The sequence below is a fragment of the Anabrus simplex genome, chromosome 4, assembly GCF_040414725.1.
Source record: "Anabrus simplex isolate iqAnaSimp1 chromosome 4, ASM4041472v1, whole genome shotgun sequence".
In the NCBI taxonomy this organism is placed as follows: Eukaryota; Metazoa; Arthropoda; class Insecta; order Orthoptera; family Tettigoniidae; genus Anabrus; species Anabrus simplex.
The window spans coordinates 160731780-160803868 of NC_090268.1; positions in this window are offsets into that span (position 1 = coordinate 160731780).

Genomic DNA, 72089 nt, shown 5'->3' on the forward strand with positions numbered 1-72089 from the left:
CTTATCCAACGTATAACCCTTACGTCCAATCCTATTCCCTCCAATTTCTTTAATAATATTCCATGTTCCACTCTATCAAAGGCTTTGGAAAGATCTATGGCTATGCAATCTAACTGGCCTCTTGAATCCAACTGATCTGATATGTCCTGCTGAAATCCCACCAGTTGTGCCTCGCAAGAAAATTTCTTTCTAAATCCATACTGGCTCCTCATGAACCAATTTTTATCATCACATATCCCTCTGATGTTCTTTGCTATTAAACTCTCCAGTATTTTACAAACTATACTGGTCAGGCTGATTGGTCTGTAGTTCTGTGGTTTCCTTTTATCACCCTTTCCTTTATAAATTGGTATTATTATACATTCCTTCCATTCCTTTGGTATTACACTATTATTTATGACATAGTCAAAGAGAAATTTTAAATAAGGCACTATATACCACCCCATTGTCTTTAATACCTCCCCAGTAAATTGATCACTTCCTGCTGCTTTCCCTTGCTGAAGCAGTTGGATTTCTCTGAAAATATCTTCATTTGTGAATGAGAAGCTTTTTGTTTCCCTATGTGTCTCTCCCTCTCTATCTTCTGTTATGGTTTCCAAGTCCTGACAATCTTCTACTGAATCTCTAAATTCCCTATTAAAGAGGTTTGCTTCCTCAGTATCTGTTAAATAGTGTTCACCCCCTTCTCCCACCATTGTAGGAATTTGGATTATTTTTCCTTTTTGATTCCTAATATATGAATACAGCTTTTTCCATTTCCCTTTGTGGTCATTACCCTCTTGAAGAATGCCATTCATATAATTCTCTTTTGCTTCCTTTTTCACTCTATTCAGTTCCCTCATTAGCTGTTTTCTAGTTTCTCTATTCTCCCTACCCTCTTTGATTTCCTGTTTACTATTCTACATTTTCTTTTTAATTTTCTTATTTCCCTTGTATAATAAACAGTGTCTGAGGTCATTTTATACCCTTCTTAACAGGTACAAATCTCTTCTCTCCTTCCCAAATGATTCCTTTAAATTTAGCCCAAAGTGTATCCACATTACTCCCTTCACTTATCCAACAACTGAATTGTGATTTAAGGTAAGTCCTAAATTCATCAACTTTAGTTTTTCTGTACAATTTCTTGTCTTGTGTGACCCTCTTATTAAGCCTTTTTGGTACCAGTCCTACATCCATTATTACAGCCTTATGGTCACCTATTCCTTCAATTACCTCAGTTTTATAAACAATTTCCCATGGTTTAACCAAGAATACATCTAGTAAGTTATTGAGACGAGTTGGTTGTTGTACTACTTGTGTAAATCCTCCCTCCCAAATTAACTTATTTGCCAGTTTCTGTTCATGGGCTTCACTTGCAGCTCCATTCCATTCAACTTCAGGCAAGTTTAGATCTCCCCCAATTATTACCATATCATTATTATTGTTTTTATGAGTATAATCTATTATTTTCTCAAATATTTCCATGTCTTTTTCCTCTCTTCCTGGCCTGTATGTTCCTATAATTCTCACCTCCTTCATATTATCACAAACTAATTTTATTCCTAATATTTCATCCCTTTCACCGGTAAACCATTCATGTGAACAATAAGTTTCCTTCACCAGAATAAACACCCCAAACCCTTTTTATCTCCTCGATCTCTACGATAGACTGTGTACCCTTCTGGAAATACTTCTATTACCCACCCCTTCTCTCAACCACGATTCCACTCCTATCACCACATCAGTTTCATAAGATTACATCAATGTACCGAATTTTAATAGTTTATTTACTACACTCTGACAGTTTACCAAGAGCAATCTCAGACCTCCTTCCTCCCTAAAACTTGACTGTTGCAATTGGGTAACGTTTGACTCATGAGTTGAGAACGTCCCTGGAACCCAGATCCCTGTACATAGATCTTGATTTAAGGGTCTGGGTTTTCTGGCAAGTTTCCCTGTATGTGCCAGTTTAGTGGTATGGGTTTTCTTAAGTACAGATTAGTTTGCAAATCTCTGTTGATAATTGTAGCAATTTGTCTACAGAGATTTGCTTTTCCATTACCATTCAGATGTAACCCATGCCTAGTGAACATTTGCCTGCCAAGACCTAAAGTATCTACTACATAGACATTTCTAAAACTCTTACATATTCTCTTTTTTTTATATTTACATCATGTACAGCTTTGTTCACACATGAGTCCTCTAAGAGTGGCACATTAACTACAATTACTTTTGAGTCAGGTAGTTTGGAAATCTTACCTTTGAGAGTCGTAATTAGTTCCTCACCTTCATTTGCAGCAATGTCATTTGTACCACTCACAATCACCACATAATTGTCCTTTTCTAACACAGGATCACAACTTGAAAGGACGTCTTCAGTTTTGGCACCTGGTTTCATTAGTCCTAAAACCTCAGTTTCTGGATTCTGCAGCTCATCCTTGATGCCTTCTGCCATACCCCGCCCTTGACTGTCTGCGTAGAGATGAATCTTTGGCGATCTTGACTTTCGGTTGGTTTTCTTCTTCTGTAGGTTACCTCTACTGGATTTAAAATTATTTGGAAAACTTGGTGTGTCTTCTTCTGGAACTTGCTGCAATAACTGAAATCTATTTTGGCACTGCAAAGAGTTTTTTCCCCGGTTTTAAGTTGTACGTAGTTTCTCCCATATGTTTAACATTAGGCCTAAAATGGCTACGCGTCACTTCCGTCCACGGCGATCTTTCTTCTCCAATGTCTTCTTTATCTTCCAGTTTATTTATTCTGTCCTTTAAGCTTTCATTTTCATGTTTCAGAGCGCATAAGTCATCTTGTAGCACTCCTAAAATCTTAATCATAGTTTCGTATGTCTCTCTTTCTTGCCGTACTGCCTCACTATCAGTCTGTTTACACTCGGGACACAGCCACTCACTTTCTTCAATATCAGTCCTATTTACAATATTTGCACAACGAAAATGGTACCATTCATCACACTTACGACACAGAATCCCATTTTTAACTACTCTTCTGCATTTGCCACATTTTTCACTGCATCTTACACCATTATCTACTACGGATATCACAGACTCACACACAGTAGTCGCCATCTTCCAAATTCTCATCCTCTCAAATCATCATCTTCCTCACTAGTAATTAGTCTCCTTTTGTCCATTGTGATCTAGAAACGAAAAAAAAATGAAACTATTAGTTTGTCAAATAAAATACCTAAAAGAAAAAAAGGGTTGAGAATGAAGGTAAGGTACTGAAGCCACCAAAGCGTGATAGAAAGAAGCAAGTAAGGTGCTGATGATGATGATGCTTGTTGTTTTAAGGGGCCTAACAGCGAAGGTCATCGGCCCCTAATGGTACGAAATGAAAGAACAAAAATTACGAAGGCATCCACTGACCAAAATCAAAATAAAAAATGTCATGAAGAATGAATGGATGGACAGGAACCCAACAAAACACAAAACAAACAAAAACAAAAACCAGTGGATCGGATTCAATAGAGAACGAAAATAACAGTATTACCGACCAAGGTACCACTTTTAAAGCACAATGATGCTCGGTGTCTAAAGGGGGCGCAAAATCCACGTCTAAGGCCCCATAGAATGGTACATGTCGCGAGTAAAATAGAACCATGGTATGTGTCATGTTGGGGTATTAATCAGAAGTAGCGAAGACTCACGGTGTTCCACAAAAGATGGTACTACTCACAAGTATTGTACTTCGTACAGGTAACGCAGACCTATGGTGTTTCGCACACAATGGCGTCACTTACAGCCAACGCAAACCGATGAGTTTCCGCACCTAGGGTACTAGTCACGGGTGCCGGTCCCAAGGGCCCCGTGGTGTTCCGCACATAGTGAGTACTAATCACAGGCAACGCAGACCCACGGTGTCGCTCATATAGTGGTACAACTCACAGGCTACGCCCAGACCCGCGGTGTTGCCCACATGGGTACAACGCACGGGTACTGGAATCCACCAGGCCAGGCTTTTTACTGCAACGAATCACAAACATATTTCGTACCATATTAGTGATACTACTCGCAAGTACATGCAACCCATGGTGTTCCCCGCATGATGGTACGAATCAAAAGTAGTTGCATGGTTCTAATTCATTCATCCCTTGGTCGCCCCTTTTAGTCGCCTCGCACGACAGGCAGGGGATACCGTGGGCGTATTATTCGTCAGTCTCCCCCACCCACAGGGGGTGTGTGTTTGGTCCGCGAGAGGTATTTTATTTCCCTCAAGTCCGCCGGCAAGCCGGTTAGGACCCCCCTATCCGCCACCTGGGACGCGCCACGTGGGAGTATCACCTCTCCCCCTGCTACGCCAGCGTAGTAGGTTCGTGGAGCAAGTAAGGTAGGAGAGAGAGAGAGAGAGAGAGAGAGATGGAGTAGTAAAGACGCAGGAGTAATCTAACATTACAATGAGGAGAATGCGCTAAATACAGAAATACAGAAATAAAAAGAAGTAGCCTTAAACCTAATATTTCTGACTTACTTCTTTTTATTCCTGCATACCTGACATGTGTGCACAGAAACACACAACACCACCGTACGCCGAAATGACGTGGCGTACGTAAGAAAGACGTGCGAAAATTTACGCCACACGTCATTTTGGCGCACTAGGTGTTAAGTAAGGAAACATAACTTACCGCGCATGACAGACAGGCAAGCAGCACCAACGGGATCTCTCACCAAACTGAGGGCCTGTGCTACGACTAGTGGTGGGGACGGAGCGGAGCGGTTTTTGTGTCATCACCCGGTTGCACCGAGTGAACTACCGAGTGAATGTCCTGAAGCGGGACGTTTTAATATGTTATTGGTATACCAATGTAAAGGTATTTCACCTCCTATTAATGCCCCTTTTCTCACAACGTAATAACTGTAAATGACTGCTCATGTATTCAATGGAACTGTTACATACGTAACTTCGGGAGTAGGAGGTATTATGTGGCATAAATGTTAGTAACTCGTATAGTTCATTCATTCGAATAGTAAAACAAAGTATGGTGTATGGCTAAAGAACGGGTTTGTAAACAAGGAGATCGGAATTTAACAGAAAAGTAATGTATTAACAAATGTTTCATACGTGCATGTGATACACTGTTAATGAGAAGAATATCCTAAATATAAAGAATCTATCAGAAGATAATGAAAACTGAAATAATTTCATCTACGAGATGACAAAAGTAATTACATACATCAACGGAAGTTGACTGGAATTTACCTCTTTGAAAATTGATTAAAGAACATATTTTACAACATAGTACTGCACGTCCTAATGTCATCAGCTATCATTAGAATGCTGGTATAAATACAGTTATTATGTCAGAAAACGAAAACATTAACGAAAGGGTGGTGCACTTTACTACTGATGCTATATATATAATGCATTTCTTTGTAAAAATAACAAGGTTTCGAGCATTTTCGGCGAGAGAGACGACCTTCTTTCGGATATTACTTGACCTGCGGCGGAGAATACTTCCTCTGCTGGCACAGAAGTGGCCAGCACGCAGAGGTAGTACCTAGAGCTAATTCGCTCAACGGATTTGAGATACATTCTGACCAATATTTGATTGGATCCTTTGATTGCGGAACTGGCAGTATCTCCATATACTACCTCAGCAGTACAACAGCCTCCCTCGGAGACTGGAGTAGACGCCTGTTTGTATTGTACTACATTCTCGGACATGAAACACAATATATCTGCTGTTGCAGCTTCATCTTTGAGTTGTGAAGTTCCTCTGAAGATCTGACCTCCCGGTGTTCCAATGCGATCTTCAATTCGCCTTCAACCTGCGGGTACACCATTTCTTATGTCAGCACACTTTTCACGAGATTAACTGGTTAAAATAACTTACAATGAGCTCTTAAATGCCTTACCTGTTGGCGTGCTCCTTAGGCGTCTGCGGCTACCCGAAACGCGAGTTTTTTGTACCTCGTGTCAAAAAATGTAGCAGCCGTTATTATCGATCTATCTTCATATTTGATCAGCATTTTGTTGACCGAGTCCTTCAGTTGATGTTCAAACACTACGGCAACTTCACTTTGGGGCTTTTCTCCTGAGATCTGTAGAACTAGTCCATGGACCAAGGGTACCACCATAGATGATGTGACGTACTCACTTCCCGAAAGCATCACCGTAATCTTGTCAAATGGGTTCAAAACACCCGCTACCTCTTGAAGAATGTGCCACTCTTCCGCTGTAATGATAACTTTAATGAATCAGTGAACTAGAACAGTACAACATGCTATGGATTATATTTAAAAGAGCCCTTACCTGACAGTGTTCTCGGGGCGTTAACAAGCTCCGATTGAGCTATAATTGACTAGTCTTTAACATCCAGGAGCCGACGGATCATGTGCAGCGTGCTCTTCCACCGAGTGGGACAACGTTGTAGAAGGCGTAAAACTGATGTGCCGTCAGAGTTTGGAATCTCTGCAGTTTTTCATTTGCAATGCTGCTTTGCCTGGAATATCAACATATTACGTAACTAATTTGGTGGTGGTGGTGATTGTTTTAAGAGGAAGTACAACTAGGCAACCATCCTCTATATAACACTAATCAGAAGGAAAAATGGAAGGGATCCGACACTTCGAAAAATGAAGATATCGGCCAAAGGAAGACAAGGGCCACGAAGGGCGTGAAAATGAAAGACTCCCTAGCCCTCGCAAACCTAATAGCGTCGGGGTCGGAAAAGAACAAGAGTTGACCAAGGGAGGTCGGATAGGATAGATGAAAGTGAGGAGCCTGGCACAAGTAAGTGGAAGCAATGCCAGGACTCAGCTGAGGGCCCCGTGGTCGCCAACCCACGCTCCAAAGTTCAGAGCCCCTGGGGCCCCTTTTAGTCGCCTCTTACGACAGGCAGAGGATACCGTGGGTGTTATTCTACCGCCCCCACCCACAGGGGGTCGTAACTAATTTTAAGCCATCGCCAACATTACAGTATAAAATCGTGTTCAATGAAAGTACCAGATGCAATTACTTGCCGAAAGAAGGTAGCAGTGTTAGAACACAGGGCAAAAAGGTCTTCCAAGTGGAGCGTGTTGTGGATTGCATCATTTACCACAAGATGCAAGGTGTGGCATAGGTCGGAGGTTTAGTTTCTTTGTAGCAGCCACCATATTTGCAGCGTTGTCTGTGGTAACTCCAGGAATCTTTCCCGTTAATCCTAATTTGTTGACGATACTGGTTAATTTTTCAGCAATTGTGTCTGCGGTGTGGCTCCCTCCAAGCCTCGCAGTCTCTAAACATGCAAACTTTAGTACCCCATTTAACACGTTGGCGATTATGAGACCCGCCGGCGGTCTCATGACACATTAAATATATACTGGAGCCGTATCGCGCGCTGTTCACAGATTATGCTTTCGTCCTTTCTGGTTCGTCTCTACATAAGGCAACTTAACTTCTTATACAGTGGAACATGCAGGGAGTATATAGGGGCTAGGATAATTAAGAAATTATTCAATATGCATGTTCCATTCCTTAAATAATTATCTATGAAGAAAATATGTATAAATATAAGGATAGAGACATTCAGGTTAACGCTGTTCAGAAAATTATAACTATCAGTTGTATTGGAGTTGAATATTTAACAGCATCGTCATTATTATTATTATTAATAATAATTGTTACGGAGTTTTCGTGGATCACAGAGAAGTGAAAGAAGGTGCTGGTTAGAATGGGTCCATCTACGATAGTCAAAGATTAATTTAAAACTTTAAAAGAAAGGTTATAGTTCTTTTCAGTTATTAAATTTTAACAAACAACAAGATTTCAGGTACAGGCGTAGTTTTGTACAAAATAGAAAAACCTAGAAAAGGTTAGTTACAAAATTCGAGCTTCCAGCCTCCTATTTACAAGGTCCCTACATCACTAATGTTGCGTTTAGACAAGTAGACAAAGGAGAGGAACCTCCCAATTTCTTTTACAGGATATTTAAAACACAATTTTCATGAGCACTTAGCTCCAAAGGTTACAAGTTACGGCCTTCCAAAGGCACCATTCAGTATTGACACAAATATATTTTACATTTGAAGAAAAGAGCCTCAATGCTCTATAATTCTACCAACGAGACTGCGCTCCCAAACCCTTACAGCCTTTAACTTTTACACTTGTGATCAGAGCGTCTTGCTCAATAAAATTTAAACTTCTGGCCTCTCTAGGCACAACCTACATTTAAGAAGACTAGATCGAGGAAATTTAAGTTACAAGGCTACAGACAGAAAACGGTTACAAAAATATAGTCACCTCAAATGCAAGTTGATAAGGAACTCGAGAGGGTGTCACACTCTCTGTTCCCGAATTTCAGTTAAGTACACTTGATTTACTCGAACTTTTACATGAGAAGAAAGAGAAGTTTACATTTTAGGAAATGGACTGGTACATAGTTTAAGACTGGAATCTTCCGCTCGAGTCGGCTTGCGGAGATAACTACTGAGATATAATAAAATGGTGGCCATTACCTTAGCTGATGTTCTGCCTGCCGATGGGTGAGGCCCTCGCCTCCTCTATTACCACACACACTCAATAACACGACGACCAATAAGACAAGGTAACTCGAAAAAGCGTCAGCTTTTATATCCGAGAGGAAGGTTCGAGAAGGCTCTGGACTAAAATCGGACACACCCTCTCATTTTATTCGACAATAGAAAAGTTACAAGAAGCCTATGATTAGCAGAAAAATAAACACACAAAATTTTTGATTGGCCAGAATCCAAAGTTGGCGGGATAAGTAAGAAGTGTTGCAAACCATGAAGTATCAAAACAAAGAAAGTCAATTTAGTTCAGAAAACCTACAAACAAAAAAATTCCTTTAAATTTCTAGTTGTTCCACTTTGCACCAGAGTGCATGACATCAGGTTTTTTTAATAGAGACATTTATGGAGAAAAGTCCCAACTTTTTGAAATAGCTGTTGCAAACTGTGATAGGCCTACACCAAAAAATTCATTTAGTTTAGGAAACCTTAAAATAACACATTACTCTATCACTTTATTAGTGACATCTGTTGACCAACGTCCCAACTTCTTGCACTAGTTGTTTCAATTTAAGTATATGTGATAAATAGCGTTCTTCCAGGAGCTTCATTTAAATGCACGGGGTTGAAGTGTACCTCCCGGTACAATACTACTACAACTTTTTTTTTTTTTTTGCTAGGGGCTTTACGTCGCACCGACACAGATAGGTCTTATGGCGACGATGGGATAGGAATGGCCTAGGAGTTGGAAGGAAGCGGCCGTGGCCTTAATTAAGGTACAGCCCCAGCATTTGCCTGGTGTGAAAATGGGAAACCACGGAAAACCATCTTCAGGGCTGCCGACAGTGGGATTCGAACCTACTATCTCCCGGATGCAAGCTCACAGCCGCGCGCCTCAACGCGCACGGCCAACTCGCCCGGTACTACTACTACTACTACTACTAATAATAATAACATAAAGAAAATTATATCGTACATATGGATTACTAAACAGTTAATATTTTGTTAAACTAATACACTGATGGTAAAAAAAGGGAATGAATGTAACAATGTGAAGTACCACTTCAGTGTTGCTTACGAAAACAAAGCAGGCACAACGACGGCTTCATGGGACAGTCCTCACAGTACGTGGACACTTTCTTGCAGTGCTTCTGAGCATAAGTTCTGTCATGGATGCTCACTAGTTCTGCGTAACAACTGACGCAACGTTTACGTACATTTCTATTTCGGCCATCCTTTTCTTCTGTTTCCTTCAAAATATGACGGCGTTTGGGAGTAGTGGAGAGAGTAGCTGCTTTCCTCACACTGTTCCCCAAAATCCCAACGACCAGCTCCTCTCTAAATTTTCCAATTTGCAATTTCTTCCCCATTACTTCATTATGTAAAATGAGCACATTCACATTTGAAGCAGAAGTTTCAGCACAACTTTATGATACCACCTGATTGTTCTCCTCAGTACAGTGAAATAGCTGCTCAGTTGGTCAGATTGCTTCTTTGGGTTGTAGTATAAAATTGCTTCAGGTTTCACTACGTTTTCGCCTTTCCTATTCTTTTTTTTCTGTATCAGCCAGATCTAATTTATGCCTCGTAGAGATGAATCTCACATTACGTTTATTTTCCAGTTTACTACAATTCCAGAATTACTTTCTTTGCCAACTATCTCTCCCTTTTTCATTGATGGACATAGCAGTACATTTTTGGTAACACCTTTCACATTTTTCTTAGAGTTCCTACTAAGTGTGTGTCATTTTCTTTCAAATTCTGGGCAATCGACAAATTATTATAGAAGTTGTCTGTTACCAAAGTACGACCTTGGCCAATATAAACCTGCATTAAGTTTTTAACAACATTAGACTCGGTCGTCAGATGTACAAGGAACACGGGTCACCTTTCCCTGAAAAACAATTACCTCATAAATGTATCCCACGAACCTACTACGCTGGCGTAGCAGGGGGAGAGGTGATACTCCCACGTGGCGCGTCCCCAGGTGGCGAATAGGGTGTTCCTAACCGGCTTGCCAGCGGACTTGAGGGATATAAAATACCTCTCGCGGACCAAACACACTACCCCCTGCGGTTGGGGGACGCACATGTATAATACACCCGATGTATCCCTTGCCTGTCGTAAGAGGCGACTAACAGGGGCCCAAGGGACTCTCAACTTGGGAGTGTGGATTGGCGACCACGGGGCCCTTAGCTGAGTCCTGGCATTGCTTCCACTTACTTGTGCCGGGATCCTCACTTTCGTCTATCCTGTCCGACCTCCCTTGGTCAACTCTTGTTCTTTTCCGACCCCGACGGTGTTAGAGCTTCGAGGCCTAGGGAGTTTTTCATTTTCACGCCCTTCGTGGCCCTTGCTTTTCTTCGTCCGTTACTTCATTTTTCGAAGTGACGGATCCCTTCTTTTTTCTCCTTCTCTACTCCCTGTGGGTGGGGGACCCAGACGAATAATACAGCCACGGTATCCCCAGTGTGTTGTGAGAGGCTACTAAAAGGGGCGACCAAGGGATGGTTTTATTAGAACCATGTAACTACTTTAGATTCGTACCATCACGTGGGGAACACCATGGGTTGCCTATACTTGCGAGTAGTACCACTCTGTTAGTACGAAATAGGTTTGTGATTAGTAGCACCAATGGCCTGGTCGGGGTTTTTCCAGTACCCGTGCGTCGTACCCATGTGAGCAACACCGCGGGTCTGGGCGTTGCCTGTACGTTGTACCACTATATGAGCGACACCGTGGGTCAGCGTTGCCTGTGATTGGTACCCACTATGTTGAGGAACGGCACGAGATAGGGCGAGTCCCTGTGATTAGTACACTCGGTGAGGAGCCTTCTCGGTTTGCGTTGGTTATGAGCGGCGCCGTGGGTCAGCGTTGCCTGTGATTGGTCCCCACTATGTTGAAGAACACCACGGGATAGTGCAAGTCCCTGTGGTTAGTACACTCGGTGAGGAACCTTATCAGTTTGCGGTGGCTATGAGTGGCGCCATTGTGTTAGGAACAACGTAGGTCTGCGTTACCTGTACGAAGTACAATACTCGTGAGTAGTACCATCTTGTGTGGAACACCGTGAGTCTTCGCTACTTTTGATTAGTACCCCAAAATGACGAATACCACGGTTCTACTTTACTCGCGCCATGTACCATTCTGTGGGGCCTTTTTTTTTCTTTATTTTGACCTTCGTCCATAGGACATTTGGCCATCAATAATGTACAATTATAAAAATTGTTACAGAAAAGAGAAATAAAAAGGGACAAGTTGCTGTGGGGCCTTAGACATGGATTTTGGACCCCTTTAGACATCAAGCATCCTTGATTCAGGATTATGCTTTGTATGTGGTCGCTTGGTCAGTAATACTATTTTTTCTGATCCTTTTTGCGTCGGATCTACTGTTTTTTGTTTGTTTATTTATTGTTTTTTGGTTTCCTTTTGGGTTCATGTCCATCCATTCATTCTTCATGCCATTTTCTTATTTTGGTCAGTGGATGATTTTGAATTTTTTTTTGTTGCCATTTCATTTCGTGCCATTAGGGGCCGATGATCTCGATGTTAGGCCCTTTTAAACTACAAGCATCATCATCATCATCATCATAAGTGTATCCTTTCGAATCGCATAACTTGAACAATTTAACACCATATTTTGAAGCTTTACCAGGGATGTATTGTCTCAAGGACAAACGACCTCGAAAAGGCACCATTGTTTCATCAATTATTGCAGCTTCCCCAGAAACTTTGAAAGTTGTAAAATTACGCACAAGAACGTCAAGCAAAGGTCTAATTTTACCGAGCTTGTCTGACTTATAACTTACAATGCGGCATTATCTGCAAAATGAAAAATCTCGAAATATACTTAAATCGGTCACGTGTTATTACTAAGGGTACAAAAGGACTGCGGTATAAAAAATGCTTTGACCAGTAGTCTGATATTTTAGGGTACCTTACTAGCCCCATATAAATAATGAGTGCGAAGAAGTTCCACAACTCAGGCTTAGTTACATCTGTCCATTTATTTTGTTTTGTGTTTTTTGCATTGCGGTTTTTTCCCACCGGTATCGAGTTAATAATGTCATTACTAATTAGACCTTTGAGTATCTCTACTGGCGTATCCCTGTTACATAAATTCTGAATTTTCTCGGTTGGTGGACGTTGGAACTGTTTAAGATGTTGTCCAGTGGCTTCGAACCATGAAAGATTTATTTTCTGTCGTACCTGAATCACTGGCATTTGAAGGCCTGGTTGTGTGTGTTGTGTTCGTTGTCGCAGCTGATCCCCAGATGAATGTCCATTAACTTGACGCTGAAGGTTGTCCCTCTTTTGTATTTTACGTGGACGAGAACGATCTTCTTCCTCCGAGTCTTCGACGTATGAATCATCTGAAGTACTTTCAGATGAAGCCACATATGATGACCCACTGTCATTTCGTCTTCTGCATCATCATCGCTTACGGAAAGAATTGCGGCTGATGAACGGGTTTCCCGCAGTCGGTTTGGAGTCTCATGAGAAGTTGACGGAAGGGGATCTGGAATGCGCGTGCTTGATTCGCAAGAGTTAACTTCAATTTCGTTTTCCTCATCGTCCTCCGAAATAATCTCTTGGAGTAATTTAGAAATGTTTTCCACATCCATGCCATTAGTTCTGAAAAAGCTAATACTGTTCACTAGATACCCCAAGCAGTGCTATAATGTACGATATGTCTCAAAATATAACTAATACTTTTGATTCATTTGAAACGGAAGAAAGTAAGAAATTCAGCTCACTTACCGAGTCATTGTAAGAATTATATCAGCAGAACTGCATACACACTTAACATGTTGCTTCACAACACTACGTTCGATCAAAACAAACAATGCTGTATAAAGACCGCCAATTTCAGTGAGGTCGCCGGCGGGTCACAGAGTGCGCGCGAACCCCGTGCGTAACTTGTGGACGATGAGACCCGCCGGCCAGTCTCAGCACACCGTGCACTCTAACGCCTATAGGCCGTACTTAAGATATGTAACGGTATGTAATATATCCATTAGAGTTCAAGTATCTCTGATTTTTCACTTCGTTCCTAATGAACTCGGAAAATAATACGCCGTCGTCAACGTGTTAATACAAAATGCGCCGTGACTGTGAAGTAGCTATCCTGCACCCTGGACTTCCAGCAGTCCGTTGTCAGTGCAACGTGTTTAGCATTCGATATTTCGGTCTTCACTTTGTCGTACACTTCCGCGTATAATTATGGTATAAGTATCTGGAAAGCAACCATCATTTAGTGCGTTATGCATAAATTTCATCAAAACGAAATGTATGTTTATTTATATCACATTACTTACGTCTGATGTACGACGTGATGGAAGTTCGTAACGAGGCTCCACATGGTGGACGAACCTTTTGAAATCTCTGTCCTCCACAATTCGTAGAGGCTGCATATCTTGCGCCACAAATGTGCCCAAACTTCTCTCCAATTTTCATATTTCGGCACTCGTTTTGCTGAATACAACAATGTTGCTTTCCGCTGGAGACGCCGACCTGTTCATGTCATCCTTGTGATGTATCTTCACATGATCCCACACATTTGATGTGCCACCACCCGTCAAGTATGTGCGGCCACAAAATTTACATTTAGCTTTTTAAAATTATCAGTGATGTCAAAAAACTGCCAGGCATCCGACGGTTTACGTGGCATTTGTCGAACGAAGCACTGTAAAAAATTCTTTAAATCCCTTTAAATGTTTGAAAAATATAAATACTGTCTAAGAATATGTTTAAATACTAAAATAACACCACAAATATAATCTATTACGCTTTACATTATCCACAAAACACAACAAGCGGAGGAAATATATACGCACTGTGCCAGTTCACTATCATAAATTGACACTTTGGAACTAAAATGGACGCGGTTGCCATGAGACGAATAGATACGGCACAAAAATTCAATCATCGATATCGAGAAAGTGATATACATAGCGTAACCGAAACGAGAAATATCAAGGCGGCGGTGAAAAAAATAAAGTAAAGCCTAGGATACTTATATCATTACTACTACTACTTCTCGTAAAAAGACAGCAAACTGAAAGAAGCAAGGTAACGATCGTGGTAAAATAATCGTATAATACGAGCAGCATATTGAGACTTGAAGAAAATCAATACAACATTTGGGAAAAGAAGACCTAGGGTAAACGGTACAGTTATTGGCACTTTAAGGACACTAAGCAATTAAATGAATAATTTTGAACAGAAAATCTGCTGTTGTTTGCTTCATTTATTTTTCTCATATTCTGTACATAATGAATATTGATTATAAATATTAAGAAACTAAATATAGAACCTTAACATATTATAAATCGGTTATGAAATATAAGTGAGCAAACAGACAGTACTTAGCACCTAAATTTAGGTGTTGGCACCTTGGTCAGGTACAGTTCTTGGCACCTTTCTTTTCTTTGGTGTGCCTCCTGAGAAAAATAAATAGAAAGAAAGAAAGAACATGAAATAATATATTTCTACCCAATACAAATAATACCCTATATAAAGGGTCTATTCATCTTCAGTTAACCTCAATGAAGTCCGAAAAAATAAATGAAGACGAATTGGATTATCAATCAAGAGACCAATATAGGCCTTAAATTTAAATGAAAATCAATTAAGTTATAGCAGAAACAGTTATTAGCCTAATTCGTTCATTCTAAAACAGTTGCCTCTTGGCTTGTTCATAGAGTTCATCATCAGAGCAAACACATAACTCGCTAGTCGAACATGATTTGCAAAGGTACACATTAGGATCATTTTGTTCGTCGGAATATTCATGTTGATCAGCAATTACGCAAGTCCTGTGGAACATTTCCCCACATAAAAAACATTCCAAATAATTATTCGGTTGGGCAACAACTGATTTGCAAACATGACAAGAAACGTTTAGGCTTTTGGCACTGTTCATAGGAACAGCACATCCTGTTGAAGGTTCAGAATTGTGGGATATTTTTTTATTTATTTCTTGTCTGTTCATGCTGACACTCCTCCTCTTCTCTGCTCCCTTCACTGCTTTCTTTTCAATTTTCTCCTTTTGTTTTAATGTTTTCTTTTCAAGCTTTATCCTCTTTCGATTTTGCTTTTCATTCTCCTCCGCTTGTTTTTTGTCTTTTTTTTGTTTTGACTCAAAAGTTTCCAGTCTTTGCATGTGATGACAAATGGCATTCTCGCAGTCGATTTTACCCCTTTTCTTTTCGGTGATTCACCCCCTGCGGGTGGGGGACACACATGTAGATACACCCGCGGTATCCCCTGCCTGTCGTAGCAGGCGACAAAAAGGGGCGACCTTGGCGCGGACATGGATTACGGTTTGGTATAATGTGTTGGACCTCCTGTGGATGGGAGAGGCTGAATTCATCCATAGGTAATCCCTGCCTGTCGTAGAAGGCGACTTAAAGGGTCATGTGGCCATGGTCCCCTCCTTATTTTTTATTATTTTTCCAAGGGTCAGATGTAGACCATTCAAAATTTTGATGTGCGTGCTGCTCGGCGATGGAGCTCTTATGCGTGCGACTACGCGCGAAAGCCCGTGCCAGCAACCACCCAGGACGCGGCGGGTGGGAGTGTCATGTACCCGGTCAGTAGTATGCGCCTGACAACGCAGGTCCCCGCACAGCCGAATGCCAGAAGGACATATTATTATTAATTATTTTTATTTATTTTTTCTTATTTTCAGTGTTCTGTACACGCTATGGGGTACATGCTATAGCGGGTGATTGGAGGAAGGGAGTACTAATGCTCATTGCCTCAGTCATCCCGTATTAGGCATCGTCCAACATCGGACCCCGGGCAGTACCTGCTACGACCAGGTGGGTATTGCCTTGGCTGCTTGGTTCGGCTACAGAGACCCCTGATCGGAGTGGGTGGCATTCGCGGAGGAAGCTATCGGGCATGGCTTCCAAACGAAGTCTGCTCTCTCAAGGTGGTCCCCCACCTAAGTCTAACTTTTGCTTCCCTGAGAGGTTCCACTCCCTGGGAACAGGCGCAGCGTGAATGAATGGGATCCAGCTTCCCTAGGTCTCTGGTCGCTACCAGAACCGATGGGCATGATTTTTAGCTGGTGAAGTCGATCCTTTTTAGTCGACACATCGAAGGGGTCTACGGCGAACTTGAGGATCTCAAGAAAATGCGCAACGTTAGTTTGCTCATGAAGACTCGTACAGCACTGCAAGCTGACCAGTTGCTAAAGTGCGAGCACTTTGGCGAAATCCCCGTCAAACTGGAGGAGCATAAGTCCTTGAACCTGGTTCCCGGAGTCATCTTTCACCGCAACCTTATTTTGAACACTGACGACAAGTTGATGGAAGACATGAAGAACCGTGGCGTGACACATGGCCGGCGCATTACGCGAAAGGTCAACGGTGAAGACGTTGCCACTGGTGCCTTCATTGTCTCCTTCAAGTTGTCAGTGTTACCAGAGAAAGTCAAGTTAACAACTTATCGTTGCGATGTGAGGCAGTACATCCCGCCTCCTATGCTATGCTATCAATGCCAGCGATTAGGACATATGGTATCTCGCTGTTCGAATCAGGCTGTATGTGGTACATGTGGACGAGTAGCTCACGGCACGGAGGAATGCACAACTCCATACAAGTGCACTAACTGCTCCGGTTTTCATTCTCCTCGGGATCGGAATTGTCCGATATACCTGAGTGAGAAGACGATCAGGGAGATCAAGACCATGGATGGTCTTTCCTACCAGAAAGCGCGCCGTATGTTTAATTCTACGAACACACCTGCCCGTACGATCGACTACAGCTTGATAGCTCAGAGTCTTCCAGGTTCGTCATTTACAACCTCGACACCTGTACAGACCGCTGCGCCCAAGGCGACTGTTGCTGCTCCCAGCAACGTCGCAAATAGTCATAGCTCGAAGGGGGGGACCATCCCACCTTCGACCAACCAGAAGTCTGTGCAGGCTGGCAGTTCCCAGCCAGCACAGCAAGGGGGGAAGATTAAGTCTCCCCCCCCCCTAGGAGGTCGACCAAAGTCGTGCCCCAGCCGGCGGAGGCGGCATCGTCGACCAGGGCTGGGAAACAATGCCCAGCCCGTCTAAACTAGAAAAGAAAAAGGGGAAGAAGAGCGCCCGTGCTGAGCGCTCTCGAACTTCCCCTGCGAAGGAGAAGACATGCCCCTATCTGGGGGGTATGAGTCTGCGCCAGGAGGCACTCCTGTTCCCAAACCTGCGCGCTCTCCTCGTAGGGGACCTACTCGCCCCCGAAAAGCGTCGAAGTTCTGGGCAGCACCCCTGCCATCTTTTGATGACGGGATGGATGTCGCGCTGTCCTCTACATTTACGGATGTAGAAGTAGACAGTGTTTAGGCTTAAAAGCATTTTGTCGCTCATAAGCTAACACTCCTTTTATAGTCCACACTATGGCACTGTTACAGTGGAATTGTAACGGTTATGACATGCATCTTGCTGAACTACGTCAGCTCATCAGTGAGTACGCAGCGAGTATAGTCTGTATTCAGGAGACCAACTTCAGACCTGATCATCATGCGGTCTTGAGATATTTCAGACTATAATCGACAAAACGGTACTATGCTCACCGGCTTCCGGTGGTGTTGGCATTTTTGTACGTTCTGATATCTACAGCGAAGAGGTTCCATTAAGAACTCCACTCGAGGCTGTAGCTGTTCGTGTCCCGCTGCCTGTCATAACAACAGTGTGTAATGTTTATTTTCCACCAGGTCAAGCTCTTAACATAACTGATTTCACTGATCTTATAGATCAGCTTCCACCTCCCTTCCTCTTATTGGGCGATTTTAACGCCCATCACCCCATCTGGGGCTCTGAGACGCCTTGCCCCAGGGGGAGAGAGCTGGAAAGATTAGTAACAGAGCTGGATTTATGTATTTTGAACACGGGGTAACCAACTCACTTTAGTGTGCGTTACGGCACATATTCTCGCATAGACTTAAGTCTATGCAGACGAACGTTGGTTCCACTGTTTCGGTGGCATACACACGATGATCTCTGTGCCAGTGACCATTTTCCCATCATTCTTACTTTGTTGAAACATAAATCCGTCGAGGCTCCCCTCGATGGATACTTAAATATGCTGATTGGCCAAAGAACACATCACTAGCTGTCTTTAATGACGATATCAGGCGGAGCGTTGGCGAGGAAATAATTTACGTCACCCAAGTTATTCTATAATAATAATAATAATAATAATAATAATAATAATAATAATAATAATAATGTTATTTGTTTTACGTCCCACTAACTACTTATTAAGGTCTTCGGAGACGCCGAGGTGCCGGAATTTAGTCCCGCAGGATTTCTTTTACGTGCCAGTAAATCTACCGACACGGGGCTGTCGTATTTGAGCACCTTCAAATACCACCGGACTGAGCCAGGATCGAACCTGCCAAGTTCGGGTTAGAAGGCCAGCGCCTTAACCGTCTGAGCTACTCAGCCCGGCCAAGTTATTCTTGCTGCTGCTGAGGAGACCATTCCGTTCTTCTCGGGGACTTCTCGCCGACAACTCGTTCCTTGGTGGAACGATGAAATAGCAGCAGTCATCAAAGAACGCCGTCGCGCTCCTAAACGTTACCGTAGAGAGCCTACTGTGGCCAACTTGGCAATATTTAAGAGACTCCGCGCTCAGACGCGAGTTCTTATTCGACAAAGTAAGAAGGCTTCATAGGAGAGATTGTGTCGTCCATGACCTCTCATACTCCATCATCTCAAGTGTGGACTAAGCTTCGACGGATTTCGGGTATCCACGGATCATCTCCTGTACCACGAATTTCCATTGCAGGCAGTGTCGCCACTGACCCTCTCGCGATTGCTAACCATCTAGCTAGTCATTTCGCGGATGTATCTGGCTCCGGGAATTACAATCCTGATTTCCTCGCTCTGAAGCGGGAGGCAGAACATCATCACCTTAGTTTTGCACCCCGACTTCAGAAGACTACAACGTTCCCTTTACGGAGTGGGGACTCCGCAGCGCCTTAGCGCTTTGCAAGGACACGTCTCCTGGACCGGACAACATCCATAACCAGTTGTTGAAACACCTTAGTGATGATAGTGTAATATATCTCCTTCGTGTGTTCAACCGAATCTGGATAGAGGGTGATTTTGCGTCTCAGTGCCGAGAGGGCATCGTCATCCCTGTCCTCAAGCCTGACAAAGATCCTAAGTATGCAGGAAGTTACAGACGGACTTGTCTTACAAACTGCCTGTGTAAGCTATTTGAGAGGATGGTAAATCGCAGACTCGTGTGGTCTCTGGAGAAACAAGGACTCTTGTCCGAGTACCAATGTGGATTTCGAGCCGATCGATCCACCACAGAGCACTTGGTACGCCTGGAGAGCTCTATCCAGGATGCGTTTCTCCGCAAACAGCACTTGGTAGATGTCTTCTCTGACCTGGAGAAGGCTTACGACATCACCTGGCGATATGGCATCCTTTCAGTCCTGCATCAATGGAGATTCCGAGGTAACATGCCGGCGGTATTTATTGCGAATGTTTTGTCCCTCCGTCTATTCCGTGTCCGAGTAGGGAGGACATATTCGCAATACTACGTTCAAGAAAATGGAGTCCCACAGGGATGGGTCTTTGTGTCACTCTGTTCGCGATTGCCATAAACAGTATTGTCGCTGCTGCTGGTCCAGCCGTAATACCGTCTCTATATGTGGACAATTTTGCTCTGCACTATAGCTCGTGCAGTATGGCAATCGCAGAGCGACACTTACAGCAAGCTATTAGGAGGGTGGAGCAGTGGACCTTAGAACGTGGCTTTCGTTTTTCTATCACAAAGACCTGTGTTATCCACTTTTGTCGCCAACGTTCTCTTCACCCTCCTCCTGAACTTTGTTTAGGAAATGCAGCTATCCCTGTAGTTGACACTTACCGATTTCTTGGGGTCCTTTTTGATAATAAATTATCGTGGAAACCACACGTGCGGAAGTTAATAGTGCAATGCACTAAGAAACTTAATATCATGAAGTTTTTTAGCAGCACTTCTCGGGGGGCTGACCGCGCGGTGTTCCTATGATTCTATACGGCACATATTTTATCTCGGCTAGACTACGGCAGTGCAGCATATGGCTCAGCCAGCCCAAGCGTTCTTGCGAAGATTAACAGCATCCACCACGGCGGGGTTATGTTGGCAACGGGTGCTTTTCATACAAGCCGCATTGCCAGCCTCCTCGCTGATTCTGGTGTGCCGCCTTTACACCTGAGGCGCCAGCAATTGCTTCTTACCTATCCACGAACCTGCTACGAAGGCGTAACAGGGGGAGAGGTGATACTCCTACGTGGCGCGTCCCAGGTGGCGGATAGGGGGGTCCTAACCGGCTTGCCGGCGGACTTGAGGGAAATAAAATACCTCTCGCGGACCAAACACACTACCCCCTGTGGGTGGGGGACGCACATGTAGAATACACACGCGGTACCCCCTGCCTGTTGTATGAGTCGACTAAAAGGGGCCATCTAGGCGCGGACAAGGATTGCGGTTTGGTATAATGTGTTGGACCTCCTGTGGATGGGAGGGGTCGAGTACATTCACAGGTAATCCCTGCCTGTCGTAGAAGGCGACTTAAAGGGTCATGTGGCCATCGTCACCTCTTTATTTTTTATTATTTTTCCGAGGGTCAGATATAGACCATTTCAAAATTTTAATGTGCGTGCTGCCCGGAGATGGGCCTCTTACGTGTGCGATTACGCCCAAAAGCCCGCAACTGTCCACCCTGGACAATTGCGTGGTGGGAGCGCCATGTACCTTGGAAGTAGTATCCGCCTGACAACACAGGTCCCCGCACAGCCGAATGCCAGAAGGACATATTATTATTATTTATTTTTTCTCTATATTTAGTGCCCTGTACACGCTATGGGGTACATGCTATTGCGGGTGACTGGACGAAGGGAGTCGTAGTGCTCATCGCCTCCGCCATCCCGTATTAGGCATCGTCCAACATCGGACCCCGGGCAGTACCTGCTACGATCAGGTGGGTATTGCCTTGGCTGCAAGGCTCGGCTACACAGACCCCTGATCGGAGTGGGTGGCATTCGGGGAGGAAGTTATCGGGCATGTCTTCCAAACGAAGTTGGCTCTCTCAAGGTGGTCCCCCACCTAAGTCTTTAACTTTTGCGTCCCTGAGAGGTTCAACTCCCTGGTAAAATGCGCAGCGTGAAGGAATGGGATCCAGCTTCCCTAGGTTTCTGGTCGCTACCAGAACCGATGGACATGATTTTAAGCTGGTGAAGTCGATCCTTTTTAGTCGACACATTGAAGGTGTCTACGGCGAACTGGAGGAACGTAAGAAAATGCGCAACGGTAGTTTGCTTCTAAAGACTCGTACAGCACTGCAAGTTGATCAGTTGGTTAAGTGCGAGCACTTTGGCGAAATCCCCGTCAAAGTGGAGGTGCATAAGTCCTTGAACCTGGTTCGTGGAGTCATCTTTCACCACGACCTTATTTTGAACACTGACGACGAGTTGATGGAAGACATGAAGAACCGTGGCGTGATACACGTCCGGCGTATTACGCGCAAGGTCAACGGTGAAGACGTTGCCACTGGTGCCTTCATTGCCTCTTTTCTTCGCTAGTTGTTTTAAGTCGCACCGACACAGGTAGGTCTTACGGCGACGCACTGTCTCTTTCAAGTTGTCAGTGTTACCAGAGAAAGTCAAGGTAACAACTTATCGTTGCGATGTGAGGCCGTACATCCCGCCTCCTATGCGATACTATCAATGCCAGCGATTCGGACATTGGTATCTCGCTGTTCGCATCAGGCTGTATGTGGTACATGTGGACGAGTAGCTCACGGCGCGGAGGAGTGCACAACTCCATACAAGTGCTCTAACTGCTCCGGTTTTCATTCTCCTCGGGATCAAAATTGTCCGACATACCTGAGCGAGAAGAAGATCCAGGAGATCAAGACCATGGATGGTCTTTCCTACCAGGAAGCGCGCCGTAAGTTTCATTCTACGAATACACCTGCCCGTACACTTGACTATAGCATGATAGCTCAGAGTGTTCCAGGTTCGCCATTTAAAACACTCGACACCTGTCCAGACTGCTGCGCCCAAGGCGACTGTGGCTGCTCCCAGCCACGTCGCATGTAGTCAAAGCTCGAAGGAGGGGACCATCCCACCTTCGACCAACCAGAAGTCTGTGCAGGCTGGCAGTTCCCAGCCGGCACAGCAAGGGGGGAAGTCTAAGTCTCACCCCCCCTAGGAGGTCGACGAAAGTCGTGCCCCAGCCGGCGGAGGCGGCATCGTCGACCAGGGCTGGGAAATCATCTCCCAGCCCGTCTAAACTCGAATAAATGAGGGGGAAGAAGAGCGCCCGTGCTGAGCGCTCTCGGCCTTCCCCTGCGAAGAAGAAGTCATGCGCCCCATCTGGGGGGTATGAGTTTGCGCCAGGAGGCACTCCTTCTCCCAAACCTGCGCGCTCTCCTCGTAGGGGAACTACTCGCCCCCGACAAGCGTCGAAGTTCTGGGCGGCACCCCTGCCTACTTTTGATGACGGGATGGATGTCGCGCTGTCCTGTACATCTACGGATGTAGAAGTAGATAGTGTTTAGGCTTACGAGCATTTTGTCGTTCATAACCTAACACTCCTTTTTTAGTCCACGGCTAGACTACGGCAGTGCAGCATATGGCTCAGCAAGACCAAGCGTTCTTGCGAAGCTAAACAGCATTCACCACAACGGGGTTCGTTTGGCGACGGGAGCCTTTCGTACAAGCCCCATAGCTAGCCTGCTCGCTGAGTCTGGTGTGCCGCCTTTACACCTGAGGTGCCAGCAACTGCTTCTTACCCATGCTGCTAATTTGCGACAAATGCCACTTCATCCCAGCCATTCTAGCGTTTTCAACAATGGCAACCGTTTGGTGTACGCCGCTCGTCCCCGAGCAATGCGGCCGGTTGGAATACGTTTAGATAGCAGTTACAGATTGTTTGACGTACTTTCTGTTCCTTGCCTTGTCAGACAACCAAGTGGGGTACCTCCGTGGGTAGTACGGCGACCTGAAATAATCCTGGACCTACACACTGGCCCGAAGGAGAACACGGACCCTTCGATTTATCGGAGGTTCTTCCTGTCCGTCGTTGACCGCTATCCAGGCCCAGCCGTCGTCTACACGGATGGTGCAAGGACGGACACGAAGGTGGGCTGTGCGTTCGTTGTCGGAAATGATAGGTTCCTTTTTTCTCTCCCGGAAACCTGTACTGTGTACACAGCAGAGCTTTATCCTATCTGTGGAGCTCTGCGGTACGCACTGTACAATGAGCGCCGACACGCTTTTGTGTGTACTGACTCCTTGAGCTCGCTCCAGTCTATTGATACCTGTTTCCCTCGGCACCCTCTGGTGCAGCGGATCCACGACCTGCTGGCCGAGTTTCGGATGCCGGCACCAGAATCACGATTGTGTGGCTCCCCAGCCACATGGGCATTGAGGGAAAAGAGTTAGCGGATCAGCCTGCCAAGGAGGCAGTTACACTGCGCCCGTTGCCTTACAAGATTCCAGCAAGTGATATTCGCTCTCAGCTGAGACATCTGGTTATGTCCTATTTTGAGGTGGAGTGGCAGGCCATTCCATTTCCCAATACGCTGAGGGCGGTAAAAGCAACAACGAAGGTATGGCAGACTTCCCCACGAACCTGCTACGCAGGCGTGGCAGGGGGTGAGGTGATACTCCCACGTGGCGCGTCCCAGGTGGCGGATAGGGGGGTCCTCACCGGCTTGCCGGCGGACTTGAGGGAAATAAAGTACCTCTCGCGGACCAAAACACACCCCCCGTGGGTGGGGGAGGCAGAGGAATAATACACCCGCGGTATCCCCTGCCTGTCGTTAGAGGCGACTAAAAGGGGCGACCAAGGGTTGATTGTATTAGAACCATGAAACTACTTGTGATTCGTACCACCACGCGGAGAACACCAAGGGTCGCTTTTACTTGTGCGTAGTACCACTACATTCGGTACGAAATTGGTTTGTGATTAGTAGCACGCAGGAGCACCGTGCGGTCGGCTTTTGCAGTACCTGTGATTAGTACCACCATATGAGCAGGACCATGGGATGATAGCTACCATGGTTCTGCCTTGCCTATGATTAGTACCCACTATATGAGGAACACCACGGGATAGGGAGAGGTCCCTGTGGTTAGTACTCTGTGATGAACACCATAGGTTTGCGTTGCCTGTGAATGGCGCCGCAAAGTGAGAAAAACATAGGTCTGTATTATATGTCGAATTTCATAAGCTCTGAATAGTACAATAATGTGTGGAATACCGCAAATCTCTGCTACTTTTGATTAGTACCGCAACAGAACAAATACCATGGTTCTACTTTGCTAGCGATCAGTACCGTTATGAGGGGCCGATAACTTAGATTTAATTTTTTTTTTTTGCTATGGGCTTTACGTCGCACCGACACAGCTATGTCTTATGGCGACGATGGGATAGGAAAGGCCTAGGAGTTGGAAGGAAGCGGCCGTGGCCTTAATTAAGGTACAGCCCCAGCATTTGCCTGGTGTGAAAATGGGAAACCACGGAAAACCATTTTCAGGTCTGCCGATAGTGGGATTCGAACCTACTATCTCCCGGATGCAAGCTTCACAGCCGCGCGCCTCTACGCGCACGGCCAACTCGCCCGGTACTTAGATTTAAGACCCCCTTTTGACTGCACGCATAATCGATTGTGTTATGCTATAGCAGTAGTCCCTTGGTCAGTAATACTCTTTTGTCACGTCAGTTTATGTGAATGTGCGACATTGCGGGTCGCATCCACTGATTGTTTTAAATTCATGTCCATCCAATCATTCTTCGTTCTCACGCTTTTGAATTCTGGTCAGTGGAGAATTTTAGACTTTGAATTATTCATTCCGTTTCGTCTTATTTCATACCATTAGGGGCCGATGACCTCGATGTTGGGCCCCTTTAAACAAGAATCATCATGGAGGACTTCCCTTCGGGCTTCGTGGAGGGAAGCCGTGGTATTATGTCGCCTTCGGATCGGCCACGGTATCTTGACACACTCCCATCTACTGAAAGGAGAACCCCCTCCGGTGTGTACCTGCGGCGACCGTCTTACCGTCGTACACATCCTTACGGAGTGTGTGGACCTGGTCGATCTGCGCCGTAGTCTTAACCTTCCGTGTACAATCCCCCTTATCTTGCGAAATGACGAGCAGTCAGCAGACCTCGTCATCCGCTTTATGAGGGATAGCAGTCTGTTTTATCGTGTGTGATGATGTCCTTTGTCCTAGTGTTGTTTGTGTCAGTTGCGCTTTTATCCCATTGACTTTCATTTTAGTTTGTGTTGCGCATTTTAATGTGTTATTTTAACGTCTAACGTCAAATATGTGTTAATATCTGTACTACTGGGCAATGCCCTATTCCTTTGTTTTCCTGTATTTTCTCTTATTTTATTTGAAAATAAGCCATTGCGTATTAGATCCACTGAATGTTTTAATCTCACCCTCATTTTTCTTCATATCCATTTTTTTAAACTGTAGTCAGTGGACACTTTTTAAAATTTTAACTTCATATCTCATGTCGTTCATTTCGTTCCATTAGGGGCCGATGACCTTTGATGTTAGGCCCCTTAAAACAACAAGCTTCATCAGCATCATCGCCAGCTGATTACCAATTTTTTTACAAGTTGATGTACGTCGTCACGACACAGATAGATCCTACGGCGACAGATATATTTAAGGGGTAGTGTCTGGATGGAAGCAACCGTGGTCTTACTTAAAGCTACAGCCCCAGCATTTGCCTGGTGTGAACATGACAAACCACGGGAAACCATATTTAGGGCTGCCGGCAGAGGGGTTCGAACCCACTCATGAGCTGTGGAACATCCCATTCATTAGGACAAGGCAATTTCCATCACCGGTTCTGAATTCATATCTGGATGGGTGTAGTTGGAGTTCGGTTACATGGCCTAATCATGTTTTTATTAATGTTATCTTACTCCTGTAGATACAGTACGTTACTGGAGCTTTCAGAGGATGTGTCGCTGCGACTACGCCGAACCAGGTGGATTTTACACGATGGTGCAGACATTTCCTCAACAGTGGACAGGACGATGTGGATCTATCAATTGGCCAGCCAGATCTCCAGACCTTATTCAAATGGATTTTTTTTTGTCTGGGGGACATGAAAAACAAAGTATATCGAACTGAAGTAACCACTATGGATGACCTTCGTTGAAGGTATTTCGATGCAGCCGAGGATATTCTGAACAACATTGGTGTCTTGGTTCGAATGCACCGCAACTGTATACGGAGAAGTGAAGCCTGCAGAGCAGCCCAGGGTGGTCACTGTGAACAATTGCTACGAGTTTCACTTTGGTATGTAGATGTTACGCCATTTCTGCAGCGTATTTACTTGGGAGTACAGTACAGAATCGATATAGTATTTTCAGACTCGATAGTTAGAAATTCTCATAAATCCGAGCAGAGAAATTGATCTATCGGTAACAAAAATTATAAATCGAGAGTTTTAGTGCGCGAGTGCCTTGTACGTGGCGAAAGCTGAACGCAACAGACGGAAGACGTGCTTGTTAAAACGCTAGGCACTGACCTTGAACGCTGTTCGGCAGTTCCTCATCCCTACCCTTCACGTGGTTTGGGTTCATTACATGTGTTCGAGCAGTTTATATTTTGTTTTTTATTCACTATGAGTTAAAACAGAATACACTTTGCGTTTTTAAGAGCCGATGATCTAAAAACAGCAATAATCATCATCACCATCATTATCATTACCACATTTAAAAATGAATAAAATGCTTGTTTCATATTCATCGCTACTGAAATAGGAACTATAAGTTAACAATGAACTGAAGAATGTTGCCTAGAGCGTTTTTTTATTTACAAAAGACAATATAGAATGTTTTTAGTGTAAGGTAATCTGTATGCTTTTGTTTTCTAAACTGTTGTACTGTAATGTTTAACTTTTAAATTTTTAAATGTATGTTTGTGGGTTACTGTAGTCACGTCCTAGTTCGTGAACCATGGGCAACGGCTGAGTGGTCTAGTAAGTGGTCCTGAGAATCGGGATACCAGTTGCTATGGAATGGGAGTGGGCATCTCGGACATATTCTGAGTCGTGGCCCTCCTTGTGCTCAGGCGGCTAGGACTATACAATTCACCGGTGGTCCATAACCCGTTAGAGGAGAGATCCTCACTTGGACTATGTGCAAGTAGGGCAGCATCCTGCTTCATGAATTAACCGAGCTCAGAACACTTTAAGCAAGCCTCGGACCTATGGGAGTAATGGAGTCCCACTCCCATTTGACAGGCGAGGGACTCCTTGGAAACAACTTGGCGAACGAAATGGAATTCGATGGGGAGCTATCAATATTAATGGGGCTTATGGAAGAAAAAATGTAGAACTGGCTGAGTCAGCAAAGAGGATGCATCTGGATGTGCTAGGAGCAAGTGATATTCGGGTAAGGGGAGATAATGAGGAAGAGATTATAAAATGTACTTGACGGGTGTTAGAAAGGGAAGGGCAGAGTCTGGGGTAGGGCTCTTTATCAGGAATACCATTGCACGCAACATAGTTTCTGTTAGGCACGTAAATGAGCGAATGATGTGGGTAGATTTGTCAGTGGGAGGAATTAGGACAAGAATTGTGTCCGTGTATTCACCATGTGAGGGTGCAGATGAGGATGAAGTTGATGATGATGCTTGTTGTTTAAAGGGGCCTAACATCGAAGGTCATCGGCCCCTAATGGAACGAGATGGACGAAATGACATATGATAGTTAAAATTTAAAACGTAGCCACTGATTAGAGTTTTAAAAAAATGCGATGAAAAATGAGTATGAAATTAAAACAATCAGTGGATCTAATTCGCAATGCCTTATTTTGGAACAAAAGAAGAAAAATTACAGGAGATAATGGAATAAGGCATTGCCTGCTAGTACAGATATATATACATACTTTACATTAGACGTTAAAAGAACACATTAAAATACGCAACACAAACTAAAATGAAGTCAATAGGATAAGAGCGTAATTGACACAAAGATACAAGCACAAAGGACATCATTACACACGATAAAACAGACCGCTATCCCTCATAAAGCGGATGACGAGGTCTGCTGACTGCTCGTCATCGCGCAAGATAAGGGAGATAGTACTCGGAAGGTTAAGACTACGGCGCAGATCGACCAGGTCCACGCACTCCGTAAGGATGTGTACCACGGTAAGATGGTCGCCGCAGGTACACACCGGAGGGGGTTCTCCTTTCAGTAGATGGGAGTGCGTCAAGATACCGTGGCCGATCCGAAGGCGACATAATACCACGGCTTCCCTCCGCGAAGCCCGAAGGGAAGTCCTCCATACCTTCGTTGTTCCTTTTATCGCTCTCAGCTTATTGGGAAGTGGGATGGCCTGCCACTCCATCTCCCAATGAGACATAACCAGATGTCTCAGCTGAGAGCGAATATCACTTGCTGGAACCTTGAAAGGCAACGGGGGCAGTGTAACTGCCTCCTTGGCAGCCTGATCTGCTAACTCGTTTCCCTCTATGCCCATGTGGCTGGGAAGCCACACAAACGTAATTCTGGTGCCGGCATCCGAACACCCGGCCAGCAGGTCCTGGATCCGCTGCACCAGAGGGTGTCGAGGGAAACAGGTATCAATAGCCTGAAGCGAACTCAAGGAGTCAGTACATACGAGAAAGTGTCGGCGCTCATTGTCGAGTGCGTACCGCAGAGCCTCACAGATAGCATAGAGCTCTGCCGTGTACACACTACAGGTGTCCGGAAGAGCAAAAAGAAACCGATCATTGTCGACAACGAACGCACAGCCCACCTTCGTATCTGTCCTTGAACCATCCGTGTAAACGACGACTGAACCTGGATAGCGGCCAAGAACGGACAGATAGATCCTCCGATAAATCGAAGGGTCCGTGTCTCCTTTCGGGCCAGTGTGCAAATCCAGGATGATTTCAGGTCGTCGTACAACCCACGGAGGTACCCCACTTGGTTGTCTGACAAGGCAAGGAATCGAAGGTACGTCAAACAATTCATAACTGCTATCCAAGCGTATCCCAACCGGCCGCGTCGCACGAGGATGAACAACGTACAACAAACGGTTGCCATTGCTGAATACGCAGGGATAGCTCGGATGAAGTGGCATCTGTCGCAAATTTGCAGCATACGAAAAAAGCATTTGCTGGCGCCTCAGGTGTAAAGGCGGCACACCAGACTCAGCGAGCAGGCTAGCGATGGGGCTAGTACGAAAAGCTCCCGTCGCCAACCTAACCCCGCTGTGGTGGATACTGTTCAGCTTCGCAAGAACGCTTGGTCTTGCAGAGCCATATGCTGCACTGCCGTAGTCTAACCGAGATAAAATGTGTGCCCGATAGAATCGCAGGAGCACCACGCGGTCAGCTCCCCAATTAGTGCTGCTAAGAAACTTCAAGAGGTTAAGCCTCTTGGTGCATTGCACTTTTAGCTCCCGCACGTGTGGCTCCCACGATAATTTACTGTCAAAAAGGAGCCCAAGAAATCGGTAGGTGTCAACAACTGGAAGAACGACATTACCTAGATAAAGCTCAGGATGAGGGTGAAGTGTACGTTGACGACAAAAGTGGACAACGGAGGTCTTTACGGCAGAAAACCGAAAGCCATGTTCTAAGGTCCACTTCTCCACCCTCCTAATAGCTTGCTGTAACTGTCGCTCTGCGACTGCCATACTGCACGAGCTATAGTGCAGAGCAAAATCATCCACATATAGGGACGGTATTACGGCTGGACCAGCAGCAGCGACAATACCGTTTATGGCAATCGCGAACAGAGTGACACTAAGAACCGATCCCTGTGGGACTCCATTTTCTTGAACGTGGTATTGCGAATATGTCCTCCCTACTCGGACACGGAATAGACGGAGGGACAAAAAATTCGCAATAAATACCGGCAAGTTACCTCGGAATCTCCATTGATGCAGGACTGAAAGGATGCCATATCGCCAGGTGGTGTCGTAGGCCTTCTCCAAGTCAAAGAAGACAGCTACCAAGTGCTGTTTGCGGAGAAACGCATCCTGGATAGAGCTCTCCAGGCGTACCAAGTGGTCTGTGGTGGATCGAGCGGCTCGAAATCCACATTGGTACTCGGACAAGAGTCCTTGTTTCTCCAGACACCACACGAGTCTGCGATTTACCATCCTCTCAAATAGCTTACACAGGCAGTTGGTAAGACAAATCGGCCTGTAACTTCCTGCATACTTAGGATCTTTGTCAGGCTTGAGGACAGGAATGACTATGCCCTCTCGCCACTGAGACGGAAAATCACCCTCCATCCAGATACGGTTGAACACACGAAGGAGATAGAGTAGACTATCATCACTAAGGTGCTTCAACATCTGGTTGTGGATGTTGTCCGGTCCAGGAGACGTGTCCTTGCAAAGCGCTAGGGCGCTGCGGAGTTCCCACTCCGTAAAGGGCACGTTGTAGTCCTCTGAAGCTTGAGAGGCAAAACTAAGGTGATGACGTTCTGCCTCTCGCTTCAGAGCGAGGAAATCAGGATTGTAATTCCCGGAGCCGGAGACATCCGCGAAATGACTAGCAAGATGGTTAGCAATCGCGAGGGGATCAGTGGCGACACTGCCTGCAATGGAAATTCCCGGTACAGCAGATGATCCTTGAATACCCGAAAATCGTCGAAGTTTCGTCCACACTTGAGATGATGGAGTATGTGACGTCATGGACGACACATATCTCTCCCATGAAGCCTTCTTACTTTGTCGAATAAGAACTCGCGCCTTAGCGCGGAGTTTCTTAAATGCTACCAAGTTGGCCACAGTAGGCTGTCTACGGTAACGCTTATGAGCGCGACGGCGTTCTTTGATGGCTGCTGCTATTTCATCGTTCCACCAAGGAACGAGTTTTCGGCGAGGGGTCCCCGAGAAAAACGGAATGGACTCCTCAGCAGCAGCAAGAATAACTTGGGTGATGTAAGTTATTTCCTCGCCGACGGTCCGCCTGACATCATCGTTAAAGACAGCTAGTGATGTGTACTTTGGCCAATCAGCATGTTTAAGAATCCATCGAGGGGGAGCCTCGACGGGTTTATGATTCAACAAAGTAAGAACGATGGGAAAATGGTCACTGTCACAGAGATCATCGTGTGCATTCCACCGAAACAGTGGAACCAACGTTCGGCTGCATAGACTAACGTCTATGCGAGAATATGTGCCGTAACGTACACTAAAGTGAGTTGGTTCCCCTGTGTTCAAAACACATAAATCCAGATCTGATAGAAGTGTTTCCAGCTCTCTTCCTCGGGGGCAAGGCGTCTCAGAGCCCCATATGGGGTGATGGGCGTTAAAATCGCCCAATAAGAGGAAGGGTGGTGGAAGCTGATCCATAAGATCAGCGACATCGTTGATGTTCAGATGCTGGCCTGGTGGAAGATAAACATTACACACTGTTGCTATGACAGGCAGCGAGACGCGAACAGCTACAGCCTCAAGAGGGGTTCTTAATGGAACCTCTTCGCTGTAGCTATCAGAACGTACAAAAATGCCAACGCCTCCGGAAGCCCGGTGAGCATAGTATCGTTCTGTCGAGTATAGTTTGAAATTCCTCAAGACCGTGTGATGACCAGGTCGGAAATTGGTCTCCTGAATACAGACTATACTCGCTGCGTACTCACTAATAAGCTGACGTAACTCAGCAAGATGCCTGTCATAACCGTTACAATTCCACTGTAACAGTGCCATAGTGTGGACTATAAAAGGAGTGTTAGGTTATGAGCGACAAAATGCTCGTAAGCCTAAACACTATCTAGTTCTACATCCGTAGATGTAGAGGACAGCGCGACATCCATCCCGTCATCAAAAGATGGCAGGGGTGCCGCCCAGAACATCGACGCTTTTCGGGCGCGAGGGGGTCCCCTACGAGGAGAGCGCGCAGGTTTGGGAGCAGGAGTGCCTCCCGGCGCAGATTCATATCCCCCAGGTGGAGGGCATGACTTCTCCTTCGCAGGGGAAGTCCGAGAGCGCTCAGGACGGGCGCTCTTCTTCCCCTTTTTCTTTTCAAGTTTAGACGGGCTGGGAGATGGTTTCCCAGCCCTGGTCAACGAAGCCGCCTCCGCCGGCTGGGGCACGACTTTCGTCGACCTCCTAGGGGGGGGAGACTTAGTCTTCCCCCCTTGCTGTGCCGGCTGGCAGTTCCCAGCCGGCACAGACTTCTGGTTGGTCGAAGGTGGGCTGGTCCCCCCCTTCGAGCTTTGACTATTTGCGACGTTGCTGGGAGCAGCAACAGTCGCCTTGGGCGCAGCGGTCTGGACAGGTGTCTTGGTCGTAAATGACGAACCTGGAAGACTCTGAGCTATCAAGCTATAGTCGAGTGTACGGGCAGGTGTATTCGTAGAATTAAACTTACGGCGCGCTTCCTGGTAGGAAAGACCATCCAGGGTCTTGATCTCCTGGATCTTCTTCTCACTCAGGTATGTCGGACAGTTCCGATCCCGAGGAGAATGAAAACCGGAGCAGTTAGTGCACTTGTATGGAGTTGTGCACTCCTCCGCGCCGTGAGCTACTCGTCCACATGTACCACATACAGCCTGATTCGAACAGCGAGAGACCATATGTCCGAATCGCTGGCATTGATAGCATCGCATAGGAGGCGGGATGTACGGCCTCACATCGCAACGATAAGTTGTTACCTTGACTTTCTCTGGTAACACTGACAACTTGAAAGAGACAATGAAGGCACCAGTGGCAACGTCTTCACCGTTGACTTTGCGCGTAATGCGCCGGACGTGTGTCACGCCGCGGTTCTTCATGTCTTCCATCAACTCGTCGTCAGTGTTCAAAATAAGGTCGCGGTGAAAGATGACTCCGCGAACCAGGTTCAAGGACTTATGCTCCTCCACTTTGACGGGGATGTCGCCAAAGTGCTCGCACTTAAGCAACTGATCAGCTTGCAGTGCTGTACGAGTTTTTAGAAGCAAACTACCGTTGCGCATTTTCTTTAGTTCCTCCAGTTCGCCATAGACGCCTTCGATGTGTCTACTAAACAGGATCGACTTCACCAGCTTAAAATCGTGCCCATCGGTTCTGGTAGCGACCAGAAACCTAGGGAAGCTGGATCCCATTCCTTCACGCTGCGCATGTTCCCAGGGAGTTGAACCTCTCAGGGAAGCAAAAGTTAAAGACTTAGGTGGGCGACCACCTTGGGAGAGCCGACTTCGTTTGGAAGCCATGCCCGATAGCATCCTCCCCGAATGCCACCCACTCCGATCAGGGGTCTCTGTAGCCGAACCAAGCAGCCAAGGCAATACCCACCTGGTCGTAGCAGGTATTGCCCGGGGTCCGATGTTGAACGATGCCTAATACGGGATGACTGAGGCAATGAGCACTAGGACTCCCTTCCTCCAGTCACCCGCAATAGCATGTACCCCATAGCGTGTACAGAGCACTAACAATAGGAAAAATAAATAAAAATAATTAATAATAATATGTCCTTCTGGCATTCGGCTGTGCGGGGACCTGCGTTGTCAGGCGGATACCACTGCCCGGGTACATGATACTCCCACCCGCCGCGTCCTGGGTGGTTGCTGGCACGGGCTTTCGAGCGTAGTCGCACACATAGGAGCTCCATCGCCGGGCAGCACGCACATCAAATTTTGAATGGTCTACATCTGACCCTCGGAAAAATAATAAAAAAATAAAGAGGGGACCATGGCCACATGACCCTTTAAGTCGCCTTCTACGACAGGCAGGGATTACCTATGGATGTATTCAGCCTCTCCCATCCACAGGAGGTCCATCACATTATACCAACCGCAATCCATGTCCACGCCAAGGTCGCCCCTTTTTGTCGCCTCTTACGACAGGCAGGGGATACCGCGGGTGTATTCTGCATGTGTGTCCCCCACCCGCAGGGGGTAGTGTGTTTGGTCCGCGAGAGGTATTTTATTTCCCTCAAGTCCGCCGGCAAGCCGGTTAGGACCCCCCTATCCGCCACCTGGGACGCGCCACGTGGGAGTATCACCTCTCCCCCTGCTACGCCATCGTAGTAGGTTCGTGGAGGATGAAGTTGACAAGTTTTATGAAGCATTGAGTGACATCCTGGTCAGGGTCAACAGCAAGGATAGAACAGTGCTAATGGGCGATTTTAATGCGAGAGTTGGGAATAGAACTGAAGGATACGAAAGGGTGATTGGTAAATGTGGGGAAGATATGGAAGCTAATGGGAATGGGAAGCGTTTGCTGGACTTCTGTGCTAGTATGGGTTTAGCTGTTACGAATACATTCTTCAAGCATAAGGCTATTCACCGCTACACATGGGAGGCTAGGGGCACCAGATCCATAATAGACTATATCTTAACGGACTTTGAATTCAGGAAATCTGTTAGGAATGTACGAGTTTTTCGCGGATTTTTCGATGATACAGACCACTACCTGATCTGTAGTGAACTAAGTATCTCTAGGCCTAGGGTAGAGAAAGTGAAATCTGTCAGCAAACGAATAAGAGTAGAAAATCTCCAGGACGAGGAAATTAGACAGAAGTACATGGATATGATCAGTGAGAAGTTTCGAACAGTAGACAGTAAGCAGGTTCAGGATATAGAAAGTGAATGGGTGGCATACAAGGATGCTGTAGTAGAAACAGCAAGGGAATGCCTAGGAACAACTGTGTGTAAAGATGGGAAAAGGCGAACATCTTGGTGGAATGATGAAGTGAGAGCAGCCTGTAAACGTAAAAAGAAGGCTTATCAGAAATGGCTCCAAACAAGGGCCGAGGCAGACAGGGATTTGTACGTAGATGAAAGAAACAAAGCGAAACAAATAGTTGTTGAACCCAAAAAGAAGTCATGGGAAGATTTTGGTAATAACCTGGAAAGGCTAGGTAAAGCAGCAGGGAAACCTTTCTGGACAGTAATAAAGAATCTTAGGAAGGGAGGGAAAAAGGAAATGAACAGTGTTTTGAGTAATTCAGGTGAACTCATAATAGATCCTAGGGAATCGCTGGAGAGGTGGAGGGAATATTTTGAACATCTTCTCAATGTAAAAGGAAATCATCCTGGTGGTGTTGCAAACAGCCAAGCTCATGGGGAGGAGGAAAATGATGTTGGTGAAATTATGCCTGAGGAAGTGGAAAGGATAGTAAATAAACTCCATTGTCATAAGGCAGCGGGAATAGATGAAATTAGACCTGAAATGGTTAAGTATAGTGGGAAGGCAGGGATGAAATGGCTTCATAGAGTAGTAAAATTAGCATGGAGAGTTGGTAAGGTACCTTCCGATTGGACAAAAGCAGTAATTGCACCTATCTATAAGCAAGGGAACAGGAAGGATTGCAGAGGTGCCAACTATTACGGATTGTCCGTAATGATTTCGGATTTCACTTCGCGATTACGGCATTACGGTCGAAGGGGAAATTATTACGGAAAAGCAACCTTGTCACGATAAAAATTAGTTTCTGCGAAAAAAAGGAAAGAAGTAAAAAATGTTCGATCTCTTAGAGCATTACTGGTCAACCCGCCTCGTTTCAATGCTTGTACGTTGGCTACCAAACATATTTGGCAGTTATTTGGTCGTCACTTCCTTTTGTTTCCCGCGAGCGTTGTGAAATCACGGCCAGCTACATAGATATATGCTGCTCTCTTAGCTAGAATGACGCGGGAAATACGTGACGTATCAAGTCGGCCGTGAGGTAGGCCCTACTCCTTGCCAACTCGGTACTCCTTGCTTTGTTGTTCTCCAGTGCGCACATTCGGCTCTCTGTTGTGTTCGTAGAAAGAATGGTATACTCGTATATTTAGCGCATTTCAATTCTAATTATCCTAGACGTTGATTCGAAAAGTAGTGATTGGTTTTGTGAAATGAAGCGGAGCAATTGTCAAATTGCATCTTCTTCTAAGAAGACAGCAGTGTTACAGAAATATCGAGACGGTTACACAAAGGAATGGCCATGCTTGCTTGCCTCACGTGTTAGTGAAAACCACGTGTTCTGTAGTGTGTGTTCGTGTGATTTCTCTGTGGCTCACGGTGGACGAGATGATTGCAGAAGACACATAGAATCCAAGAAACATCACACATACGGTGAATCAAAATTACGAAACCAGTCTGTTTCATCGTTCTTCGTAAAAGGTAATGAAACTGCGGTGACAAATGCCGAATTATTGTTCACATCATTTCTTTTGGAGCATAATATTCCGCTATCAGTTTCAGACCACGCTGGAAATTTGTTTAGATCAATGTTCCCCGACTCAAAAATATGGTTGTGCAAGAACTAAAACCTCTGCTTTAGTTCAATACACGGCATCTGAGGCAAAACAGGAATTAAGTGAACTTTTGCAAATAACGCCATTTTCCTTGGCTACTGATGGTAGTACGGATTCAAATGCAGTTAAACTTTATCCTATAGTTGTCTCTTTCTTTAATGCTCAGAGAGGTCAAATATCAACTCTTCTATTGTCATTGTTAGAGAGTAGTGACAATACTGGTGAGGGAATTTTCTCTGTAATTAATAGTGAATTGTCTTCCTTAGCCATTCCATGGGAAAATTGCATTTCTTTTTCATCTGACAATGCATACATAATGAGAGGGGCAAATAAAGGTGTTGCCAAATTTGTGAAAAACAGACATTCTTCTGTTTATGTCCCGGGTTGTTCATGTCATCTCATACACATCTGTGCGCAAAAGCATCAGCCCAATTGCCAGTCAATGTAGAGAACTTTTTGGTTCAGTTATATTACTATCTTGACAAGAGTTCTAAAAGACAAAACACGTTGAAAGTTTATCAGGCTGTTTGTGGCACAGAGGGTCACAAAATTTTGAAATATGTTAGTACCCGTTGGCTCTCGCTTCTTCAGTCTATTGATAGAGTTCTTGAGCAGTGGGAAGCTTTGACACTCATGTTTTGTAGTGAGACCCACCATAAAAGTGAGACCACCAAGCAATTTGAAACTGTGAAATCTTTCATACAAGACCCACACACAAAACTGTTTTGCTACTTTCTTCAGAGTACACTTCCTGTTTTTAACTCTGTGAATATATTTCTGCAACAAGATGCTCCAGCCATACATCTTCTTAGGAGGAAACTTACTGGTCTTTTAACTGACCTATTGGTCAGATTTGTTCAGCCATGTTCTCTTCAGTCAGAATCTACCTCCCTTTTGAGAGTCGAATTCAAGAGGAGGAAATACCAGAAAGCCAATGAGGACTTGGTAATTGGAGCAAAAGCTAGGGCATACTTGAAAGATAATGACTGTGATGAAGAGATGTTTTATGTGGCAGCTTGCAGTTACATTACCAGGAAATTTCCCCTTGATGATGAATTTCTTCATCATGCCGAAGTTGTAGACATCTCTCTCAGAACGAAGGTTTCCTATTCATCTCTTGAATACTTTGTTCGACGATTCCCAACTTTGGTCAAAGAAAGTGAACATGACAAACTTGAAGAGGAATTTTCAGTTTACCAGTGCGATACTTTCCCGGAATATATTGTACATGGACCTAACATTGATGTGAATTGGGGCAAGATTGCAGAGCTTAAAAATGAAAGTGGACAGATTAAGTATAAAACCTTAAGTAATGTTGTATTTGCAGTACTAAGTATACCTCATAGTAACTCTCCCACAGAAAGAGTTCAGTGTTGTTAGGAAAAATCAGACAGAATTCAGGCCTACACTAAGTACATCTACACTGGAATCGCTTATGGTTCTGAAGACGAAAATGTCATCTCAGGGGGAAGTATGTTACAAGAAAACCTACACCGAAAAGCAGCTGCTGGGTGCGAAAAAAGCTACAAAGAATTTTTTATCGCAGAACTAACAGGTAATGAGCAAATTTTATTGTGTTATATGATATACTTTAGAATAGATTGCTGTAGGGCAAACGGGGTGCTTTGGATTTAACTCGTAAAAGTTTTTGGCGGGGGGGAGGGGGGTGGTTAAAAATGGGATTACTGATAACCCACTTCAAAGGTTGGCACCTCTGGGATTGCAACAACTATCGAGGTATCTCATTGATTAGTATACCAGGCAAAGTATTCACCGGCATCTTGGAAGGGAGGGTGCGATCAGTCGTTGAGAGGAAGTTGGATGAAAACCAGTGTGGTTTCAGACCACAGAGAGGCTGTCAGGATCAGATTTTCAGTATGCGCCAGGTAATTGAAAAATGCTACGAGAGGAATAGGAAGTTGTGTTTATGTTTCGTAGATCTAGAGAAAGCATATGACAGGGTACCGAGGGAAAGATGTTCGCCATACTGGGGGACTATGGAATTAAAGGTAGATTATTAAAATCAATCAAAGGCATTTATGTTGACAATTGGGCTTCAGTGAGAATTGATGGTAGAATGAGTTCTTGGTTCAGGGTACTTACAGGAGTTAGACAAGGTTGTAATCTTTCACCTTTGCTGTTCGTAGTTTACATGGATCATCTGCTGAAAGGTATAAAATGGCAGGGAGGGATTCAGTTAGGTGGAAATGTAGTAAGCAGCTTGGCCTATGCTGACGACTTGGTCTTAATGGCAGACTGTGCCGAAAGTCTGCAATCTAATATCTTGGAACTTGAAAATAGGTACAATGAGTATGGTATGAAAATTAGCCTCTCGAAGACTAAATTGATGTCAGTAGGTAAGAAATTAAACAGAATTGAATGTCAGATTGGTGATACAAAGCTAGAACAGGTCGATAATTTCAAGTATTTAGGTTGTGTGTTCTCCCAGGATGGTAATATAGTAAGTGAGATTGAATCAAGGTGTAGTAAAGCTAATGCAGTGAGCTCGCAGTTGCGATCAGCAGTATTCTGTAAGAAGGAAGTCAGCTCCCAGACGAAACTATCTTTACATCGGTCTGTTTTCAGACCAACTTTGCTTTACGGGAGCGAAAGCTGGGTGGACTCAGGATATCTTATTCATAAGTTAGAAGTAACAGACATGAAAGTAGCAAGAATGATTGCTGGTACGAACAGGTGGGAACAATGGCAGGAGGGTACTCGGAATGAAGAGATAAAGGCTAATTTAGGAATGAACTCGATGGATGAAGCTGTACGCATAAACCGGCTTCGGTGGTGGGGTCATGTGAGGCGAATGGAGGAGGATAGGTTACCTAGGAGAATAATGGACTCTGTTATGGAGGGTAAGAGAAGTAGAGGGAGACCAAGACGACGATGGTTAGACTCGGTTTCTAACGATTTAAAGATAAGAGGTTTAGAACTAAATGAAGCCACAACACTAGTTGCAAATCGAGGATTGTGGCGACGTTTAGTGAATTCTCAGAGGCTTGCAGACTGAACGCTGAAAGGCATAACAGTCTATAATGATAATGTATGTATGTATGTATGTATGTATGTATGTATGTATGTATGTATGTATGTATGTATGTATGTATGTATGTGAAAATTTTCTTGTACACAGGCGTTTTCGTGTACGTTCGTAAATCTGTGCTTTTCTATTCGAGATAGCCTTGTTACCGTCCACCCGGAATTACGGAGCCCCTACTGTATGTTAGTTCATTCTTTTCTACAACAGGGTCTTACTATTACGACTGTGGTTCCTACGAGCACGCCATTCATGTCTGTGTCACTAATGTGAGCCTTGTTCGGCTATGTCCTGCTTTACTATGTGGCTCTCGTTACCATCGTCTTCTTTTTCTTCTCCTTCTTCTACTGAAGCAGTATGTCTTAACAGATGCATTCCACCGGCATCATCTTAAAACGCAGTAGCGTAATCTGCTGCAATCTTTTATTAACATCATCATAGTAAAATATAGGATGTAGGATGTAGTTGTGGCGGAATCTTCTTAGATATGTTCGACATCTGTGAATTGTGTATAATTTGATAACTCATCTTGTACTCATGAAAGCGACCGTCGGCCTGGCGTTCAGGTTAATAGCTACATGTCTCCCACGTATAACCTTGTTTAAGTTTATCAGAATTGATGTGTTGTTTCATGTTTGTATACAAAACCTGTTTTGTCACACTTCGTCCTCTCGTGCTAACCAGAATACTAGGTTACAGCTGACTCGTCCCCAAGAGCTGTAGGGAAGACCGGGGCTAGTTGTTACACGGGGCAAGTTGTTACATTTTAATTTTAAAACAGCCGCCAGTAGTATACCTTCGCCCTTCCACCAGATAGTGTCACCTGTCGGTCCGGTTCGCCTTTCAACCCGCCACTCGTCGCATTCAGCCACGCAGCGTTTATGTGAACAAATGTATATTTCGTGTCTCCGAGTAATTTCTTTGTTAACAGAATATTGTTTCGTAGATTGTAAGCATCAACAGATTTGGATTCAATAATGATATCAATAATTCATTCACATTTAAGGTGTCAGTATATTCACAAAATCTGAATTGTGATATTATGGTGATGATGTAAGCTGCGAAACAAAATGGCGTCACAGGGGGCTAGTTGTTACAGTAAGCTGGGGTTAACAACTGTAACAACTTGCCCCTGACTAGATTTTAACGTATATCAAGTACGTAGGATGCATATAGCTTACTTTTTACAGGCGATATGAGGAATTATAAACGGAAGACAGATAGAGGCAGTACGCCAAAAGTGTGTCACATGGAGGCGGCGAAGCAAGTGTTCGCTGGTTCGTGTTCCCTACGGAAGGCGGCACAAGCATATGGAATAAATTTTATGACATTACAGAGATTTTGTTAGAAACTTGAGAAAGGAACGTCAGGTGAGCTGTTTAGTTCCCATCATTCAGATAATGAAATAAATACATTACAGTAATTAATTCAATCATAGGTATGCAAAAATGTTGCTTTATTTGCAGTGGTAGGATTATAACAATTTTAGGATGTAATTCTATTTTTTCACTCTTCATGGCACACGTTATATTTTACCGTAGTCAAATTTCTTTAATAAAGACGAATATATCCCCTTACGTCTTTTTCAGAATCTGGACAGTCCGTTGTACTTAGTGTCGGATACAAAATACCTCGTCAAGTCTTCTCTGATTACCAAGAGTTTGATCTTGCAGAATACATAAAGAAAGCATCAAAACTTCATTATGGTCTCTCAACAAAAGAGGCCCGACACTTAGCGTACCAATATGCTGTGAAGAATAAGTGACTATCCCATTTGGTTGGAGTGAAACAGAACAAGCTTCTTGTGTTTGGCTATCAAACGACAAAGTAAGTTGTCTATCCGGACACCACAGGCAACGAGTTTAATAGGCACAACGTGGGAACATTTTTAACAAACTGAATGTCGTGTATGACCGGTATAAGTTTCAGTGTCATGAAGTGTACAATGTGGACGAAACCGCTGTAACAACTGTTCAAAACCCAACCAAGATACTTGCAAGGAAAGACGTGAAACAAGTTGGTTCTGTGACATCTGCGGAGAGGGGTGCCTTAGTTACCATTGCTGTGGCTGTAAGTGCAAGTGGAAATTCAGTGCCGCCCTTTTTCGTGTTCCCAAGGAAGAATTTCAGAGATCATTTTATCGCTAACGGACCCGAAGGAAGTGCAGGATCGGCAAATAAATCGGGATGGATGACAGGTCAAGATTTTCAGTCCTTCATGACACATTTCATTACTCACTTCAGGTCTACCAAGGAGAAAACAGTTCTTCTTCTTCTGGATAACCATCAGTCTCACCTTTGACAGCCAGATCTTTTCAGACGATGATTTCTTGCCTTCTGCTGTTACTGATCTTCCACTCCAAGAGACACACAGAGAACAGTGTTCTGCAGATCTTGATGCTTTATTGCCAATTTTGAACAGCTATGAATGCAGCGACCCTTATGCATCGTCTCCTACACCAGGACCTTCTTCAACTACTCTTCACGTAAGTCCAGAAGAATTAAGGCCATTTCCTAAGGCAGTGTTATAACGGAGGCAGAAAAGCGTGAATCCAGCAAACGGCGCAAGTAGTTCACAGAGGGACCTAAAAAAGTGGAACATGTGGCCAAAATATCAAGAAACCCTTCCGGAGAACAGAATCATCGGAGGAAGAAGACGACTGCTTTTGTATTCAGCGTGCTGAGCCTTACTCCCACTCTAGGCCACCAACAAAACGGCTTCAGTGTACTCGATGCCACCAATGGGCACATGACCGTTGTGCCAAATTTGACAAGTTCTATATTTGCGTGAACTGTAACTCTGATGACTTCGAGTGTGAGTCATCAGATTAGTTGAGAACAATGAAAAACTCATCAAAGAATAAAAAGTTTGATCATAAAATTAGCAATTTCACATTAGTAATGTAACGTAAAATGACATACTGTCACCAACGTATCCATAATAAATAAATAATTAATATAGTCTATTTAGGATATGTACTGTTTTCAAACCCCTGTAACAACAAGCCCCATATAGTGTAACAACATGCCCCATTGTGGGGTAAGTTGTTACACTATGCATATTTTCAAATAATTGCAAAATGCATATAAATATATAGCTGAATGACCGTAAAAAAATTGATCATTTAACCTGAAGGGCAGTAGTAACCCATTACGTTAGCGTTCATATACTACGTACGGTATGTCGAAAAAAAAATATTTTGAAAAATTGTAACAACTGACCCCGGTCTCCTCTACCTGGTTCTCGTCTTACGCATAGTAATCTGTAGTTAACTACTGCGACGGATATTGCCTCACGTGACGTACATTTCTTCTTGTTTCCTCCTAAACCACGCGTATTTCACTATTTTCTACCACGTATTTCAGCTCTTAATGATCTGATAATAATAATAATAATAATAATAATAATAATAATAATAATAATAATAATAATAATAATTGTACCGGGAGGTACAACCCAAAGCCGCGCATTCAAATTCAGCGCCTAAATGAACTCCTCTATTGGTAAAACAGGGAAACTGAAACTACACCAAAGTAGAACTTTACACAGAAGATGTCAGAAATATGATGTAATATTGTTATTGTAAAGTTTCCTAAACGGACTGAATTTCTCCTAGTTTTGTTTGCTATACATCAAGACGTTTGGACATTTCTCCACAGATGACACTACAAAAGAACTATGATCACGCACACTGGTGCTAAATGTAAGAAGTTATAATTTAAATCAGTTTGGTATTTCTAGGTTTTTGTAACTGACTGATGTTCATTTATTTTTGGGTTGGCAATATTTCCCTTTTCTTTCCGCCAGTTTTGAATCTAGCCAATCACTAATTTCTGTAATTAATTTTCCACCTATCACATGCTTCTTGTTCGATTTTGAGTGTTACTTTTGAATTTAACCAATAAAATTGAGAGGGTGCGGCTGGTTTAGTCTTGAATGATCTCGAACCTTCCCTGAGGGTTTATAAACTGCGGCGTTTCACGTTTCTTGGCCAATTGATCGTCATCTTTCTGAGTGTCTGTGTCAAAGAAGGAGGCGGGCGGCCTCTTTCATCGGTAAACAGAACATCTACAAGGTAATGACTACATAAATTCTTTCTTTCTTTCTTTCTTGCTACCTCCGCAGTTTAACCCGAGGGAAAGGTCCGACTCTTTAGTTATGCAACAAGCTTTTCTAAAATGTAACTCTTTTTCGGCTAATGTAAAACCTTCATAAAATCCTTAACTGTAAATCGGGGATAGAGAGTGATGTTCCCTCCCGAGCTCCCCTTCATCTTGGTTTGGGGTGACAACTTTTTTCTCTAACCGTTTTTCCTACCGTAAAGTGTTAAAGTAATTTCTATACGAGTAACCTCAGTAGTTTGGAAATAGCCCCAGTTTCATCGGCCTAGAGCCCCATAGGTAGAGGCATGATTTTTTCGCATTAACGATAAACGCGACAAAAAATATTTTGAAGCGAATTTGCGATATCTTTACGGATCATATGTTTCTGGTTAAGAAAATATGGATATTATGTTCGCGAATTAAAGCGATAAGGCCATTTTAAAGCGAAATTCAATTATTTCGCGATAAGCGCGATATTACAGCGAAATCTGTAGTGAATAACGAACTTGACATTTTGTTCCAAGATTATGTGTGAAAAGAAAAGGAAGAGCGAACAACGGTTCATCAACAGGAAAGAAATATGTTATTAATGTTCTGGAAAATCTCTAAGACATGGCATCAAAGAAAAGGGGTTGGCTCCAGGCTTCTTGCCAAACGAAATGTTTGAAATGTTGTTCTTGTGTTGGCTGTAATCCCATCCCAGCCTGATTCCTCACGGCATTAAGCAATCCTGTAATCCCTAATGACGTCTACAAGCAGCACAATTGACTGGTGTAATTCGGCTTCGTGGTCAGGTAAAATTAAGAAAGTGATCACAGACAGTAGCGAAGATGGGTCGCTCGACAAGTGTTACGGTGCACAGCAGAGCTAAACAGTTTGCGAGTGAAGATTTATACATTTCGGAAAGCAATATTTTAATGTGTAGATATTGTAATGTTCGTATCGAGTGGGAGAAATGAGATATTGTCTCAAAACGTTGTTTTAAAAATAAGGAACATTCAGAACGTAAATTTAGCACTCCAACAGTGAAACTGCAGGCAACAATAGACCTCCCATTAGATATGCAAAAGAGAGCTAAGAGTAAAAAAATAGAATGTATTCACGAAACAACAGCGATGCTACTCAAAGCTAACATCCCGCTGGAGAAGGTAGACGGCACTGCAGTCCGGAAATGGCTTCAAAAGCATGTACCAGGTATATACAGTCCATCAATTAAACGACCACAATCAACGATCAGTGATAGTAAGACTAGGTTTTCTAAGACCTCTTTCTGATAAACATTTTTCTTGTTTATATTGGTTAGGATTTGGAGACCTTCCCACAGCCAACCAACTAAGGAAACAATGATTAATTTTAGAATTTCATTAAAGCGAAATTAAAGCGATACGGCAATGTCTATTTCGCGAAATAACGCGAAAATTAGTATCCTTCTCGCGAAACCGTTCAAAAATTAATGCGAAAAAATCATGCCTCTACCCATAGTTTTTTTTAGTGTTCATTTCTAGGAGTGCAAGTAGACGCCTCCATTTATTTTGTGATCGGGCCATTAATTTAAACTGTTAATCTTATTCCACGAAGGCCCAGTAGGTTGGGTATTTAATGACCCTGTAAAAATAAGTTCCATTTTTAAATGGTGGTTTGAGAGACCCGAGATTTTTGATGTTGCCTTGAGGAGGCAGTATGGAACCGAGAGCCTGTTAGCTCTTTTTCAAATTTTGTAATTCTAAACAGTTCCTCTAGAAGGCTAGAAATTTTATTTTGGGGAGCAAGTGCTCCATGAATTTGGGGATTTCTGCCTTTAACTAAATAATTCTCCTTCCATTTGTAAAATTTTAAAACTAGGGGCTTGAAGTCCAAAGCGTTACGGTTCTGAATCTTGGATTTTTCCTAATCTGGTTTCTAGCTTGGCATTCTACCTGGTTGTTTTTTCCCTTGTGGAAATTTGTTTGTATTTACATAATTTAAAAAAAATATAACCTTTGTTAAAGTTTTATTTCAGTTCCTGACATTGTAGTTAGACCCATTCACTCCGGTACCTTCTTTCACCTCTGCGTTCCACGTATACCCCGAAACAAGTGGTAGCAGAGCGTAGTTGAATGGGTCTCAATTAAGGCCTTTTCACGGCTAAATATAGAATCCGTACCAAACTCTAAGAATTTTCTCGGTCGCACGAATTTATTTTTCCTAAATTTGTAAATTACCTATCATCATGTCTGGCCCTCGCGAAGTCCTCCATCCCGGCTACTTGCGCAAGGAGGAATTGATCTATGAGTTACTGATTAGAAATGTTCAATCTGGGGGCACGTTTGCGGCAGATACAACCAAACTTAAAGAGTCATTAGAATTACGTATTTGTATCCCAACTTTGGGGGGGAAGAAATTGATGAGGCTCTCTCCACTATCACCGACAATACCACTGAACTAGCATCTGTAGTTAGTTTTCTTGAAGTGAGTGACCCATCCCCCAATCAACTTAAAGAGTGCAGGCTGACTGTTAAATTTTTATAACAGGTTTGGCGATCTATTGTCTCTAAAGTTAAAAGAAGGTCGTCCTAAGGACGCGAGTAATTTAGTTGATCTATCAAAAATGTCAAAGTTAGTCAATTGTTGTCTGGGGCAGCTGCTCCCAAAACTGACCAAGCCATTGTGATAAACATCGCGAGTGAGGAGGATTCTTCCAAGAAAGTAGAAAATCCGTGGCAACTCAACAAACTTCTGCCCCATTCGAAAACGAGTCTGATCGTCTACATCAATTCCACCACGAACCTACTGAGCTGGCGTAGCAGGGGAGAGGTGATACTCCCACGTGGCGCATCCCAAGTGGCGGACCACGAACCTACTACGCTGGCGTAGCAGGGGGAGGGGTGATACTCCCACGTGGCGCGTTCCAGGTGACAGATAGGGTGTCCTAACCGGCTAGCCCGCGGACTTGAGGGAAATAAAATACCTCTCGCGGGCCAAACACACTACCCCCAGCGGGTGGGAGACGCACATGTAGTATATACGCGCGGTATCCCCTGCCTGTCGTATGAGTCGACTAAAAGGGGCGACCGAGGCGCGGACATGGATTGCGGTTTGGTATAACGTGTTGGACCTCCTGTGGATGGGAGGGGTTGAATACATTCACATGTAATCCTTGCCTGTAGTACAAAGCGACTTACGGGGTCATGTGTCCATTGTCCCCTCTTTATATTTTACTATTTTTCCGAGGGTCAGATGTAGACCATTTCAAATTTTGATGTGCGTGATGACCTGAGATGGGCCTCTTACGTGTGCTGCTACGCCAAAAAGCCCGCAATTGCCCATCCACGAACATTGCGGGTGGGAGCGCCATGTACCTTGGCAGTAGTATCCGCCTGACAACACAGGTCCCCGCACAGCCGAATGCCAGAAGGACATATTATTATTAAATATTTTCTTACTTTTTTCCTCTATATTTAGTGCTCTGTACACGCTATGGGGTACATGCTATTGCGGGTGACTGGAGGAAAGGAGTCTTAGTGCTCATTGCCTCAGTCATCCGGTATTAGGCATCTTCCAACATCAGACCCCGGGCAGTACCTGCTATGACCAGGTGGGTATTGCCTTGGCTGCTTGGTTCGGCTACTGAGACCCCTGATCGGAGTGGGTGGCATTCGGGGAGGAAGTTTTCGGGCATGGCTTCCAAACGAAGTCGCCCCTCTCAAGGTGGTCCCCCACCTAAGTCTTTAACTTTTGCTTTCCTGAGAGGTTCAACTCCATGGGAACATGCGCAGCGTGAAGGAATGGGATCCAGCTTCCCTAGGTTTCTGGTCGCTACCAGAACCGATTGGCATGATTTTAAGCTGATAAAGTCAATCCTTCTTAGTAGACACATCGAAGGCGTCTACGGCGAACTTGAAGAACTCAAGAAAATGCGCAACAGTAGTTTGCTTATGAAGACTCGTACAGCACTGCAAGCTGATCAGTTGCTTAAGTGCGACCACTTTGGTGAAATCCCCGTCAAAGTGGAGGAGCATATGTACTTGAATCTGGTTCGCGGAGTCACCTTTCACCGCGACTTTATTTTGAACACTGACGACGAGTTGATGGAAGACATGAAGAACCGTGGCGTGACACATGTCCGGCGCATTACGCGCTAGGTCAACGGTGAAGACGTTGCCACTGGTGCTTTCATTGTCTCTTTCAAGTTGTCAGTGGTACCAGAGAAAGTCAAGGTAACAACTTATCGTTGCGATGTGAGGCCGTACATACCGTCTGCTATGCAATGCTATCAATGCCAGCGATTTAGACATATGGTATCTCGCTGTTCGAATCAGTCTGTATGTGGTACATGTGGATGAGTAGCTCACGGCGCGGAGGAGTGCACAACCCCGTAGAAGTGCACTAACTGCTCCGGTCTTCATTCACCTCGGGATCTGAACTGTCGACATATCTGATTGAGAAGAACATTCAGGAGATCAAGACCCTGGATGGTCTTTCCTACCAGGAAACGCGCCGTAAGTTTAATTCTACGAATACACCTGCCCGTACACGCGGCTATAGCTTGATAGTTCAGAGTCTTCCAGGTTCGTCATTTACTACATCGTCACCTCTGCTGATCGCTGCGTCCAAGGTGACTGTTGCTGCTCCCAGCAAAGTCGCATAAAGCTCGAAGGGGGGGGGGGGACCACCCGAACTTCGACCAACCAGAAGTCTGTGCCGGCTGGGAACTGCCAGCCGGCACAGCAAGAGGGGAAGGCGGCATCGTCGACTAGGGCTGGAAAGCCATTTCCCAGCCGGTCTAAACCAGAATAGGTGAAGGAGGCGAAGAAGAGCGCTCTTGCTGCGAAGGAGAAGTCATGCCCCCCATGAGTCTGCGCCAGGAGGTACTCCTGCTCCGAATCCTGCGCGCTCTCCTCGTAGGGGACCTGCATGCCCCCGAAAAAAGGCGAAGTTCTGGGCGGCATCGCCGCCGTCTGTTGACGGGATGGATGTCGCGCTGTCCTCTACATCTACGGATGTAATGTTGCTATTATTTATGATCTTTTTTTGAGTCGAATCCACTATTTTTTGTTTGTTTGTTTCTTGTTTTTGTTTTCTTAATTCATATCCATTCATTCTTCATGACATTTAAAAAAAAATTGTCAGTGGATGCTTTTGACCTTTTTGTTGTTATTTCATTTCATACCATTAGGGACCGATGACCTGGATGTTAGGCCCCTTTAAACAACAAGCATCATCATCATCCATCTATTGAAAGGAGAACCTCCTCTGGTGTGTACTTGCGGTCAACATCTTACCGCGGTACACATCCTTACGGAGTGTATGGACCTGGTTGATCTGCGCCGTAGGCTTTACCTCCCGAGTACAATCTCCCTCATCCTGCGAGATGACGAGCAGTCAGTAGACCTCGTCAACCGCTTTATGAGGGATAGTGGTCTTTTTTATCGTGTGTAATGATGTTCTTTGTCCTATTGTATTTGTGTCTATTTCGCTTTTATCCCATTGACTTTATTTTAGTTTGTGTTGCGTCTTTCAATGTGTTATTTTAACGTCTAACATGAAATATATATATATCTGTACTTCCAGTCAATGCCTTATTCCTTTTTTACCTGTATTTTCTATTATATTATTGCGATTTAGATCCACTGATTATTTTTAATCTCATAAGCGTTTTTCTTCATCACCATATTTTTAACTGTAGTCAGTGGATACATTTTAAAATTTTCATTACTATATATCTTGTCATCCATCTAGTTCCATTAGGGCCGATGACCTTCGATGTTAGGCCCCTTTAAACAACAAGCATGATCATGATCATCATCTTCATCATCATTTTGCCATTAACATTGTACTCGGTAAAATGATACTGGTGTTCCCATGCTGCATCGAACGTGATGGGAGTTGAAGGTTGTCGTGATGACTGACATTTGCTTCCTTCCTCTGCCATAGGGTTGGGCAGACCGGAACATTCACTTGTTCCGCAACATTAGGAGCTTGAGGCGGAGTGTTTCGGTACAGAGTGCCGAGACACGGGACACAGGACTGTAACTGCGTCCTAGAGAGAACTTCGAGAGGCAACAGGACATGCTCCGCTTCAGCTGGAATGTGCCTGAACCGAACGTGCTGTGCCAAGGCCGCACTAGATAATAGATTAGTTGGCCTTGGCTGTGTCTGCCTGTCGATACCGGCTGTGTGCCGCCCTGTGTTGGAGTGTCAACATTTCTTCATCCAGTTATATCTTTAATTCCAAAGCGATGACCCATGTTTTTCTTGGGCTTAAAAGTTTCCTTAAAGTCCAAATTAATTTTTAACGTCAATCCCCGAGAAAGTGTTGAGGGAAATTTTCGAGATATTGAAGAAAGTAAATGGAAGTTGAGAGGGAAGGAATTCGAAGTGCAGAGAGCATAACAGCACGAAAGTACATCAATGTTTTCATCCAGTTATATTTTTAATTCCAAAGCGACGACCCATGTTTTTTCTTGAGCTTAAAAGTTTCCTTAAAGTCCAAATTAATTTTTAACGTCAATCCCCGAGAAAATGTTGAGGCAAATTTTCGAGATATTGAAGTAAATGGAAGTGCAGAGAGCATAAGGCGGGGCCCACATTGGGACGCAGGCGAAGCAGCTAAAGCAGTGCAACGCAGAGCAGATGTTTGTAATCCACACAAATCATTGCACCATCGCAAATTGACAGACAGGGCAGGACAGAGCAGAGCAGGCCGGTTCTGCACCTACTTCCGCCTACCACGCGCAGTCTTCGAAACACAGTTTCCTGCGCACGTGTCACGCAGTTAGTTAAGAAATGGAGGAGAAAATTACCACAGCCATTCAGTCTCACCATGTTTTGTAGGTACTATGTGAATCATGTGGACTGCACTGCAGTATGTATGTATGTATGTATGTATGTATGTATGTATGTATGTATGTATGTATGTATGTATGTATGTATGTATGTTCGTGAGAAAATGGCTGAACAGAATTTAATGAAAATCGGTATGTAAATTCGGGAAATAAGGCACTACAGTCTAGGCTATAAATCATTTTATTCACGCTGCGTAACAAGGTAGTTTAGAGAAAGGCCTAAAATGTAATCCACCGAGCAAGTGGCCGTGCGGTTAGGGTCGCACATCTGTGAGCTTGCATTCGGGAGATAGTGGGTTCGAACCCCACTGTCGGCAGCCCTGAAGAGGGTTTTCCGTGGTTTCCCATTTTCACACTAGGCAAATGCTGGGGCTGTATCTTAATTAAGGCCACGCCCGCTACCTTCCCAATCTTCCACCATTCGATATGTTAGTGCGACGTTAAACAAACAGCAAACAAAAGAATGTAATCCTCATATATCTATGAAACAATCCGTGACCCAAGTTCTCGCAACATATAGAATTTAAGACAAAGATCTAATGCTGATTATGGAGAGCATCATCGCCAACTCCGTCGCCGTCATCCATCATCACATTTATGTGAAGAGATAAATACGGAAAATCATTTATCATGTCTTGTCAAATATAAATGCAAACGCGTTCACAACAGATTGTCAATGCTGATTGATTTTAGTATCTTGTGTCTTGTGACAACTAGATGAATATCTAGCAGTACATTTGTAAATACATATTTTTCCCTCTCCCCCACTGTGATCCTGTTAATGAATTTACCATGCAAGTTGGTCGTGCGGTTAGGATCGCCTTGCTATTAGCTTGATTCGTGAGATAGGGGGTTCGAACCCCACTGTCGGCAACCGTGAAGATAGTTTTCCGTCGTTTCCCATTTTCACATCAGGCTAATGCTGGAGGGTGGCTGTACCTTAATTAAGGCCACGGTCGCTTCCTTCCCATTCCTAGCCCTTTCCTATTCCATCGTTGCCATAAGACCTATCTGTGTCGGTGCGACGTAAAAAATATAAAAAGATAATCATGAATTAAATTCTTTGCTTAGACCGTATGAACGCCGAACATCGGTAACATAGAAATATTGTTCAGTCTTGTAAACTGGCGAAGGTGGTTGTTTTTATTGCGATTGTCTTAAGCTGAAAAACCGCGTTGCCATCAGCACAAGGGAAATTGTGAAGATGACTAACAAAATGAGAAAAATCGCGAATGCTTGAAGAAAAAGAAAAAAAGAGTCTCTTTATACTGGATGCCCCAGTATCACAGAGTCTAAAGAAAACATGTTATTTCTGAAAACCGACGAGACCCTGCGTGGCAATGTGCGCTCACGTCCACTTCGCAGTTTCGTAAGCTTCGCGCTGTTCTGCTCTGCTCTTCCCTGCTTTGCGGCCAACTGCTTCTCAATGTGCGCCCGGCCTAACAGCACGAAAGTACAACAATGTATTCATCCAGTTATATTTTTAATTCCAAAGCGACGACCCATATTTTTCTTGGGCTTAAAAGTTTCCTTAAAGTCCAAATTAATGTTTAACGTCAATCCCCGAGAAAGTGTTGAGGGAAATTTTCGAGATATTAATTACTCACTAATTACTCACAATACAGGCCAATACATTCATCTGGTGAAAATATTCTTGAAATGGTTACTTTTAAACACCTGCACTGCCATTGTAACCGTGTTATGTGTATTTTATATTGACCGGAAAAATCTTAACCTAAAAGCAGCCTTTAAACGTGATTTCAGTGTTCCGACTGTTCGTTCACGTTCCCTGCAGCTTTATGCTGGACCATGGCCATAACTACACATAGGCACACACCACACAGCACGTTCCGTACAGGCACATTCCCAGTTCCCACTGGTGCGGAGCATGTAATGTTGCCTCTCGAAGTTCTCTCTACACTGCGCAGTTACAGTCCCGCGTCCCATGCGCCCGCTGCACAGTTCAGCTAGTAGGCGAAGGGCAGTGCATAGTAGCGCTTCTGATGGGACAGCGAGTCAGTGTCTCCGGCTCGCTTGAGAATGTTTCGGAACAATTGACACTCGGTGTTCTGGAACAGCGGAACATAACTGTGCATCGGCACGCTGTGCCGAAACAGGGACATAGTGCCCAACCCTACTCTGCCATGCCCGGTATGCTTATGAAAAGTAGAACTGTTGTGGATCGCTGCCCTTGAATCGCTACACTACACTACACTACACTACACTACACTACACTCACTACACGGTAAGACGCTCGCTTGGCAAACTTGCTCTCGGTGGCCGGCCCTGAGGTAGACTAAGGAGCTTCAAATGATGAAGGTAACAAGACCTTGCACGGAGAAACGTCTTTTACGGGCAGATATAAAGTACACAATGACCGACCGCAATAGCTACGCCACGAGGCCAATCTAGCCCCGGATTCGGAAAACGAGTGGGTTCAAAACCCGCCGTCGGTAGTCCTTCGAAGATTTTGCGTGGTTGTCTATTATCAACCCCAGTATTATGCATATTGTGTATTTTCTTCAAAGGACGATATTTTGTACGGGTTGTTCTTAGCAGCTTTAATTGACGATTGCAGAAGACTTAAGGATAGCAGAATAATATAATTACAACTCATAAGTATAATATGTTTATATTTTTAAACATGAAGTTTAAGTAATTAATGTAAATTAGTATTTAGAATTAGCCAACATACTGTACATATCATACATACATACATTTTCCTACGCTGGTCAGCTGAATTTAGTCTATAGTCGTCGTCAGTCTGTATCTGTGCGGTGCATCGGTCGCGGAAATATGTGATGAAACGAAATATTAAAATCATTAATTTTCGTACAAGGGAAGAAAGGGGTCCTTTTACGGTGGTCAAACCCTTAAATGAATCCCTAAGTGAATCAGCAACAACAACTCTACAATAGCTTACAATGGCATAATCTTGAAAGTAGACTATACTATGTTACAGACATGTTATAAAACAACGTAAAAAACACTCAATAATCTCTAAAACTGCTTAAGACCCGTAGGCTCCATACCATCAGGAAAGCAACATTCTATTTACAACAGGTTATAATGGTATTTTGTAGTTCAAGCGCATTGTTCTAGCAAGTATACCATATGATATTTAACAGACATTTTCCTCTTCAAAAAGTAAGAAAAAGAAAATTCCTAAATTATTTAATAAAAGAGAAACATAACATTTACAGAAGACTACAAATAAAATGAACTGTCGTAATACATAGATGGGATCCTTATAATGAATGAAGGTCAACTCTGTGTTCACTGAGACGTTTGCTTGCTGATCTTTAATTTTCTTTCTTCTGCTCGTTGCTGGGGTTCTAATATGTAATCCAGGTTTCTTATTGGCATAGATCTACTTTGTCTTGGGTCTATAATTTCAGGAAGGATGCAACGTTTGTAAAACCGATCAAGTAACGGGAAAATACTCTGCCAAAAGTCATCATCACTCTATATGAGTTCGGTTTTAATCCTCTGGGGGTCCATACTGCAAATAGACAATATTGCCTTCTTGTAATATGAAGCTGCCCTTGAATCTGGTAAAACAAAATTGCGTTCGGTGTCAAAGTTCCCTATTTCTCCATTCTTTCCCACTTTCCAACAAGTTATCTTTTTCAGTTTGGTAGCCTCTTCTGGTGTAAGATTTTTCGGAAGATGGGTATTTTATTTCAATGACACCGTCCTCGTCAATAAGTCCATCCAGACTCGCTCCAAGAAATGTATGTTCCTGGTCAATGAACAGGCCACACTTTTTAACTTCTTTCCCTATTAGCTCCGAAACTTGTTGACGGGCAGTGTCTTCGTGTCTTCTCCCATATTCCACCGCAGGACAGTCAAACGTTGAATACATCTGTTTGACTAATGACTGGCATCCAATTGTCGCCTTATTTTACAAACATTTACGAAATATCACGAAGTTAGCAAATTTCGTCTTATTTCTAGCCATTGTCTGCTCTCACATTGTTGAAGTGTGTCAGTTTCAATGCGTTTTAACTCTTCTTTGGACTTGTTTAAATTGTTCAAGAATTATTCAGATTCTTTTTCCAGTAGGTATTCATCCAAACCTGGGCGCTGCGCCATTACACCATAATCTCTCTCTTCATTCTGCAAGTTTGGGAATAATGATTTTCTGCATTTCTTCCTCTGTTTACTTTTTTCATTTTTCCTCTTTCTTTTATTTTTTCTTTATGTTTTTCTTTGCAAACAATCCAGGACTACACCCGTACATCTTCTTGTGAAGATGATAATGTGCTTTGCCTGAGTTGTGCTGTACGACAGGTGCAGAGCACCTCGCTTCATATTAACCCTTGAGAGCAAAGAATTCTTTTGGCACCAATAAACTTTGCAACTATTGAGTAGTAGTGTTCGACTGTATTACTGGTGACATCTTCAAGCAGGCTCCTGTTGTGCTGCTCAAGTCCCTCACAGCATCCGATATCTGATGGTAGAGGCCGGTCGTAATCAAATTAGGTACCACATTTTTTTTCTCAGAGGAAGGGACTGGTTGCAACTCACAAAAGTATGGCACATTCTTTGTGTTCTCCAAAGATGTGACTTGGGATATTTAAAATATCAAGTCGCAGCTCGTCGATTTGTTTGTTTGGATCTCCATTTTGTTTCTTCCTAAATCTTACTGCCTTTGTGACAGCTGTTCTACAGCGCAAAATAATATCACCAATCTTTTACCACAACCACACCGTATTTTTTTTCTTTCGTGCTAGAAAGAAAGAAAGAAAGAAAGAAAGAAAGAAAGAAAGAAAGAAAGAAAGAAAGAAAGACAGAAATACGTTTAAATCATAACTTACCATCCAGAAGGTGATGAGTAGTTGGTCCGGTACGACCTCTTGCACCAGCTACTGTCAGCGATGACCGTGATCAATGGTGTCCCATCCTTGTCAACATCTCCACGTTCTGATGCCAGTTTTGATTCTTCTTCAGCAGCGTTCTTCATTTCACATTCGACTGCTGTCGCGTGCTACTTATCGAATAGAATTTATTCATAACATCTAAAGGTTTTATCAGTCATTGATGGAGTGTTCATCGATGACAACAGTTTTAGAGGTGAGCGTGTGCCCGTTGTAATGGAGCCACTGGCTGCACAAGTATTAACGTCCATTTCATCACTTCTCTCTTTTTCTGATCACATCGTTTCTGTATGATTGCACATATCACACTTAAAAATAAAACCATATCTAAGTCCAGTTCTCTTTTCCACGAACTTGCTACGCTGGCGTAGCAGGGGGAGAGGTGATACTCCCACGTGGCGCGTCCCAGCTGGTGGATATGGGGCTCCTAACCGGCTTGCCGGCGGACTTGAGGGAAATAAAATACCTCTCGCGGACCAAACACACACCCCTTGTGGGTGGCGGAGGCAGACGAAGAATTCACCCACGGAATCCCCTGCCTGTCGTAAGAGGCGACTAAAAGGGGCGACCAAGGGATATTCCAATTAGAACCATGAAACTACTTGTAATTAGTACCATCATGCAGGGAACACCATGGGTTGCATTTACTTGCGCGTAGTACCACTCTGTTAGGTACGCAATAGGTTTGTGATTAGTAACGACTGTGTGAATCAAGAGGTGGGTCCTACAGTACCTGTGATTCGTACCCCTATATGAGCGACACCATAGTTCTGCCTTACCTATGCTCAGTTCCCACTATGTGAGGAATTCCTCGTGATAGTACGAGTCCCTGTCGTTAGTCCTCTTGTGTGAAGACCGCCATAGGTTTGCGTTGCCTGCAAATAGCGCCGCAATGTGCGAAACACCATAGGTCTGTGTTACATGTGCGCATTACACTATTTGTGAATAGTACCATAATGTGCGGAATACCGCGAGTCTCCGCTACTTTTGATTAGTACCGCAACATTACACATAGCATGATTCTACTTTCCTATAAGCACAATCGATTCAGCATCGTGTTACAGAAGCACCCTTGGTCAGTAATAGTATTGTTTTGTGCCAGCTTCTGTGCATGTGAGGCACTGTGGGTCAGATCCACTGATCGTTTTAAATTCGCATCCGCCCATCCATTCTTTCTTCGTCCTCATGCTTTGAATTCTGGTCAGTGGAGGATTTTTGACTTTTAAGTTGTCATTTCATTTCGTCTCATTTCGTACTATTATGGGCCGATGACCTCGATGTTAGGCCCCTTTAAACAACAAAAATCAATCAATCAATCAATCAATCAATCAATCAATCAATCAATCAATCAATCAATCAATCAATCATCCTATTTGAGTCATAAGTATAGGAGAAAGTTAAGGTATAATGTGTTTCTAAGTATTTAAGCTTAATTTTTTCATAGATGAGGTGTGTACTTTTCACTATTAATGTGTCAGTGGTTATATTTTTCAATAATTTCCAGGGACATGAAAGAAATTCAGAGACTTATATATTATCGGATAACAATCCCAGCACGAGGAACGGGCAGACTAGTCGTTCAGAGCTACCTCCCATACACAGACTGGACAGTTCTTTCGGAGAACATCAGGATTACCCTAGAGAAGACATTGGTATGTTCATAGAAAAGCCAGTATCGAGCATTACAAATTCTGAGAAGGAAATGCTGCTTAGGAGAACATGGGAGCCTTCAGCATCTCGCAAGTGTTACGTGCAGGTAAGTGGTTCAAAGAAAAGAACGTCCCAAGTAAAATGGCTTCAGAAGTATCCATGGCTTGCCTACTCCGATAAACTTCAAGGTCCATTTTGTAATTATTGCGTTCTGTTTTCTCCATCGGAAATTGGATACAGATCTCATGAAGTACCTTCAAACCCAGCCAACAAACCCCTCAACAAGTGGAAAGATGCTCTTGAACTGTTTGAAAACAACACAAGAATGAAATACCATGCAAATTCACAGGCATCGGGAAATTTGTTTTCACAAATTTTTGATGGGAAGCAACCTAATATAAAAGATCAAATTTGAGAAACAACAAAACAGGAAAATGAAAGATACAGAAAAATCATATCCGTGATGGCAGAGACCGTCCTGTTTTGTGGCAGACAAGAAATAGGCCTGCGTGGTCACAGGGATTCTGGGCGACTTACTGCTGAAGAACCCGTTAAGAACGATGGAAATGTTCGAGCGTTGCTTCGCTACCGTGCAAAAGGCGAGGACTTACTCCTCACTGATCACATCAACACAGGGGGAGCAAATGCAATGTATACTAGTCCAACAGTACAAAATGAACGTATCGGTTTGACTGGAGATAAAATTAAAAGCGATATAGTTGAAAGAGAGAATAAAGCGAAGTTCTTCACTGTACTTGCAGATGAAACTTCCGATGTTAGCCGGGTAGAGGAGCTTTCTTTGTGCATCAGATATTTTAACATTGATGGTAAAGATATTAGATAAGATTTTTTGACATTTGTCCCTGTATATGATGTGACTGGGGTTGCATTAGCAACTGTCATCAAACAAGAACTTAAGGGATGTGGCTTAGAGTTGGAAAACTTGCATGGTCAAGTGTATGATGGTGCAGCAGCGATGAGTGGGACATTCAGTGGAGTAAGGGCTCTTAAGATTTTTACACTGGTTTTCCCATGTTCTGAACTTATGCCTCAGTTACGCTGCACGGACTGATTTCATTCGTAACTATTTTTGCACAGTGTCAGAAACTACAGCTTTTTTCCGGGTTTCACCGAAACGGACACACATCGTAAGGAAAGAGCTTGAATCTGATGGTAAAGCTAACTGTGATTCGCAACTAGGCTACTGTGACACTGGATGGGTGGACGCGATCTCTGTATTCTCAGAGTCATTCCTACGCATTGTTCGAGCCTTGGAGAAAATAATACGAACAGATCACGACCAGTCTTCGAGAACGAAAGCAGCAGGTCTTCATTATAGTTTATGCTGCTTTTCATTCATCACAACTCTTCTTACAACGAGCAAATTTCTTTCAGTAACTTACAGGTGTCTTTAGATCTCTCTTTAGCCATATCTAAAGTTGAAGAAGTTGAGGACCTCTTCATGGAAATACGAAGACAGGTTGAGGAAGAGTATTCTACTTTGTATCGAAAATCCGAGGAGATCTCATGACATGTTGGTGTTTCTCCATCAATTCCAAGAAGAGTAGGAACACAGAATTTTGAAGCAATGTGGAAGCTTGCTCACCTGAGGACTACTAAAGCCGTGCAGTATTTATTACATGTTTGGATGGGATATTCGCTACCCTTAAAAGGAAGTTTTCAAACAACAAAGAAACTGTACTCGGTTTGGAATGTCTATTGCCAAAATATGCCGTTAAGGCGATTGGACTTTACGAAGGGGATCTTGAAAATGCAAACAAGGACATTCTGGAGGCGGAGTGGCGTTTGTGGAAGCTCAAATGCAGAATCTCACCAGAAACTCAATCAAAGACTGTGATTGAAGTTCTAAAAGAAATCGACAAGACCCCTTTTCCAAACATTGCTACTGTTCTTACAATCCTGGCTGTTATTCCAGTAACTACAGCATCTGCGGAGAGAAGCTTCTCCACCCTGAAGAGGCTAAAGACATATTTGAGGACTAAAACCGGTGAGGACAGGCTGACGGCTCTTGCAGTATCCACATAGAGATATCAATGTGGATATTGGCGAGGCTGTGAAACATTATGGACATAGTGCTCGAAGACTACCTCTCTGCTTGTTCTTAAACAATGTACTGATATACAGGGTGTAAGGTTATGAGTATAAATACTTTTTGTAGCAGTCAAAAACGATGCTACAAACCAATATACAATCATATTTTTGTAACCTGCGAAATATTTTCGGGAGCAAGGGGATACACTTTTAGGAGTAGGCAATAGTTTGACTGCGATAGTGAAGAGGTTCAGTGCCACCTCACTACCTTTGCTCCCCTTCTGTTGTGTAACAGGTAATTTCAAGACAAAAAGATGGACAGACGCAGTGCTCAAGTGAGAAAGTCATCAGGCGGGGGTGGGGCGGGTAATCATAAACTTGAAATTATATACCTGATAAATGAGTATCCGGAAGCTGCAATATCGACACTGTGAGCCGTTGATCATGCCTAATTAATAGAGGACAAAATATAAAAACTGCACATACGTATATTAGCGTCACAAAACTATAACTTTATATTGTACTACTATATGCTGTATCCCAGGCTTGCGAGGGAAAGTAATAGGACGAGGGGTAATGATGATGATGAAGCTTGTTGTTTTAAGGGGCCTAACATCGAAGGTCATCGGCCCCTAATGGTACGAAATGAAAGAACAAAAATTACAAAGGCATCCACTGATAAAAATAAAAATAAAAAATGTCATGAAGAATGAATGGATGGACAGGAACCCAACAAAACACAAAACAAACAAACAAAAACAAAAACCAGTGGATCGGATTCAACAGAGAACGAAAATAACATTATTACCGACCAAGGAACCACTCATGAAGCACAATGATGCTTGGTGTCTAAAGGGGGTGCAAAAACCACGTCTAAGGCCCCACAGAATGGTACATGTCGCGAGTAAAATAGAACCATGGTATGTGTCACGTTGGGGTATTAATCAGAAGTAGCGAGGACTCACGGTGTTCCACAAAAGATGGTACTACTCACAAGTATTGTACTTCGTACAGGTAACGCAGACCTATGGTGTTTCGCACACAATGGCGCCACCCACAGCCAACGCAAACCGATGAGTTTCCTCACCTAGGGTACTAGTCACGGGTGCCGGTCCCAAGGGCCCCGTGGTGTTCCGCACATAGTGAGTACTAATCACAGGCAACGCAGACCCACGATGTCGCTCATATAGTGGTACAACTCACAGGCTACGCCCAGACCCGCGGTGTTGCCCACATGGGCACAACGCACGGGTACTGGAATCCACCAGGCCAGGCTTTTTACTGCAACGAATCACAAACATACTGCGTACCATGTTGGTGATACTACTCGCAAGTACATGCAACCCATGGTGTTCCCCGCATGATGGTACGAATCAAGAGTCGTTTCATGGTTCTAATTCATTCATCCCTTGGTCGCCCCTTTTAGTCGCCTCGCACGACAGGCAGGGGATACCGTGGGTGTATTATTCGTCAGCCTCCCCCACCCACAGGGGGTGTGTGTTTGGTCCGCGAGAGGTATTTTATTTCCCTCAAGTCCGCCGGCAAGACGAGGGGTAAACCGTACCTAGCATACGATGTGACATATTTTTCTTTACCAACTAACAAAATGTCTATACCCATATCCCCTACATTCTATGTATGTATTGCACCCGTCATGCCGGGCTCAGCTCGGCCGGTGAGCGAGGATCTCCTGGGGTAGATCGTTCGCTTATCGGCTGTGCGAAAATTTTAAGTGCAGGGATAGATAATGAACTAGTGGCAAATGAGAGAAAGCCAAATAGGTTTCACACATTTATTACAACTACTGCTCTTCTCAAATTCTACGAATAATTTACAAAATCTAGGAACTTTCATATGACTCATCATCTTTTATGTCGTTACCAACATGGACACTCCAACGATAAATGGAACAGCAAATGCCTGAGTCTGTAAATATAATATTTAGATTTTTAGTTGAAAATTAATTAAATGATTAATAATAATTAATTTGAGATTATCTCTTCCATTAATAATTAAATGATTTGAAAATAAAATTTCCTTCCTCAATGGACTTCATTTAAATCGAGTTTGAAAATGATCATTATCACTCCTTTCAAAAAATTAAATAAAAAAATTTTCTCCCATGAAATTATGGTTGAACCGTCTTCCTTGACCTTTAAACTAGTTAATAAATTCCCTTTCATAATTATTCAGCAGTTGATCTTCACACAATAATTTGGAATTTGACATCATGTTAACCTACATTTACCCATTGATTGAAAATAATTAGTTATGTTACGCTTACAACTTCTATTTTGTGAATTCAATCCACTGACATGGTCTATACTTATTTATATGTATTCGCTAGTTAAGACCCTATTCTTCCTTAAAACGAATAAAATTCATTAAAGGTTTATATTCTGTCAAATAGTGGACCACTGAAGTTGGCATAAAATTGGCCAAAAATCCACGAAACAGCGAAGAGCATCATCACAAATATGGACTGTAAAATTACAATGAGCAAAACACAGACAAATCACACACACTACATTCACACAAAGATACACGGAAATATTATATACATATTTACACGAATGCTAGCCCTTGATTATTATTTTCATGTTTATTCGAAGTCAGGGAAAATATTCTCATGATGACAATATCGTGGGGACTTCCTCTCATCAACTTGAGATGTGATAGAGCAATGATTATCACTTTATTGAAGAATTCAGTCATACGACGATGTTCAGTGAAAATTTACGAGCAAAAATCATCCGAAAATCATCGACAAAATTGCCTAAACACAGGTCAGAATTAACATTACGCGCACGCGGTTCATGAGCTGCGATATTTATTTTTACCTTTCCACCATAATTGTGGCTCTCAATTAATCTGCGCTCACAACGAAGAAATTATGTCAGGTAACATATTTTCCTCTTAAATTGACTCAATAATGGATGCACAACTTATCTGCTAAATTCTATAATATCCATCTACCAGTCAAATAATTATAATAGCACAGCAAAAATATATATATAAATGTATCGGTCAGATACTGCCATTTCCCAGGCCTAAATTAATACAAATGAGCGCACATCAACCTTATTCAATAATAATTATTATTACGCTCATGACCTTAGGTGTTCCTTTACGCGATAACTAGGTTAATTTATTATTATTATTATTATTATTATTATTATTATTATTATTATTATCCCTGGCCGCGCAAGATCATACATGGGGAAGCTACTGCACAACAATATCTCAGATGACTCTATCGCGCTCGGAATCCAACCATACGTCGTATAATCGAGGAATGAACTCTGATATAATGGAATCCCCGAAATTACTGTCCCATCTGATCTCAATTCAAGTATAAATGATGATGATGATGATGATGCTTGTTTTAAGGGGCCTAACATCGAAGGTCATCGGCCCCTAATGGTACGAAATGGAAGAACAAAAATTACAAAGGCATCCACTGACCAAAATAAAAATAAAAAATGTCATGAAGAATGAATGGATGGACAGAAACCCAACAAAACACAAAACAAACAAACAAAAACAAAAACCAGTGGATCGGATTCAATAGAGAACGAAAATAACATTATTACCGACCAAGGAACCACTTATAAAGCACAATGATGCTTGGTGTCTAAAGGGGGTGCAAAATCCACGTCTAAGGCCCCACAGAATGGTACATGTCGCGAGTAAAATAGAACCATGGTATGTGTCATTTTGGGGTATTAATCAGAAGTAGCGAAGACTCACGGTGTTCCACAAAAGATGGTACTACTCACAAGTACTGTACTTCGTACAGGTAACGCAGACCTATGGTGTTTCGCACACAATGGCGCCACTTACAGCCAACGCAAACCGATGAGTTTCCTCACCTAGGGTACTAGTCACGGGTGCCGGTCCCAAGGGCCCCGGGGTGTTCCGCACATAGTGAGTACTAATCACAGGCAACGCAGACCCACGGTGTCGCTCATATAGTGGTACAACTCACAGGCTACGCCCAGACCCACGGGGTTGCCCACATGGGTACAACGCACGGGTACTGGTATCCACCAGGCCAGGCTTTTTACTGCAACGAATCACAAACATATTTCGTACCATGTTAGTGAGACTACTCGCAAGTACATGCAACCCATGGTGTTCCCCGCATGATGGTACGAATCAAGAGTATTTTCATGGTTCTAATTCATTCATCCCTTGGTCGCCCCTTTTAGTCGCCTCGCACGACAGGCAGGGGATACCGTGGGTGTATTATTCGTCAGCCTCCCCCACCCACAGGGGGTGTGTGTTTGGTCCGCGAGAGGTATTTTATTTCCCTCAAGTCCGCCGGCAAGCCGGTTAGGACCCCCCTATCCGCCTCCTGGGACGCGCCACGTGGGAGTATCACCTCTCCCCCTGCTACGCCTGCGTAGCAGGTTCGTGGAATTCAAGTATAAAAATTATTCAAATAATCCTAGTTTAACGTTGAGGTCGTGTTACTTTTATTTCTCCTGCCACAAGGAACTCGGGACAGTTGAAACATTTCTCGATGACATTCACTCAAAACAAGCTAATAGGTTTAAAACACACACACTCATCATCCCAAACTACCTTCACCAAGAAAGAAGAGGCGGAAAAAATTCTAACTAATAGAAAGTCTTCTAAGCAAATAAGTAGAGGCTATATCATTACACTTTACATTTTACAAATAGGAAGAAAGAATAACAATGTTTAAATATTACTTGGTGGTGACTGTCGATCGTAGAACTCGGGCTGATGACCTAGTGTATTACCGCGTTACGCACCATCGCTCCTGGTCTCGCCCGTCTGAGCTGCTTCACATTCTACCCGTTCATTGAGGACATGCTGGCGCGCTGGAAACCACACCATTCATATCGTAGGAGGACAGGCATCCTGACTTGCACTCGAACCAATAATCTTCTCTGTAGAAGTTCTTGCGAAAGCTGAAACTGAAAATTAAGTCTGAGACAAGTCCAAAACACACACCGCTGTTTGACGAGATGGAAAAGCAACTTATCTTTTAATATCTTCAGTTAATTGTAAATAGAATCCGTGAATGTCTGAACTGCTATCTGTAACATGTTGGAAGCTCTAAATAAGACGAAGTTCCCCAGTGAGCAAAGTGCGTCTTTTCACGTCTGTAGTTGAAGTCAGAATAAATCCCCACTCGTCGCGTTCAGAGGTAGAAAATTCAGAGTAAAGTTTCCTTAGGAAAATCCATAATTCACCGTCTTAAGACAGGGGTGCGTCTTTTCATTATACACGATTGGTCACTTCATTAACTTCACACGAAATTTATCACCTGATTGGCTGCCATAGTCAGACGTCATATAACTTTGCTAGTATCGATCGAGCATTAGACACACATTTCGCCTGATCACGTGGTATTCACGGCTGATTTGAAGGTTACCTGGCTAGCGGTACCTGCTCGTTCCCTCTCGCTCGCTCTTAGCTGGGATTTCCATACACCTGGTAACTGGTTCTAGTCGACTCAACGTGCTAAAACTCCCTTCCTGGTTCACGAAATAATGTTCCAATTCACAGTAGAAATAAAATATTCTCCCTTAAATGATTTTTACCACTTTTGAAGGGGACAGTATATATAGTGTTTGTGCTTCTTCGCCGCATTATTTGTATAAAATGGTACTTCTTTGTAGCTTATCACATGACGATTATTACAATAAAATTATGGTATTTATTCTAGACCAGAATATTGCATCTTTACTCAGACAATTTATTCTTGCATTCATTTCACTTGTATTCGGAGTATACGAAATGCTGCAGTTATGTTGGGAAGGGAATAATAGATGAAGACAAGTGCGTATCAAGAGGTAGGGAGGGGGGAGTGTCCGAAGAGCACAGACAACCAAGGAGTTTTAACAAATGTAAGTAAGCATGTACATTATTAATAGTTTCCTCAATCCGCAGGAATCCACCACCCTTACTAAACTCTCCACAAATTTGGACACCCACCATAATAAAATTCTGGGTGAAGACCTATCTTAATGGGCCCCCTCCAAACTGAAATTCTGGCTACGCTACTGCCGGGTACTACTCGTGAGACATCTATCGGTAGTGTTTCACTGCATCCCTACTGTTATGCGGAACATGCAGTAATATTTGTATTGCGTTGGCAATGAAGTTACTGAAAATTGTAGTGACGTTTCGTGCGGTGGTGTACATGTATACGTTCCCGCGTGCGTATGTCTATTAAGCGCCGTTTCACCCCCTGCGGGTGGGGGACACACACGTAGAATACACCCGCGGTATCCACGTAAGACGCGACTAAAAGGGGCATAGATTGCGCCTTGATATGTGTTGGATATCCTGTGGAGGGGAAGGGCTGAATACATTCACAGGTAATCCCTGCCTGTCGTAGAAGGAGACTAAAAGAGTCACGTAGTCATGGCCCCCTCTTTACCTTTTTATTTTTTTTGGGGGGGGGGTTAGTTGTAGACCTGTTCAAAAAATGTTGATGTGCGTGCTGCTCGGAGATGGGCCTCTTACGTGTGCGGTTTAGCCCGAAAGCCTGCATTTGAGACCGCCGAGGGATCTTGCGAGTGGGTGCGTCTTGTACATTTGCAGTAGTATCCGCCTGACAACACAAGTCCCCGCACAGCCGAATGCCAGAGGGAATATTTTTGTTTATTATTTTTTCTCTATATTTAGTGCTCTGTATACGCTATGGGGAACATGCTATTGCGGGTGACTGGAGGAAGGGAGTCCTAGTGTTCATTGCCTCAGTCATCCCGTATTGTCCAACATCGGACACCGGGCAGTACCTGCTACGACCAGGTGGGTATTGCCTTGGCTGCATGGTTCGGCTACAGAGACCCCTGATCGGTGTAGGTGGCATTCGGGGAGTAAGATCTTCGGGCATAGCTTCGAAACGTCATCGACCTGCCCAAGGTGGTCCCCCACCGAAGTCTTTAACTTTTCCTTCCCTGAGAGGTTCAACTCCCTGGGAACATGCGCAGCGAGAATAAACGGGATCCACCTTCCCTAGGTTTCAAGTTGCTACCAGAACCGATGGGCACGATTTTAAGCTGGTAAAAATATATCGCTTTTAGTAGACACATTGAAGACGTCTACGGCGAACTTGTGGAACTGAAGAAAATGCGGCACGGTAGTTAGTTTTTGAAGACTCGTACAGCATTGCAAGCCGACCAGTTGCTTAAGTGCGACCACATTGGCGAAATCCCCGTCAAAGTGGAGGAGAACAAATCTTTGAATCTGGTGTGCGGAGTCATCATTCACCGCGATCATTTTTTGAACACTGACGACGAGTTGATGCAAGACATGAAGAACCGTGGCGTGACACACGTCCGGCGCATTACGCGCAAGGTCAACGGTGAAGACGTTGCCACTGGTGACTTCACTGTCTCTTTCAAGTTGTCGGTGTTGCCGGACAAAGTCAAGGTAACAACTTACCGTTGCGATGTGAGGCCGTACATCCCGCCTCCTATGCGATGCTATCAATGCCAGCGATTCGGACATATGGCATCTCGTCGTTCTAATCAGTCTGTGTATGGCAAATGTGGAAGAGTGGCTCACGGCGCGGAGGAGTGCACAACCAAGTACAAGTGCACTAACCGCTCTGGTCTTCATTCTCCTCGGGATCGGAACAGTCCGACCTATCTGAGTGAGAAGAAGATCCAGGAGATCAAGACACTGGATGGTCTCTCCTACCAGGAAGCGCGCCGTAAGTTTAATTCAACGAATACACCTGCCCGTACCCTCGACTACAGCATGATAGCTAAGTCTTCCATGTTCGTCTTTCACGACGTCGTTACTCGTGGTGATCACTGCGCCCAAGGCGACTGTTGCTCCTGAGAGCTAAATATCCCCCCCCCCCCAACCTCCTCAGACCCAGAGTCCGCTGTTTGTTTAAAAGGCCCTGGTGAACAAGCCAGGAAACTAACAGTTCCCATGTCAGTTCAGGCTTGCAAGGAGAGATGGCAGCACACGCCAAACTACTGTTTGAAGAAATTTAGCTGATCTGGAATAAACAGCGAATTAGCGAAGTAGCGTCTTCTAGGAGAGACACGTTTTCATTTGCAGCTCTAGGTATGTTTATTTGCGGAATCATTATCTTTTAATGTAGAAATTCACAATTATCAGTTATTTATCAACAAGGCTTCTACTAATGAATTACAATAAACAATTGTTGAAACATCTTCTGACAATGTTATACAAGTAAGGAAAGGATGGTGTCCCCTACCGGGGACGTTGGGTCTCAGTGTTATAAATTGGAGAAGATTTTTCATGTTTACTTCAAAAGCGAATTGGGCTTCGTTTGCAACTCAGAGGTTTTTTTTGTCACGTTATGAACTAAACGCAAGTATTATCATTTAAATGGAATTTATATTTATTCCATACATATATTTAAAGCATACATATTTGATACATGACTATTGTTGAACCATCACATGCAAAGTAGAAACTATGAGTGATAGTAGCACTTACAGAAGTCCTTTTTCTCTTTTAGAATCTGAGACCTTCGCTAATTTGGAGATTGATGGCAACACCTCAGTGTGTGATGACCTGCCGGATGATGATGATTATTATAATGAACTGAAGGGCCCGTCCCTCGAATTAATTGGCGAGTCAGCTGAAGAAAATATGGAAGGAGATAAAGGTGTTGATGGCGCAGCAAGACATGTACAGCCAAATCCAGTTCGTAGAACATATTGGAAGAGAACAGAAGACCACGAACCTGCTACGCAGGCGTAGCAGGGGGAGAGGTGATACTCCCACGTGGCGCGTCCCAGGTGGCGGATAGGGGGGTCTTCACCGGCTTGCCGGCGGACTTGAGGGAAATAAAGTACCCCTCGCGTACAAAACACACAACCCCTTGTGGGTGGGGGACTCAGACGAAGAATACACCCACGGTATCCCCTGCCTGTCGTAAGAGGCGACTAAAAGGGGCGACCAACGGATGATTGAATTAGAACAATGAAACTATTTGTGATTAGTACCACCATGCGGGGAACACCATGGGTCGCTATTACTTGCGCGTAGAACCACTATGCTAGGTACCAAATAGGTTTTTGATTAGTAGCAATCAGGTGCACCGTGCGGTCAGGCTTTAACGGTACCTGTGATTAGTAGCACTATATGAGAGACACCAGGGTTCTAGCTTGCCTATTATTAGTATCCACTACATAAGGAACACCACAGGATAGTACGAGTCCCTGTTGTTAGTACACTTACGTGATGAAAACCATAGGTTGCCTGTAAATGGCGCCGCTATGTGTGAAACACCATTGGTCTGTGTTACATGTGCGAATTTCATTACCTGTGAGTAGTACCATAATGTGTGGAATACCGCGAGTCTACGATACTTTTGATTAGTACCGCACCATGTCAAATACCATGGTTCTACTTTCCAAGCAATAAGTACCATTAAGAGAGGCCGATGACCTAAATTTTACAGTCCTTTAGCTTGCAAGCATCATCGATTCAGTATTGAGCTATAGAAGCAGTCCCTTGGTCAGTATTAGTATTGTTTTCCGTCAGTTTCTGAGACTGAGGCATTGCGGGTCGTCTCCACTGATTGTTTTAACTTCATATCCATCCGTTCATTTTTCGTCCTCACGCTCTGAATTCTGGTCAGTGGAGGATTTTGAATTTTTATTTTGTCATTGCATTTCGTCTCATTTCGTACCATCAGGGGCCGATGACCTAGATGTTAGGCCTCTTAAAACAACAAGCATCATCATCAAGCAGCGAATCTTCCACCCTTTCTAAAGACCATTTGTACCGTCTGGTTAACGTTAATAGTAAAATCAGTTTCCTTTGCCCATTCCTCCAGGTTGTCTATTACTATCTGTAATTCTTCTTTATTATTGGATCCTAAGATCATGTTATCAGCATACATGTATAGTACTACTGGTGATTTCCTAGGTATTATTTTAGTGACAATATCTGAAGTGATGAGATTAAAGATTAGTGGGCTTAATGGGTCTCCTTGTAAGACTCCTTGTCTGAGTGATGATGGGACAACTAGGTCAAAAAGCATCAATCATAATTCTGTTTAAGGTCAGAATATTATTTAATAGTCCTCAATTTGTTATTTTTTCCTACCAACAGCTCTAGTTTGTGTAATTCCGATGACAGAATCCATTATATCACGTCGTATTAAAAAGGCTTTACCAAAAACGCTGGAGCCATGTGTGTTCTTAGGCGCTGGTTCCCCCTTAATTACTCTATAACCTTCTGTATCAAAAGCCACATCATCAGTAAATCGGGTTTCTTGGACTCCTGTTATTGCAATTTTGCGCTTATGCAAGATGTCGGTCAATTGTTGAGTATTTCGGTCATACAGATGGTTTGAATATTGATGGTTCCAATGTGTGTGACAGTTTTAGGTCTCAATATGTTTGTGATATTGGGGAACTCCGACTTTCCCCACACGATGACGTCAGGCTACCCAGAATCCGAAGGCCTGAATGCGCCACCATTGGTGACGGGAGATTGGATACTCTATGGGGTAGTAACATCTGCGTCGTTGTTTATCATCGTATGCGAACTAGTAAAGAAATTTACTAGGGGTGAAGATACACGCCTTCAGAGTTGGCCACTCCGAATCTTATTCAGGAGCGTTGATTACAATGGGGTCGCCACTCCCAAAGGCATTTTAGAGCTACTGTCAGCAATTATTTAGGCTGCCCATTACATAGGGAACAGACACCATCCAGCCGCCCCTGACATGGGAAACAGATGCTGCTGATGCCAAGCGTACTCATATTATTCCCTGAGTACTGGGCTGCCTCTTCCGCAATCTCCACCACTCAGAAGTCCATCTTCCCCACTGTAGATTCCGTTGGGACTCAAATACGCAGGGCGCCAATCCCTGGGCAGGGCTACCTCTGAAGAGGGTCCCTACTTGCTACCTTACGTATATAAAATTATAATTAACAAACAAATAAAAACATACACTACTGCCCATTTATACAAAATTATAATTAACAGTAAAACAACATAGAATAGAGACATTTAAACAAAATTATGATTAATATGCAATGTGTAGTAAGAAATTTAGACACAAAACAACGAATGAACTTGTGTCTAGATGGAAATGAAACTCTCAAGCAGTCAACCATCATCGACTAACATCGGAAGAATTTTGCGTTTAAAAACATCAGTTGCATCACTTTCCCGGAACTCAGACGAGTACGTCTGTCACTTCCAGAGTTCCCAGCTTTGGAGAAAATACGCTCACATGGCACTGATGTTGCGAAGACATTAGAATGTTTTTTCACTAACTTAGCCATTGTCGGAAATAAATGACGATTTTCTGACCACCATTTCAGTGGGTACTGATTTGTAGGTAAAATCGGATCTTGCAAATAGCGCTGAATTTCATTTGACCTGGATGTGGCACTGCCACTTGGTTGTAATGAAGCGACTTCATCAAACACTTCCAAAACTGACAATTCTTCAGTTTGTTCAGGATGTACTGGATCAGCGTGTCTCTGACAAACGGATTCTTGCGTGTCCTTGCTTATTTCGGCCGAAACCAGCTCGATAACGCGTTTCTTTACGTTTTCGGCGATTCGGTCATTAGATAATCCAACCCTTCTGAGGCGTGGATCGAGAAAAGCACGATGGGATATTGTCTTGCACTCTTCAAAGTTGGACATTCTTTTACAATGCCTCTTTGCAGCTCCCACGAATATACCTCTCGCGGACCAAACACACACCCCCTCTGGGTGGGGGAGGCAGACGAATAATACACCCACGGTATCCCCTGCCTGTCGTGAGAGGCGACTAAAAGGGGAGACCAAGGGTTGATTGTATTAGAACCATGAAACTACTTGTGATTAGTACCACCACGCGGAGAACACCAAGGGTTGCTTTTACTTGTGCGTAGTACCACTACATTAGGTACGAAATTGGTTTGTGATTCGTAGCACACAGGAGCACCGTGCGGTCGGCTTTTGCAGTACCTGTGATTAGTACCACCATATGAGCAGGACCATGGGATGATAGCTACCATGGTTCTGCCTTGCCTATGATTAGTACCCACTATATGAGGAACACCACGGGATAGGGAGAGGTCCCTGTGGTTAGTACTCTTATGTGATGAACACCATAGGTTTGCGTTGCCTCTAAATGGCGCCGCAAAGTGAGAAAAACATAGGTCTGTATTATATGTCGAATTTCATAAGCTCTGAGTAGTACAATAATGTGTGGAATGCCGCAAGTCTCTGCTACTTTTGATTAGTACCGCAACAGAACAAATACCATGGTTCTATTTTGATAGCGATCAGTACCGTTATGAGGGGCCGATAACTTCGATATAGGACCCCCTTTTGACTGCACGCATAATCGATTCAGTGTTATGCTATAGCAGTAGTCCCTTGGTCAGTAATACGATATTGTCACGTCTGTTTATGTGAATGTGACACATTGCGGGTCGCAACCACTGATTGTTTTAAATTCATGTTCATCCATTCATTCTTCGTTCTCACGATTTTGAATTCTGGTCAGTGGAGAATTTTAGACTTTTAATATGTCATTCCATTTCGTCTCATTTCGTACCATTAGGGGCCGATGACCTAGATGTTAGGCCCCTTTAAACAACAATCATCAATCATCATCATCTTTGCAGCTCTTTAACTACCTCTTTCGTACCTGGAAGAAAATTTTCTTCTTGCATTTTCGAGCAGACGGCCAACAAACCTCTCGTTAGTACGATAATCTGACTCGCAGTGGCATAATTATCTGCACTTAACTTCCTAGTTAGTTACTTCCTCAGTAAGTTTCAAAGCCCTACACAACTGGGTACATAAGTCCCATTCTTCCTATGCAAGTACGGGGAGGTCTCTATCGCCTCTCACCGCCTCTCGAAGCAGTGTGATACGTTATAGC